General features: G+C 59.6%; 3 gene segments (V, D, J or C); all 3 read right to left on the bottom strand.

Moving 5' to 3' along the window:
* Positions 1–7,827: 7,827 nt before the first annotated feature.
* On the bottom strand, positions 7,828–21,826 carry LOC132222652 (immunoglobulin heavy constant gamma 1-like). The segment is given in 8 exon segments: positions 7,828–8,378; positions 12,949–13,079; positions 14,379–14,699; positions 14,789–15,118; positions 15,210–15,260; positions 15,537–15,821; positions 20,244–20,397; positions 21,758–21,826. Coding segments are annotated over 8 exon segments (1,425 nt in total).
* A 7,384-nt stretch (positions 21,827–29,210) lies between these two features.
* On the bottom strand, positions 29,211–36,202 carry LOC132222362 (immunoglobulin heavy constant gamma 1-like). The segment is given in 7 exon segments: positions 29,211–29,454; positions 30,059–30,189; positions 31,453–31,773; positions 31,862–32,191; positions 32,283–32,330; positions 32,594–32,878; positions 36,185–36,202. Coding segments are annotated over 6 exon segments (1,002 nt in total).
* Positions 36,203–45,976: 9,774 nt separating this feature from the next.
* On the bottom strand, positions 45,977–51,635 carry LOC132222422 (immunoglobulin heavy constant gamma 1-like). The segment is given in 7 exon segments: positions 45,977–46,219; positions 46,824–46,954; positions 48,218–48,538; positions 48,627–48,956; positions 49,048–49,095; positions 49,359–49,643; positions 51,590–51,635. Coding segments are annotated over 7 exon segments (1,230 nt in total).
* Between the last annotated feature and the right edge of the window lie 18,015 nt (positions 51,636–69,650).

Here is a 69,650-nt window from a genome sequence, read left to right on the forward strand (position 1 = left end):
GGGCAGGGGCCTGTGGAGGTGGGCAGGGACCTGTGGAGGCGGGCAGGGACCTGTGGAGGCGGGCAGGGGCCTGTGGAGATGGGCAGGGGCCTGTGGAGGCTGGCAGGGACCTGTGGAGACGGGCAGGGGCCTGTGGAGGCGGGCAGGGACCTGTGGAGGTGGGCAGGGGCCTGTGGAGGCGGGCAGGGGCCTGTGGAGGTGGGCAGGGGCCTGTGGAGATGGGCAGGGGCCTATGGAGGTGGGCAGGGGCCTGTGGAGGTGGGCAGGGACCTGTGGAGGCGGGCAGGGACCTGTGGAGGCGGGCAGGGGCCTGTGGAGATGGGCAGGGGCCTATGGAGGTGGGCAGAGGCCTGTGGAGGTGGGCGGGGCCTGTGGAGGTGGCCCCATCTCCAGCCTGGGCTGCCTGCTGGCACCTTGGACTTGGAGGAGCATGTCTCCCATTCGGCTCTGAGCACACAGGTCTGCTGCTCCTTCCTCCCTGGGGCTGTCTCCCTGCCCAGCCCTGAGGAATCGCCCTTGAGCGGCCCCCTCTCCAGGGCTGGGCCTAGATGCCCCCTACCCAGCAGGCACATGCCCCAGCCTCCTCGGCACCCCTGCTGTGGCTCCACCCCATCGCTCCTGTCCTTCAGGACTCAGGACAGAGCCTGCATCTAAACAAGCTGTGTCTCAGCTGTGCACATGTATGTGAGTGTGTGAATTGGCATGGCACGCCCAATGCACATGTCTCCAGTGCACACGTGTGTGTGACGCATGTGTCTTTCTGTATGCGGGCATGTATATTACCACGTGTGGGTGTGTCTATGAGGCATGCATGTGTCTCTCAGTGTAAGCATCTGTATGACATGCATGTGCCTCGCTGTGTGCACACAGGTGTGCATGTGTGTGCACCTGTGTGACATGAACAGATCTCTCTGTGCACATGTGTGGATGCATGTGTCTGTATGATGTGAGTGTTTCCTGTGTTCATTCATGTGTACACATGTGTGTGGGTGCCTGCAGCTGTGTGACATGCACATATGCATGTGTCTCCCTGGGCCCACCTCCTTCCTGTCACTGACAAGCCACCCCAGGCTTCCTGCCATCCTTTGCACCCAGGGTGGCCCTGAACATGGGCCTGCCTTCCCGGGAGGGTACTGTGTCCTGATCTCCGGAAAGCGTCACCTGGAGGGTGCAGCGCAGCTCCTGTCCTGATACCAATGCTCCCATTGCTAACATGCTCCCACTCCCATTGCTAATGTGCTCCCATTGCTAACGCACTCCCATTGCTAACGCGCTCCCATTGCTAAGGAGCTCCCATTGCTAACGCGCTCCCATTGCTAACGAGCTCCCATTGCTAACGAGCTCCCATTGCTATGAGCTTGTGTGTCTGTAGGAACTCAGGTGCCCCGTTCCCTCCCTGTGCTTGTCCTCACCTCGTTTCCTAAAGGTGTTCTTGGCATTTTACATCCTGAGGCCGCCAACACAGTGGGAGATGGAGCCCGGGAGTCGATGGTGCCGGTGGGGGATGGAGCAGGGGAGCCGATGGCACTGGCAGCCGTCTGCCCCGTTGACCATTTGGAAACAGGGTCTTTGCTAGTGAAATTTGGTTCGGGATCTCGAGATCACACTCAATTTGGGATGGGTCCCGAGTCCAATGACCGGTGGCCTTCGAAGACAGTGTGACACAAGAGACACGCGAGCTCATTGGCAGGGTCTTGGGAATCTGCAAGGCAGTCATTCTGAACTCTGATCCCTGGTGACTGTTAAACATGGGACGACCTTCTCCCCGTTAGTCCCCATCCCTTCATGTTGCTTATCACGTCCTTCATTTAACAGAAATTTATTTATTTATCTATCTATTTATTTATTTATTTATAAAATATTTATTGTTGAAAGTATTACATATGTCCCCTTTCCCCCCATTGACCCCCCCCTCTAGGCCACCCCCACCCCCGCCCCCAGCCCTCACCCCACACTGTCTGTGTCCATGGGCCATGCATATATGCACACAAGGTCTTTGGTTGATCACCCCCCACCCACCCACCCTCCCTCCCCACCTTCCCTCTGAGATCCGCACTCTGTTCCATGCTTCCATGTCTCTGGTTCACTCTGTTCATCAGTTTATTTTGTTACTTAGATTCTGCCGGGGTCCAACCCCAGCAGGTCCAGGGGTCCCTAAAGGTGTGGACGGAGTCAGCGAAGAAGGAATGACATGGAGACAGCGTTCAGTTGATCAGCAGCCTATCCAGGATCTCTAGCCAGGATCTCCAGCCAAGTTCTGGTCTGGATCTCCAGAGAGGTTCTGCTTCAGATCTCCAGCCAGGTTCAGTCACCAGGTTCTAGTCAGGTTCTCTTGCCATGTTCTATAGTCAGGTTCAGTCCAGGATGTATTGCCATGTTCTCTCCAGCGAAGTTCTGTCTCCAGGCTCTGTGTAGGTTCTGTCTTCTGAATTCTGTCTGTTGTTGTCTTGTTGCATCTGTATTTATACCAGTTGATTCTAATCCTGTCAATTTCTATTACAAAGGTTAGGGTGTTTCTTATCTCCATTCCAGGGAGTAAAGATTATGTAGCTTAAGCATGATTGTTTGTAGTTAAAATGATTAATTACCCGCCTGGCACTTAGTTGAGGGGTTTTATTCCCTCCCTAACTTCAGGGGAAAATCCCTACCTGGGGAAACAACCTTCCTCGGAGAGGTGACCTTGGTTAAAACACAGCGCCAAGAAGGTGAGCAAACATATTAAGAACCGTATGCCATATATGCCAGGTCCCTTGAAACAGCAAGGATGGACCGGCTCCCGGCAAATTCCCCCTTTTTTATTTTTTAAAAGCAGGCATTAAAAAGAAAAACCTCAAATGCTCTCTTATATCCATTTTAAGAGTAGGATTGGCGCTTTCCGCTATTACCTGAGTCCTGATCTATCACCCCAGGGAAAGCTTGGCAATCCTGCACTTTCCCAGGGTAGAAAGGCTGCAGTGGGGTTAAGGATAAGGCTCCTTGGGCCTACCTTCTCCCATGCCATTACATTTACCTTTCCTTCCTCAGAAAAGCATGGACATACTTCTTGTATAAAATGTTCTGTCTGACTGGGAGTAACCTTAATTCCTCTGCTAGCAAGCATATATGTTAAAAGATCAATACAGAGTCTTTTTTCTTTAGACTCAGTATGGCACATCTTCTTAATCTAAAGATCAATACAGAGTCTTTTTTCTTTAGACTCAGTATGGCACATCTTCTTAATCTAAAGATCAATACAGAGTCTTCTTTCTTTGGACTCAGTATGGCACATCTTCTCAATCTAAGGATCAATACAGAGTCTTCTTTCTTTGGACTCAGTATGGCACATCTTCTCAATCTAAGTTCTGTACTATCCACCTTCTTACCCTACTTGTCTTCTATAGGGGGGGTCTGTAGCACCCTGGTGGAGTCCTATCCATCCTGAGTGTGGGGGTTCTCAATGGGGGGGGGGCTTACCTAGGGGAATCCTGTTCCAGGGGTTCCCAAAGGTGTGGACGGAGTCAGCAAAGAAGGAATGACACAGAGACAGCGTTCAGTTGATCAGCAGCCTAGCCAGGATCTGCAGCCAGGATCTCCAGCCAAGTTCTGGTCTGGATCTCCAGAGAGGTTCTGCTTAGGATCTCCAGCGAAGTTCTGGTTAGGATTTCCAGCCAGGTTCTGTGTCCATGTTCCCTCGCTAGGTTCTCCAGCCAGGTTCTGTCCAGGTTCTCCAGCCAGGTTCAGTCACCAGGTTCTAGTCAGGTTCTCTTGCCAATTTCTGTAGTCAGGTTCAGTCCAGGATCTTTTGCCATGTTCTCTCCAGCGAAGTTCTTCTGTCTCCAGGCTCCGTGTAGGTTCTGTCTTCTGAATTATCTTCTAAGCTCTGTCTCTCTCTGTCTTGTTACAACTGTATTTATACCAGTTGATTCAATCCTATCAATCTCTATTACAAAGGTTAGGGCGTTTCTTATCTCCATTCCAGGGAGTAAAGATTATGTAGCTTAAGCATGATTGTTTGTAGTTAAAGTGATTAATTACCCGCCTGGCACTTAGTTAAGGGGTTTTATTCCCTCCCTAACTTCAGGGGAAAATCCCTACCTGGGGAAACAACCTTTCTCAGAGGTGACCTTGGTTAAAACACATAGTGCCAAGAAGGTGAGCAAACATATTAAGAAAAGTATGCCATATATGCCAGGTCCCTTGAAACAGCAAGGATGGACCGGCTCCCGGCAAATTCCCCCTTTTTTATTTTTTAAAAGCAGGCATTAAAAAGAAAAACCTCAAATGCTCTCTTGTATCCATTTTAAGAGTAGGATTGGCGCTTTCCGCTATTACCTGAGTCCTGATCTATCACCCCAGGGAGAGCTTGCCAATCCTGCACTTTCCCGGGGTGGAAAGGCTGCAGTGGGGTTAAGGATAAGGCTCCTTGGGCCTACCTTCTCCCATGCCATTACATTTACCTTTCCTTCCTCAGAAAAGCATGGACATACTTCTTGTATAAAATGTTCTGTCTGACTGGGAGTAACCTTAATTCCTCTGCTAGCAAGCATATGTGTTAAAAGATTAATACAGAGTCTTATTTCTTTAGACTCAGTATGGCACATCTTCTTAATCTAAAGATCAATACAGAGTCTTCTTTCTTTGGACTCAGTATGGCACATCTCAATCTAAGAATCAATACAGAGTCTTCTTTCTTTGGACTCAGTATGGCACATCTTCTCAATCTAAGTTCTGTACTATCCACCTTCTTACCCTACTTATCCTCTGTAGGGGGGTTTGCAGCACCCTGGTGGAGTCCTATCCGTCCCGAATGTGGGGGTTCTCAATGGCGGGGGGGGGCTTACCTATGGGAATCCTGTTCCAGGGGTTCCCAAAGGTGTGGACGGAGTCAGCGAAGACTATCCACCCTCTTCCTACGGTGGAGTCCTATCCGTCCCGATAATGGGGCTTACCTAGGGGTCCCTGTTCGGGCGCCAGATGCCGGGGTCCAACCCCAGCAGGTCCAGGGGTTCCCAAAGGCGTAGACGGAGTCGGCGAAGAAGGAATGACACGGAGACAGCGTTCAGTTGATCAGCAGCCTAGCCAGGATCTCCAGCCAAGTTCTGGTCTCGATCTCCAGAGAGGGTCTGCTGTTTATTGTCTTGTTACATCCGTATTTATCCCAGTTGATTTTAATCCTGTCAATTTCTATTACAAAGGTTAGAGCGTTTCTTATCTCCATTCCAGGGAGTAAAGATTATGTAGCTTAAGCATGATTGTTTGTAGTGATTAACTACCCGCCTGGCACTTAGTTAAGGAGTTTCATCCCCTCCCTGACTTCAGGGAAAAATTCCTACCTGGGGAAACAACCTTTCTCGGAGAGGTGACCTTGGTTAAAACACAGAGTGCTAAGGGGAGCAAACATATTAAGAACAGTATGCTATATACGCCAGGTCCCTTGAAACATATGCTGTGCAGATGTTTCTTTCCTGCAGTGACTGTGTCAAGCAGCAAGGATGGACCAGCTTCCAGCAAGGGTTGAACCTGAAACCTGGGTGTGTGCCCTGGCAGAATGGAACCCGCAATCTTTTTGGTGCCTGGGATGACGCTCCAGCTAACGGCGCCACCCGCCTGTCCTCAGTGGACTTTGGTGTGTGTGTTCATGTTGAGGGCAGAGTCTTCCACAACTTCGCAGCCCTTGCTCTTACTCTTTGAACTTGTCTCTAAAACAGACAGACACACAAAACCAACCCAGCTGGAAGTTTGATAGGAGGTGGGAGGTCGCGCAGCCACCAGTCACGCTGATGCTGTGACACCCCTCCCCCCTCCCCCCCTGCCCTGTCTGCACTGTCTCAGGCCAGGTCCTGAGCACCTTCGCTGTGGGGTCCCCAGGCATCCGTGTGGGCAGGACTGGCCCTGCCGGAGTCACTGTGGGCTCCTGGGAGACAGTCGCATGGGATCCTGAGCGGGAGGCCATGTGAGTGTGGGACAGGGAGTGTGCTGTGCTCTCCTGGGTGCTCAGGGGAGAGGCACCGAGCAGAAGGAGGGCGGGAGCTGCTGGATGCATGGAGGGTGGGCACTGGAGAAGGGCAGGCACCGGAGAAGGGGGCCTGAGCAAAGGCTTAGGCACAAGGTGCATGGTGGGCCCCAGTGGGCGGTGCCCAAGTGTGTGTGTGTGTGCATGTATGTGAGGACCTGTGTGTATGTGTGTGTAGAGGACCTGTGTGTGCGCACGTGTGTGAGGACCTATATGTCTGTGTGCACGTGTGTGAGGACCTGTGTGTGTGTGTATAGAACCTGTGTGTGTGTGAGGATCTGTGTGTGTGAGGACCTATGTGTGTGTGCATGTGTGTTAGGTCCTGTGTGTGTGAGGACCTATGTGTGTGTGTGCACGTGTGTGAGGTCTTGTGTTTGTGTGTATAGAACCTGTGTGTGTGTGAGGATCTGTGTGTGTGAGGACCTATGTGTGTGTGCATGTGTGTGAGGTCCTGTGTGCACGTTCATGTGTATGTGCATGTGTGTGAGGACCTGTGTGTGTGAGGACTTATGTGTGTGTGTGTGTGTGTGTATAGAACCTGTGTGTGTGTGAGGATCTGTGTGTGTGAGGACCTATGTGTGTGTGCATGTGTGTTAGGTCCTGTGTGTGTGAGGACCTATGTGTGTGTGTGCACGTGTGTGAGGTCTTGTGTTTGTGTGTATAGAACCTGTGTGTGTGTGAGGATCTGTGTGTGTGAGGACCTGTGTGTGTGAGGTCCTGTGTGTGTGTGAATGTGTGTGAGGACCTGTGTGGGCGTGAGGATGCAGCCAATCAATGATTTTCTCTTGTTATTGATGTTTCTATCTCTCTCTCCCTCTCTCTCTGAAATCAATAATAATAACAAAAAGGTAAAAAAAAAAAAAGAAAGAAGAGGAGATGGGACACGGACACGCGGAGGGACGGCCACGTGAGGACCCAGGGGAAGGTGGCCGTCCACACGCTCAGGAGAGAGGCCTCGGGGAGCCAGCCCACAGCACCTGCCCTGGGACTCAGGCTCCAGGACGGGGAGGGTCTTTGGGTGCTGTTCCCGCTTCCTGTGGGTGTTGACACTCCACACAGTGTCTTGTTTCTGGCCATGGCCAGTCCTGCCCCAGCCCCAGACGCCCATGTGGCTCCCAGTGACCCCTGGTTTCTGGGCCGCCTTCCTCACCCGCTGGGCTGGATGCCGGCTGAAGGGGGTGAGGGGTGGGGAGGGCAGGAGAAGGCAGAGGGGGACAGGTTGTGGCTCTGGGAGTGGGTGCCCCCCACCCCCCCTCCGCACGCCTCCATAGGGCTGTGGACTCATGAGGCACTAGCACAGGGAGATTCGTGAGGCATGGATGTGTAAGGAGCTTTTATTGTCATTAAACACATGCACCACACACACCGCACACACTAGTACAGACAATGAACGGGCTCCAGAAAATTAAACAGAAAACGAAAGCGGCCCAAGCTACAAGGTGGCGTTTCCTAGAATCATCTCTCTGTGCGTCCCCTGTACCACGGGGTCCGCGTCTCCCTCCTTCCTGTCCGGACGTGCCGACGGGCACTCCCTGGGGATCGGGGTTCTCCGTCCAGGGCTCTCAAAGCAGGGGCTACCTGGGAGGGCGAGGGGGCAGGACTCAGGCCTGTGCTCCCACCTGGGCCCTCTGGGCGCTGCCCCTCCACACCCACGTCCCCATCTGTCAACAGAGGCTGGATCCCAGCTAAAGGGACCTGGTCGCCAGGCCCCACCACAGGGGCTTGTGGGCCAAGACCCACTTTCCCTGGGTGGTACCGCCCTGCCCCTGGGCCCGCAGCAGCCCGGCCCAGGCGGCTCTGAGGTGTGCTCCGGTGGAGGCGGCCGGGTGGCCATCCGGGCCCACGGGAGCTTCCCGGGGGGACTTAGCACCTCCCGGGAGCCCTGTCTCCTGCTGCTGCCCACACACTGGGCGCCGGGCCTCCGCCCCTCAGGACGGACTCGCACGCGGCCCAGGCAGTGACGTCCTGGGGAGGGACACGCCGCCCGGAGGCCTTGGTGGCCACACGACCCGGGCGGTGTTTTGGTGGCTGCGTGGAGGGGCCGGCGGGCATCTGTCAGCTCAGGTGGGAGCAGAACCTGCTGTCCACTTGGTTCTACAAAGGGGCAGGTCCCGGGCGGGACGCAGCCTGTGATGGCTGTGAGGCCAGAGGGCGGGGGTGCTGGCTCAGGGGGGCCTGTGGTCCCAGGGTGGAGAGGTCAGAGGCCAGCGAGGTCAGAGGGCGGAGGAGCAGGCGTTGCAGCAGGTGGAGCAGGTGGACCGGCGGGCGGGTCCGGGCAGCTAGCCGCTTGCTGGGAGCGAGGCTAGGCCCCTTGTCCGATCATGTTCCTGTAGTCGGGGACGATGGTCCTCTTCAGGTCGGCCACCGAGGAGAAGATCCACTTCACCTGCGGGATCGGAACAGGTCAGCCTCTGCAGGGCCGGGGCCAGGAGGGGCCAGCGGGGGGGCGGCATGGGGCAGTGAGGGACAGTGAGGGACAGTGAGGGACAGCGAGGGACACAGTGAGGGACAGCGAGGGACAGCGAGGGGCAGCGAGGGACACAGTGAGGGACATTGAGGGGCACTGAGGGGCACTGAGGGGCACAGTGAGGGACAGTGAGGGACACAGTGAGGGACACAGTGAGGGACAGTGAGGGACAGTGAGGGACACAGTGAGGGACAGTGAGGGACAGTGAGGGACAGTGAGGGACACAGTGAGGGACAGTGAGGGACACAGTGTGGGACACAGTGAGGGACAGTGAGGGACACAGTGAGGGACACAGTGAGGGACACAGTGAGGGACAAGGTGAGGGACACAGTGAGGGACACAGTGAGGGACACAGTGAGGGACACAGTGTGGGACACAGTGAGGGACAAAGTGAGGGACAGTGAGGGACAGTGAGGGACACAGTGAGGGACAGTGAGGGACACAGTGTGGGACACAGTGAGGGACAGTGAGGGACACAGTGAGGGACACAGTGAGGGACACAGTGAGGGACAAGGTGAGGGACACAGTGAGGGACACAGTGAGGGACACAGTGTGGGACACAGTGAGGGACAAGGTGAGGGACAGTGAGGGACAGTGAGGGACACAGTGAGGGACAGTGAGGGACACAGTGTGGGACACAGTGAGGGACAGTGAGGGACACAGTGTGGGACACAGTGAGGGACAGTGAGGGACACAGTGAGGGACACAGTGAGGGACACAGTGAGGGACAAGGTGAGGGACAGTGAGGGACACAGTGAGGGACACAGTGAGGGACACTGTGAGGGACACAGTGTGGGACAGTGAGGGACAGTGAGGGACACAGTGAGGGACACTGTGAGGGACACTGTGAGGGACAGTGATGGACACAGTGAGGGACACAGTGTGGGACAGTGAGGGACAGTGAGGGACACAGTGAGGGACACAGTGAGGGACATTGTGAGGGACACAGTGAGGGACAGTGAGGGACACAGTGAGGGACACTGTGAGGGACACTGTGAGGGACACAGTGAGGGACAGTGAGGGACACAGTGAGGGACACAGTGAGGGACAAGGTGAGGGACAGTGAGGGACACAGTGAGGGACACAGTGAGGGACACAGTGAGGGACACTGTGAGGGACACTGTGAGGGACAGTGATGGACACAGTGAGGGACACAGTGTGGGACAGTGAGGGACAGTGAGGGACACAGTGTGGGACACAGTGAGGGACACTGTGAGGGACACAGTGAGGGACAGTGAGGGACACAGTGAGGGACACAGTGAGGGACACTGTGAGGGACACAGTGAGGGACAGTGAGGGACACAGTGAGGGACACAGTGAGGGACACAGTGAGGGACACTGTGAGGGACAGTGATGGACACAGTGATGGACACAGTGAGGGACACTGTGAGGGACAGTGAGGGACACAATGAGGGACAGTGAGGGACACAATGAGGGAAAGTGATGGACACAGTGATGGACACAGTGAGGGACAGTGAGGGACACTGTGAGGGACACAGTGAGGGACACTGTGAGGGACAGTGAGGGACACAGTGAGGGACACAGTGTGGGACAGTGAGGGACAGTGTGGGACACAGTGAGGGACACTGTGAGGGACACAGTGAGGGACACAGTGTGGGACACAGTGAGGGACACTGTGAGGGACACAGTGAGGGACACAGTGAGGGACACAGTGTGGGACACAGTGAGGGACACAGTGAGGGACAGTGATGGACACAGTGAGGGACACAGTGAGGGACACTGTGAGGGACACAGTGAGGGACAGTGAGGGACACAGTGAGGGACACTGTGAGGGACACAGTGAGGGACAGTGAGGGACACAGTGTGGGACACAGTGAGGGACACAGTGAGGAACACAATGAGGGACACAGTGAGGGACACAGTGAGGGACACAGTGAGGGACACTGTGAGGGACACAGTGAGGGACAGTGAGGGACACAGTGAGGGACAGTGATGGACACAGTGAGGGACACAGTGAGGGACACAGTGTGGGACACAGTGAGGGACACTGTGAGGGACACAGTGAGGGACACAGTGAGGGACAGTGAGGGACACAGTGAGGGACAGTGAGGGACACAGTGAGGGACAGTGAGGGACACAGTGTGGGACACAGTGAGGGACAGTGAGGGACACAGTGAGGGACAGTGATGGACACAGTGAGGGACACAGTGAGGGACACTGTGAGGGACACAGTGAGGGACAGTGAGGGACACAGTGAGGGACAGTGATGGACACAGTGAGGGACAGTGAGGGACACAGTGTGGGACACAGTGAGGGACACAGTGAGGGACAGTGATGGACACAGTGAGGGACACAGTGAGGGACACAGTGTGGGACACAGTGAGGGACACAGTGAGGGACACAGTGAGGGACAGTGATGGACACAGTGAGGGACAGTGAGGGACACAGTGAGGGACAGTGATGGACACAGTGAGGGACAGTGAGGGACAATGAGGGACAGTGAGGGACACAGTGAGGGACAGTGAGGGACACAGTGAGGGACACAGTGAGGGACAGTGGGGGACAGTGAGGGACACTGTGAGGGACAGTGAGGGACAGTGAGGGACACAGTTATGGACAGTGAGGGACACAGTGAGGGACACAGTGAGGGACACAGTGAAGGGCAGTGATGGACAACATGGAGACAATGTGGGACCCATAGAGATGATGTGGGCACAGCATGGGGACGGCGTGGGGTGCGTGGGGCATGTGGGTCACGTGGGGATGGCGTGGGCACGGCATGGCGACGGCATGGGGATGGCATGGCGATGTTGTGGGGACGGCATGGGTATGGCGTGGGGACTGCATGGGGATGGCGTGGAAACGGCATGGGGATGGCATGGGGACGATGTGGGGACCGGTATGGCGTGGGGATGGCGTGGGGACGGCATGGGGACGGCATGGAAACGGCATGGGGATGGCATGGGGACGATGTGGTGATGACGTGGGGATGGCGTGGTGATGGCGTGGGGGTGGCATGGGGATGGCATGGGGACGATGTGGTGATGGCGTGGGGATGGCGTGGTGATGGCGTGGGGGTGGCATGGGGATGGCATGGGGACGATGTGGTGATGGCGTGGGGATGGCATGGGGACGATGTGGGGATGGCGTGGGGACGGCGTGGGGATGGCATGGGGATGGCATGGGGACGATGTGGTGATGGCGTGGGGATGGCGTGGGGATGGCATGGGGACGATGTGGGGATGGCGTGGGGACGGCGTGGGGATGGCATGGGGATGGCATGGGGATGGCGTGGGGACGGCGTGGGGATGGCATGGGGACGATGTGGTGATGGCGTGGAGATGGCGTGGGGATGGCATGGGGACGATGTGGGGATGACATGGAGATGGCGTGGGGATGGCATGGGGACGATGTGGGGATGGCGTGGAGATGGCGTGGGGATGGCATGGGGACGATGTGGGGATGACATGGAGATGGCGTGGGGATGGCATGGGGACGATGTGGGGACCAGTATGGCATGGGCATGGCGTGGGGACGGCGTGGGGATGGCGTGGGGACGGCATGGGGTTGGCGTGGGGATGGCGTGGGGATGGCATGGGGACGGCATGGGGTTGGCGTGGGGATGGCGTGGGGATGGTGTGGGGACGGCATGGGGTTGGCGTGGGGATGGCGTGGGGACGGCATGGGGTTGGCGTGGGGATGGCGTGGGGATGGCGTGGGGATGGTGTGGGGCACGTGAGAATGGCATGGGGATGGTGTGGGGACAGCGTGGGGATGGCGTGGGGTTGACATGAGGCACGTGGGATGGTGTGGGCACATGGGGCACGTGGGGATGGTGTGGGGCATGTGGGGATGGCGTGGGGATGGTGTGGGGATGGCGTGGGGATGGTATGGGGATGGCGTGGGGATGGTGTGGGGATGGTGTGGGCACGTGGGGCACGTGGGATGGTGTGGGGATGGCGTGGGGATGGTGTGGGGATGGCGTGGGGACGGCGTGGGGATGGCGTGGGGACGGCATGGGGTTGGCGTGGGGATGGCGTGGGGATGGCATGGGGACGGCATGGGGTTGGCGAGGGGATGGCGTGGGGATGGCATGGGGACGGCATGGGGTTGGCGTGGGGATGGCGTGGGGACGGCATGGGGTTGGCGTGGGGATGGCGTGGGGATGGCGTGGGGATGGTGTGGGGCACGTGAGAATGGCATGGGGATGGTGTGGGGACAGCGTGGGGATGGCGTGGGGTTGACATGGGGCACGTGGGATGGTGTGGGCACATGGGGCACGTGGGGATGGTGTGGGGCATGTGGGGATGGCGTGGGGATGGTGTGGGGATGGCGTGGGGATGGTGTGGGGATGGTGTGGGCACGTGGGGCACGTGGGATGGTGTGGGGATGGCGTGGGGATGGTGTGGGGATGGCGTGGGGACAGCGTGGGGCACGTGGGGATAGTGTGGGGCGTGTGGGGACAGTTTGGGGATGGCGTGGGGATGGTGTGGGCACGTGGGGCACGTGGGGCGCGTGGGCAGCCCACCTTGAAGAGCGTGACAGTGGCGCTGTAGCACACGCTGAGCAGGAAGAGGGTGATGAAGATGGAGATGGTGGTCCACAGCCCGTCCAGCTCCCCGTCCTGGGCCTCGGCACAGCTCTCGTCCAGGAGCAGCTCTGCACAGGGAGGGGGGTCAGTGCGGGGCCGTGGGGGCTGGTGGGGGGCACCCTGTGATGGGGATCCCCTGCCGAGGAGGGCCCATGGTGCCCAGCTCCCCCATCCTCCCTCTCAGGCCCAGCTCTCAGCCTGATCCTGGCTGTCCCCTCTCTGCCACCTGCACTGGGCCCTGGGGGACAAGGTTGTTTGACCCACAGTTCAACCTGCTCTGTCGTCCACCAGCCCCTCTGCCTGCTCCCCCCGGGGTCAGAGGGCAGGAGGGCCCTGCCTGGGGGTGGGCCAGAGCCAGGTCCGAGTTGGGAGTGCAGGACAAGTGGGTGGGTCCAAGGCTAGTGGGTGCGTGGGGAGGTGTGGTGCCTGGGAAGGGGGAGGGGCATCTGGGCTGGTCAGTGTGTGAATGAGCTGCTGAGTTGCCCCTGGGGCATTGGGGAGAGTGGGGTCAAGCTGGTGTCGGTGGTGGGGGTTCCCAGGACCCGATCTCTTCCCTGGTCTGGGCCTGCGCAGGATGCCTCATGGGAGGCCCCGCAGTGCAAGGCCTGTCTCTGTGTGCATGTGCATGAATGTGCATGTGTGTTCATGCATGTGTGTGTGTGTGTGTGTGTGTGTGTGTGTGTGTGTGTGTGTGTGTGTGTGTGTGAAGGTGGCCACGTGAGCTGGTGCCGGTCTGTGGAGCGCATTGTTTTCCACGGTCGGGCTCAGTGCCCCTGTGGCCTCTGGCAGTCCCTCCCCAGAACCCCAGGGCTGCCCGCCTCTGCCTCTTTGGGCAATCAGGTGCGTGTCCTCATGAGCAGACAGGCCTGGCCCCAGGTGGGAATGGCCCACAGAGGCCCCTCGCCCGAGGGAGGGTAGGGGGCTTGGCCTCAAGGACACGGAGGGCCTGTCCCACACCATGGACCAGGTGCACCTGTGCGGGTCCAGATCCGTGTCCAGGAGCCCTGGAGACCAGTGGACAAGGCACCTGGAGACCAGGCACTACCCACAGCAGGGCTTGCTCAGAGGAGGGCACCCTCCTGGGCCCTCCTGTCTCTGAGTGGCATCTCCTGCCCCCTGTCCACATCTCCTGACCGAGCCCTTGCCAGTCGTGGGGAAGCAGTCCCGCCCTGGCGCCTGCAGACCCACCAGCTCTGGTTCCCGTCCTAACGGTGCTGACCAGCCTCTGAGCCGGCCTGACCTCCGCCCCGGAAAGAACCACGACAGGGTCGCAGGGTCCCAGGGCCGCGCTGGGTGCTTTATTGAATGCTGGGTGCCCGAGGGTATGTACATGGGGGGTCGCCGGGCGCCGGGCGCTGCTCATTTACCCGGGTTCCGGGAGACGGTCTTCTGGGCGTAGTGGTTGTGCAGGGCCTCGTGCATCACCTCGCACGTGAAGGGGTCCCCCCGCTGCCACCGGGCCTTGTCCACGGTGAGCTTGCTGTACAGGAAGAAGGAGCCCTCCTGGTCCTTCTGGGGCGGGGTCGAGGAGTACTTGGTCTCGGGCTCCGGCTGCCCGTTGCTCTGCCACTCCACGCTGATGTCCGGCGGGAAGAAGTCTTTGACCAGGCAGGTCACGCTGACCTTGTCCCTGGCCAACTCGTCCGACTGTGGGCCCAGGACGTACACCTGCGGCACCCGGACTTGCCCTGTGGGATGAGGTCAGCACAGACGGTCACTCCCAGGTGGAGGGCTGGCCCCCCAGCCCCGGGCCCGGGCCCACCTGTCTGCTCCCCACCTGTGGCCTTGGAGATGGTCTTCTCGATGGGGGAGGGGATGGCCTTGTTGTTGACCTTGCACTTGAACACTTTGGCCTTCAGCCAGTCCTGGTGCAGGATGGGGAGGGTATGGACCACGCGGTAGGTGCTGTTGAACAGCTGCTGCTGCGCCTTCACCGTCTCCTTGCTCTTCTGTTCATTGTCCACGTACCAGGTGAACTCGACTTCGAGGTCATCCGGGGCCACGTCCACCACCATGCACGTGACCTCGGGCGTCCGGGAGATCATGAGGGTGTCCTTGGGTTTCGGGGGGAAGATGAAGACCGAGGGCCCTCCCGGGTTCTCACAAGCTGCGGGGAGACAGCGGCCAGGGGTCAGCCCTCGGCAGGCCTTCCCTGGGCAGGTGCTCCCCATGGGCCTCCTCCTGGGGTGGATACTCACGTGGGCACGTATGAGGCCGGCAGATGGGATCGGATTCTTTAATTACAGGCACTGCAGAGAGAGCAGGTTGAGGGTTACCGGGGCCCCACAGGGCACGGCCCTGGGCAGGGGCTTAGGGCAGGGCCAGAGTTTGGCAGGTCTGTGGCCAGCACCCGCCTCTGTGGCTCCAGAGCCTGTGCCCATCCTGGGCCTGGTGGTGATACCAAGAGGACCCCTCCCCCAGCTTGGGGAGATCGTCTGCACTTCTCCCACTGCCCTGGGCTGGGGCAGCCATCCCTGCTCTGTGGTTTGTCTCCTAGCAGATGTCTCTCCGTGGCATGTGCTCACCGATCTTGTCCACCTTGGTGCTGCTGGCCGGGTGGGCTACGTTGCAGATGAAGGTCTGGCCGGACGAGCTGGCGGGCACCGTCACCATGCTGCTCCGAGAGTAGAGGCCCGAGAGGAGGACGGGTGGGAAGGTGTGCACCCCGCTGGTCAGGGAGCCCGAGTTCCAGGTCACAGTCACGGGTTCCGGGAAATAGCCAGAGACCAGGCAGCCCAGGGACACCGTGGAGCCGGACGTGGTGCCACATTTGTTGGACAGCGGGAAGACCGACGGGGCCGTGGTGCGGGCTGTAAGAGAGGGGCCACGTGACTGCCAGGTCTCACCCTATGGAAGACTGGGCAGGGCATCAGGGGCCCAGGCCCGTAACAGCGCTGAGCACCGTTCCCGTGGCCCATGGGCTCCCAGAGCCTGCAGACCGGCTGCCCCGTGTGGCTCTGCCACCCAGGGCCTCCCGCCTCCGCAGCCACTGGCGCCAGGCTTAGCAGCTCAGCCAGCGCTGCCTGGGCTGGAGTCCCTGCCCCCAGCCTCTGGTCCTCAGAGCCTTGGAGCCCTAACTGGTGGCTCTTGCTCTGCCTGGCTTCCTGGGCCCCTGAGCCCACTGTCCTGTCGCCCTGCCTGGCCCTGCCCTGGGCGAGGAGGCCCTTCCTCAGGTGGGTGGGCCTCTGTCCGCAGCCCACAGCCCTCTGACCTTCTGGGTCAGCGCTGCAGCCTAGGCACTGCCTGGTCCCCACCCCTGCCTGGAGCCCTCTGTGGGAGGCTTCTCCCCTCCTCCATGAACCCCCCAGCCCAGGCTGCACCTCTGCACCCAGCAGTCTCTAACGCTTGCCCCTTCTCCCCCCTCCCCTCCCCCCCAGCGCTGCCCCCTCACTGCCCCAGCTCCTGCCTAGCCCAGAGCCCTCCTGCCAGGTCCTTCCTCAGTCCGGCTCCCTCAGCATGGCTTGGAGCCTGGCACAGGCCTTGGCAGCCTTCTGCATGGTGTCAGTGCCCCGGACCCCTGTGTGGCCCCCTCAGCTCAGCCCCAGGGCGCTGCTCCGTTGTTCCTCCCCGCTCCCTGCTCAACCCCCACCTCATCCTGGGCACCTTTTAGCTCAGGCCCTGCCTTATCCCCGAGCTCCCTCCCAGCTCAGCTGGACAAACTCTGCCTGCTGCTCGGTGCTCCCCGCCTAGCGGCGCCCTCCGTCTCAGTGCCCTGCAGGCTCACCCCTCCAGCTGCTCCCCACAAACCTTCCCTGCCCCCCACTCCCCTCCAAGCCTCTTCCTGGACATTCAGAGGAGCTCAGGCCTCTGTCCTCCAGTCTCTGCCTTTGCCCATCTGAATCCCATTTCTGCCGGCTCTGGCCCAGCCCCCTGCCCTGGGGCTCAGCCCTGAACCCGGCCAGGAGCTCGGCTTCCTGCACTCAGGCCTTGGATTCAGCCCAGGGTTGCTGTGTCCTCCCCTGACCTGCACCCTGCTTCTTTTCACTGAGACTCTGGCCAACAGCGCCCCCTCCGCCTACTGTCCCATGATCCCTCCCTACCCACCTGCTCACCACTGCCCTTTTGTCCCCTGGCTCCTGGGCAGCTCCCTGCCCTCCACCCGCCCCATGCTCACCTGCATAGCTCTGCCAGCCCCACCCAGCTCCCTGACCGCCTGCCTGCCCCCTGCTCACCTGCATAGCTCTGCCAGCCCCAACCCAGCTCCCTGCCCCCACCTGCCCCCTGCTCACCTGCATAGCTCTGCCAGCCCCCACCCAGCTCCCTTCCCTCCCACCTGCCCCCTGCTCACCTGCATAGCTCTGCCAGCTCCCACCCAGTTCCTGGGCAGCTTCTGCCCTTCCACCTGCCCCCTGCTCACCTGCATAGCTCTGCCAGCCCCCACCCATCTCCCAGGCAGCTTCTGCCCTTCCACCTGCCCCCTGCTCACCTGCATAGCTCTGCCAGCCCCCACCCAGCTCCCTGCCCATCCTGCCTGCCCCCTGCTCACCTGCATAGCTCTGCCAGCCCCCACCCAGCTCCCTGCCCATCCTGCGTGGCCCCTGCTCACCTGCATAGCTCTGCCAGCCCCCACCCAGCTCCCTGCCCTCCTGCCTGCCCCCTGCTGACCTGCATAGCTCTGCCAGCCCCCACCCAGCTCCTTGCCCTCCTGCCTGCCCCCTGCTCACCTGCATAGCTCTGCCAGCCCCCACCCAGCTCCCTGCCCATCCTGCCTGCCCCCTGCTCACCTGCATAGCTCTGCCAGCCCCCACCCAGCTCCCTGCCCTCCTGCCTGCCCCCTGCTGACCTGCATAGCTCTGCCAGCCCCCACCCAGCTCCTTGCCCTCCTGCCTGCCCCCTGCTCACCTGCATAGCTCTGCCAGCCCCCACCCAGCTCCCTGCCCTCCTGCCTGCCCCCTGCTCACCTGCATAGCTCTGCCAGCTCCCACCCAGTTCCTGGGCAGCTTCTGCCCTTCCACCTGCCCCCTGCTCACCTGCATAGCTCTGCCAGCCCCCACCCATCTCCCGGGCAGCTTCTACCCTTCCACCTGCCCCCTGCTCACCTGCATAGCTCTGCCAGCCCCCACCCAGCTCCCTGCCCTCCTGCCTGCCCCCTGCTCACCTGCATAGCTCTGCCAGCCCCCACCCAGCTCCCTGACCTCCTGCCTGCCCCCTGCTCACCTGCATAGCTCTGCCAGCCCCCACCCATCTCCCGGGCAGCTTCTGCCCTCCCGCCTGCCCCCTGCTCACCTGCATAGCTCTGCCAGCCCCCACCCAGCTCCCTGACCTCCTGCCTGCCCCCTGCTCACCTGCATAGCTCTGCCAGCCCCCACCCAGCTCCCTGCCCTCCTGCCTGCCCCCTGCTCACCTGCATAGCTCTGCCAGCCCCCACCCAGCTCCCTGCCCTCCTGCCTGCCCCCTGCTCACCTGCATAGCTCTGCCAGCTCCCACCCAGCTCCCTGCCCTCCTGCCTGACCCCTGCTCACCTGCATAGCTCTGCCAGCCCCCACCCAGCTCCCTGCCCTTCCACCTGCCCCCTGCTCACCTGCATAGCTCTGCCAGCCCCCACCCAGCTCCCTGCCCTCCTGCCTGCCCCCTGCTCACCTGCATAGCTCTGCCAGCCCCCACCCAGCTCCCTGCCCTCCTGCCTGCCCCCTGCTCACCTGCATAGCTCTGCCAGCTCCCACCCAGCTCCCTGCCCTCCTGCCTGCCCCCTGCTCACCTGCATAGCTCTGCTAGCCCCCACCCAGCTCCCTGCCCTCCTGCCTGCCCCCCTGCTCACCTGCATAGCTCTGCCAGCCCCCACCCATCTCCCGGGCAGCTTCTGCCCTCCCGCCTGCTCCCTGCTCACCTGCATAGCTCTGCCAGCCCCCACCCAGCTCCCGGGCAGCTTCTGCCCTTCCACCTGCCCCCTGCTCACCTGCATAGCTCTGCCAGCCCCCACCCAGCTCCCGGGCAGCTTCTGCCCTTCCACCTGCCCCCTGCTCACCTGCATAGCTCTGCCAGCCCCCACCCAGCTCCCTGCCCTCCTGCCTGCCTCCTGCTCACCTGCATAGCTCTGCCAGCCCCCACCCAGCTCCCTGCCCTCCTGCCTGCCCCCTGCTCACCTGCATACCTCTGCCAGCCCCCACCCAGCTCCCTGCCCTCCTGCCTGACCCCTGCTCACCTGCATACCTCTGCCAGCCCCCACCCAGCTCCCTGCCCTTCCACCTGCCCCCTGCTCACCTGCATAGCTCTGCCAGCCCCCACCCATCTCCCGGGCAGCTTCTGCCCTCCCGCCTGCCCCCTGCTCACCTGCATAGCTCTGCCAGCCCCCACCCAGTTCCCTGCCTTCCTGCCTGCCCCCCTGCTCACCTGCATAGCTCAGCCAGCTCCCACCCAGTTCCTGGGCAATTCCTTGCTCCCCTGCCCTCCCGCCTGCCCCCTGCTCACCTACAGTTGTTGTCCATAAAGTTCCTGGCCTGCAGTAGCCCCTGCCCCTTCTTCCCTAAGATCCCCGCCCTACAGGTCAATGAGCTCCACCTGTGCTCCATGTCTGCCCACAGCTGCTGGGCCTCTGGCCAAGCCCAGAGCCCTCAGCCCAGTAGCTCCACTCCTGGTCTCATTCCTTCCCTCAGGCTCTGGGCTTTGCTCCCTGGAGCCTCCCGCCTCCTGCCCTCTGCCCTCCAGCCGCTGCCCGCCCAGCCTCCCCTGAGGAGACCCCTCTTCCCTCTCCCCACTGGCAGCCCCTCTGGACCTTTGCTCTTTCCAGTTGCTGGTCAGCTGCCCTGTGCCCGGCCCCCGCTGGCCCTGAGCCCTGGACCCTGTCACCTGCCCACACCCAGGGAGCTGTCCACTGAGCCTGTGCTGCCTGTGCTCTGGGCACCGAGCCCACATCCACCTCCCGCTGGGCCCCGCCACTGGCTGTCCTCTGCCCCGGGCCCCATGGCCTTCGCCTCTGACTCAGCCATTGGCCCCAACAGGCCCCTCACGCCACCTGGGGGTCCTCTTCCTCCGCTGCACGATGCCAGCCACCTCCCTGTGTCCCCAGCTCAGACTTCTGTGCATCCAGGCATGGTCCTGCCGTGGCTGCCCGAGCCCTGCCCTCCGGCCCGGGCAGCCCTGGGCTCCTTCCCTCCCGCTCGCTATGTTTCTCTCAGGCTCTGGCCCAGCGGCTCCCGTCACTCTGTGGGTCCGCGAGGGCCTGGTCTCCCCTCAGCTCCTGGGGCCAGTTCCCCTGTCCCTCCTCGGCCCTGCTCTGTGGGTACCCCCCTCACCATGGGCGGGGTCTGGGGAGGCAGTGCCCCCGGCCTGACTGCTCTTGCTCCCTGTGCATGTGGCTCCTGTGGCTGTGGCTGTGCCCACAGCCCCACGTCCTAGGAGTTGGTAGCGGGGCCCCTGAGACGTGAACTCCCCGCCCCACCCCCCGCCCTGCGAAGACTAAGAACGGGATTGAAACTGGTGCAGGGCTCGCTTCCTGAAGTTCCCTTTTTTCTGGGTGGTTTCTCTGTCAGGGGGCCAGGGGGAGTCCAGACACAGCAGAGGGCCCCTCACGTGGGTGTGTGGGTCGGGGTGAGGCGGGCATCCAGGGCCCAGGGGACAGAGTGAGAACCCGCTGTCACGGCTCTGCGCCCCATGGGGCCAGGCTCTCCCCGAGGCCCCTGGCTTCCCCAGCCTTGTTGACACCTCCCCCTCCCCGGCCAGTGAGGGTGTGGACACAGGCCGTCCGGTCAGTCTGCAGCTCAGCCCAGACTCGCCCTGTCCACCCACCGAGGCGGCTCCCAGGAGCCAGCCGATCTCAGGGCCCTGCCTGTGCCCTCCTTCCCTCTCTGGCTCCGTCTGTGGCCTGATCATTGACCAAAGGATGGTGCTGACCATGGTCAGAGGGAAGTGGCACTCCAGGCTCAGAGTTCACAGTGGGCACTGGTGCCCGAAAATGCCCCTCTGGCTGGGACTGCGTGCAGCCCTCCACAGCTCTGAGGGCGCGGACCCACCACAAGGGACTTGGATCCTCAGTGTCTATGTCTTGTGCTGCACGCAGCTCAGTCGTCCTGCAAGTCTGAGGTCTGGCCTTGGCTTGGGGTGCTGGGAGGCACCAGAGCCGCCACCCCTGAAGTTCTGGGGGCCAGCAAGGCCATGGGGAGTGGCCAGGCACTGCTTCTTTCAAGAGTCTATCCGTGGGCAGGACTTGAGCCCTTCAGGCTGGCAGAGCATCTGCAGGCCCGGTGCCCAGGTGCCCCGGAGCACCCATCCTGTTGTGTGTCAGCCAACAGCCCTCTGGGCCCCTCTGCCCGTCCTGCTGTCCAGTCCTCTCGCCATCTCTCACGGTTTGTGATTTTGTTGCAGAAGACCGGAGAAAAACCAAGCCACGCTTAGAGAAAGGGCGTTACATTTTATTATTAAATTCTGCGCAGGCCCAGAGAAAAATGTGTCTTTCAAATTCTGGGCCCCCAACATGGAGGAAACTCCTCTATTTATACTTTTTCCAGTCCTTTGTCTCCCAAATTTGGAATGAGTCTTCCGGGCCTTCTGAGAAAGAAGCTCTGTGTGCTGGGAAGGGGCCCTGAGACCATCTCTCATGGCCTGGCCTGGTGCCAGCACTGACAGCTCTGTCTGGGGCATGGTTTACAGCCTCTCTGGAAGGGGAGTAGTCTTATTTTCCTTATTATTTAAGACAGAAGCCAGAAGAGTAGGGTTAAAATTTCAGACAGCAGTTTTTATATAAGATGGGTGCTTCAATTTCTCACACCCAGGTCCCAGGTCCTGGTCGAGGGGTGCACAGGAGCCTCACGAGGGGCTCGAAGGCTCCGCCTGGGGTGCAGGGCCGGTGCTGGGCGGGTTTCTGGTCCCTCTGCTGCATGGTGCTGGGACCACGCCTCCTGAGTCCTGCCCTCAAGGCCAGTGATGGTCCTTCGGCAGCCCTTCCCGCAGAGGTGGTCAGCTGGCCTGTGGGCTCTGGGTTCTGGGGAAGGAAGTGACCCCGCCTCGCACAGGGCAGGGCAAGGGGCCGGAGGAGCCCATGGCCACTGTGCAAAACGTCATGAGCCACAGCCGTGGGGAAGGACGTGTCCTCTGGTCCCTCCCCAGGGCAAACTGATGGTAAACTCAGCTCCCTCCACCCGGCTTCCTCCCTGCGGTGCCCAGGCAGCCTCATGCTCCTGTCCAGCTTGCGGTGCCCAGCTGTGCGAGCTGTGGGCACTGCTTATGGTTGCCTAAGAAGCACTCTAACGGACAGAGGTGCGAGGACAGAGTTCACAGTGGTCACTGGACCCTGAAAATGCCCCTCTGGCTGAGACAGTGTGCACCCCTCTACTACTCTGAGGGCCCTGACCCCACAGCATGGGAGTTAATCTCTGGGCGGCTCACCACATCATGGCCTTTGGTGAAACCAGAGAGTGTTGAGGCCGGTGGGTGTTTGCCTGTCGAGTCTACTCCCACCTGTATGCCCAGGTTTCTGGCAAATCGCACAGACCACCTGCTGCTGGTCACTGGGGTGGAAGCCGAGCTGTCCGTCCCAGTGATGGGGGTGGTGTCAGGAAGATCCATCTCTTGGGGTCATTACAGGACATCAGTCACAGGTGCAGCCATTCGGACCAGGTGGGGCGGCCGGGGTGGCTGGCGAGGGTGTGACCAAGTGACCCAGGTATCCAAGCACCAGGCTATCTCAGGACCTCGGCACATCCCCTATCCCAGTTCCTGAGGCCCATTCGTTCCTGACAGATCCTCTCACATAAGAAAGTCAGTGAGGCTTGTGGCTCAGTGGCTGAGCATTGACCTATGAACCAGGTCATGGTTTGATTCCAACTCAGGGCACATGCCTGGGTTGTGGGCTCTATCCCCAGTGTGGGGCAGGCAGGAGGCAGCTCGTCCATGATTCTCCCTCATCATTGATGTTTCTATCTCTCTCTCCCTCACCATTCCTCTCTGAAATATATATATATTAAAGTCAGTGATGCTGAGTTTGCCTGGAGTGTTGGATCTGGGCCTGGCTTTCAGGAACAAGAGAAAAGAGAGGCTTGAAAGGGTTAAAGAGAATAAAACGGGGCAGAGAAAAACGTACTGTGCTGAGCAGATGCCTTGCAGAAAGCTTGCCGCCTTGAGCACCGCATAGCGCATATGCCCATTAGCCACCTGACGCTGGGAGGAGCCAAGGACTGACCGGACCCTCACGTCAGCAGCGTGGCATGCAGCAGCAGAGGTTAATAAAAACCTGACTTCCCTTTGGTCTCTGCTGACTCCTTTTTCAGACTCAGCCCACCTGCACCCAGGTGTCTGGAATAAAATCTTTGTTGATACGTTATGGCCTCATGTCATTGGTGTGTGACCCCCGTCCACTCCCAACCTTTCAGGAGTCAGAGGGCGTTCACAGGAGCCCTTTCCTGGGGCCCTGTCCCCACTTGGGAATCGATCCTTTCATCATCATCAATGGCCCTCTTTGTCTCTGTGACTCCTTTTTGTATTTATCCTTAACTTTTGTTAATCATCACCTGGGGATATTGCATTTTGATTGGTCAGTTTAGTCCATTCACATTTAATTTAATTGTACATAGGCAAGGGCCTACTCAGGCCAATTTGTTACTAGTTTTCTGTCTGTCTTATAGCTATTTCAATCCTCTCTTTCTTGCTGTCTTCCTCTGTTTCATTAATTTTTTCTTTTTTTGGTGGTGATAGCCTTTGATTCCTTCGTTGTTGAATGTGTATAAAGTTTTAGTTATGCACCATACTGCCTGCACCTGAACGTCTGTTAAGAGGGTAGATTTTATATTAAGGCCTGTGGTGGGGTAGAAACCAGGTGGAGGGGTGATTTGGGGGGAATAAAAGGAGGAAATCTGTAATACTCTCAACAATAAAGATTTAAAAAAAGAATTTATATGCATATAGGCACAACCCATGGACACAGACAATAGTGCGGTGAAGGCCTGAGGAGGGGGTGGGAGTGGTGTGGAGGGATCGATGGGGGGAGTAAAGGCACATCTGTAATTTTTCAACAATAAAGGTTAATTAAAAACAAAGCTAAAAATAAGACTAATAGACTTGTATAATGTATGGCACAAGCCACAATCTTAACCATGGACTTTAGTTAATAATAATCAATATATATTTTTAATATAATTTTTAAAAATTTATTTTATTTTTTCAATCCTCAATTGAGAAATTTTTTTCATTGATTTTTAGAGAGAGTGGAAGGGAAGGAAAGAAGAGGGAGGGAGAGAGAGAGAGAGCAAGAGAGAGAGAGAAACATTGACGTGAGAGAGACACATCAATTGGTTGCCTCCTGCAAATGCCCCGACTGGGGCTGGGGATCAAACCTACAATTGAAGTACATGCCCTTGACTGGGAATGGAAACTGCTACCATTTGGTGTGAGGGGCGACGCTGTAACCACTGAGAAAACCAGCCAGGGCAATAATGTTTTAATATTGGTTCTTTGTTTATAACAAATAGTCCTAAACGCGGATGCAAGATACTTACAATAGGTGAAGATGTGCCGGCCAGCGTGGCCCAGTAGTTGAGCGTCTACCTATGAACCAGGAGGTCACAGTTCAATTCCTGGTCAGGACCCATGTCTGCGTTGTGGTCTTGATCCCCAGTGTGGGACAAACCGGAGGCACCCACTCTCTCATCATTGATGTTTCTATCTCTCTCTCCCTCTCCCTTCCTTTCTGAAATCAATACAAATATAGTTTTTTAAAAAAACAAACAAAAAACAATAGGTAAAGATGTGGTGTTTGCGGGGCACAGTAGTATGGAAACTGTACTGTCTGCTTAGCTCATTTGTAAACCTAACCCCTCCCCGGCCCGCCCCAAACAGGATGCCTTCAGATAAACAGGAACAGCACCGCGGACAGCGGCTCCCCCAGGCTTCGGGCCAAGCAGCACCTTGGACAGCGGTCCCGAGGCTGCTGGGACACACACAGCATAGCCATTGTCCCCTGTGGAAAGGGCAGTCGCCGCGGACAGCACTGGCCTTACAGCAGGAGTTTACAGAGAAAGAAAGCATTTGCGCCGTGACCTCATGCACCTTAAGGTCGCCGGCCACGCCCATGTGTAGTCTGGGAGTTATGCGTGCATCGCCCATGAGCGCCCACAGAGAGGCCTGGTACAGGCAGTGTGGAGAGTGGAATTCTCAGATGGTCCCTCCTTTTTCTGTTAAATTATATTTTTATTGATTTAAGAGAAGAAAGAACAGGGAGAGAAAGACAGAAGCATCAATGACGAGAGAAAATCATCGATGGGCTGCCTCCTGCACGCCCCACACTGGGGAGCGAGGCTGCAACCCGAGCATGTATCCTGACTGGGAATTGAACCGTGACCTCCTGGTTCATAGGTCAATGCTCGACCACTGAGCCACGCTGGCCGGGCTTTTTGTTGTTGTTCATTCTCACCTGAGGATATTTTTCCATTGAGTTTTAGAGAAAGTGGAAAGGAGGGAGGGAGTGGGAGAGAAACACTGATGTGAGAGACACATATCAATCCTTTGCCTCCTGCACGTGCCCCCACGGGAGCCAGGGATGGGCATGAACCTGCAAGGCAGGTACATGCCCTTGGCCGAGAATTGAATGTGTGTGAGTCAGCACTCTAACCACTGAGCGCACCGGCCAGCACAGTCCCTCATTTTGATATGAAATCCGTATATATATTAACCAATTCTTTTCTTTTCCCATCGTCCTGTTCTGCTACCATTTAACGTAAGGTGCGTTCCTGTGAGTTGCTGTGGCTCAGGGTTAAGCGGCAGGCTGTCCAAGACTGGCCATTTTCCAACAAGGACAGAAAAGGGCAGCACCCAGGGACCGTGAGCAGGGAATACTGCGCTTCATTTCCTCTTTGGGGAGGACGGCTGGCACGTGTCAGGCTGCCTGTGAGAGAATTCACTCTGTGGAGGGGAAGGCCGTTTGGTCCTTTATTTGCGAACAGCAGTCCAAGGAGCCATGTGTGGTGGGTTGTGGTGAGTTTGGTCTGTCATCTGAGCTAAGCTCTCACTACCCTTCTCAGGACCCTCTTCCCGGGAGGCCCTCGAGGAGGGTTGGTCATGACAGGAATTAGCACGGTGCTTGGAAAGCAGGACGGAGCGGCTGTCCTCAGGGCTGGAAGGTGGGAGCCGGGCCTGGTGAGGAGCACGCTTGCTGCCACCGGCCTGAGGACCAGGCTTGTCAAGCCCTGATTGAGGTGTGGGAGGGCGCGTGTCCTGTTGTTGCAACTGCTGGGACAGATGTTTCTGCGCTGAGAGGGGGGGCACCCCGGGGAGAGACCGTAGTGACGGGGAGCTCAGGGCACGGGGGCCCACGAGACCAGCACACGCCTCTGGCAGACCGATTCCCGCAGTGGGCGGGGCCAGCAGGTGGGAAGTCGTGCTGGACTCGGCCCCAGCTCTTGGAAACCACCTGACAGCTTCCCGGTGCCGCTGGGCTGAGGTCCAGGCAGGGTCCTGCCGGGCGCCAGAAAGCTGTGAGGGTCAGGTGTGCATTGATGACAATGTGTTTCATGCCCGGTGTCAGGGGCTGTTTTAATTTTTTAAAAATGTTTTTATTGATTTCAGAGAGGAAAGCAGAGGGAGGGAGAGATAGAAATATCAATGATGAGAGAGAATCATAGATATGCTGCCTCCTGCACACCCCACATTGGAGACGGAGCCGACAGCCGGGGCATGTGCCCTGACCAGGAATCGAACCGTGACCTCCTGGTTCATAGGCTGATGCTCACCCACTAAGCCATGCCGGCTGGGTAGGACTGTTCTATAAACAGACAGAATGAGAACAGAATGAACTTCAAGAACCGACTCCCAGTCCAGCCAGGCACCCACGCACTCAGGGGAATCATGGGCCACGGACTTTAAGGGCAGAGGGAAAAGTCAAGACCTGCTCCCTTGGGAACAGCCAGGAGACAGCTGCGACCCAATGGGGGGCTCCTGAGTGTGGGGTGGGTCTGGAGGGAGGGGCTCAGGGTAGAAGGCCCAGCAAGGATGCCTTTGAGGCTCTGAGACCCTCAGCTCCTACCCCTGATTAACTGACAGGTATAAGGGTCCTACCTGCTGGAGGGTCCTGTCTGCCTGGAGGGTCCTGTCTGCCTGGAGGGTCCTGTCTGCCTGGAGGGTCCTGTCTGTCTGGAGGGGCCTGTCTGTCAGGAGGGTCCTACCTGCTGGAGGGTCCTGTCTGCCTGGAGGGTCCTGTCTGCCTGGAGCGTCCTACCTGCTGGAGGGTCCTGTCTGCCTGGAGGATCCTGTCTGTCTGAAGGGACCTGTCTGTCTGGAGGGTCCTGTCTGCCTGGAGGGTCCTGTCTGCTGAGGGTCCTCTCTGCCTGGAGAGTCCTGTCTGCTCGGGGTCATGAGGAAGCAGCCGAGAGCTCTGTTCTCTTAGAGGCAACTTTCTAGGTGAAAACCGAGAATAACTGACAGGTAAAAGTGAGCCACAGAGGGTGCTGGAAGGAGGCTCAGGGGAAGGTCTGAGGGGACAAGAAGAGCCCTCCCATCTCAATGTCCTGCCTGACAGGTTCTGGGAATGTGTGTGTGAAGCCTGTATGTTGCCTGTAGGCAGGCACATGTGTGCCGTGTGTGTGCACACATGTGTGCATGTGTGTGAACTGTGTACAGGGGCATGCTGCATGTGTGCACTGTGAGTGTTGCTTCCGTGTGAGCTGTGTGTGCGTATACATCTGTGCACCTGCAGAGTGAGCCTGCCTGTGTGTGTTCAGGATGGAATAGGGCCTCCAGCCCAGTCCACTGTGTGGACGGACCCCTGGTCCTCCGTGGCAGGCCTGCTGCGAGCGGCCTCTCAGCACCCGATGCCGTGGCCAGAGGTGGATCCTGAGGGCCGGGACAGAAACAGGAGGCAGGTGCCGGAGCCAGAACTGCTTACGGGCTGGCCAGGGGCATGAAGATGCAGCCAATCAATGATTTTCTCTTGTTATTGATGTTTCTATCTCTTTCTCTGAAATCAATAATAATAACAAAAAGGTAAAAAAAAAAAAAAAAGAAAGAAGAGGAGATGGGACACGGACACGCGGAGGGACGGCCACGTGAGGACCCAGGGGAAGGTGGCCGTCCACACGCTCAGGAGAGAGGCCTCGGGGAGCCCGCCCGCAGCACCTGCCCTGGGACTCAGGCTCCAGGACGGGGAGGGTCTTTGGGTGCTGTTCCCGCTTCCTGTGGGTGTTGACACTCCACACAGTGTCTTGTTTCTGGCCATGGCCAGTCCTGCCCTAGCCCCAGATGCCCATGTGGCTCCCAGTGACCCCTGGCTTCTGGGCCGCCTTCCTCACCCGCTGGGCTAGATGCCGGCTGAAGGGGGTGTGGAGTGGGGTGGGGAGGAGGGGAAGAGGCGGAGGGGGGCAGGTAGTGGCTCTGGGAGTGGGGTTCCCGCCCCCACCCCCCGCACGGCTCCATGGGCTGTGGACTCACGAGGCACCAGCACAGGGAGATTCGTGAGGCATGGATGTGTAAGGAGCTTTTATTGTCATTAAACACATGCACCACACACACCGCACACACTAGTACAGACAATGAACGGGCTCCAGAAAATTAAGCAGAAAACGAAAGCGGCCCAAGCTGGCGTTTCCTAGAATCATCTCTCTGCGCGTCCCCTGTACCACGGGGTCCGCGTCTCCCTCCTTCCTGTCCGGACGTGCCGACGGGCACTCCCTGGGGATCGGGGTTCTCCGTCCAGGGCTCTCAGAGCAGGGGTTACCTTGGAGGGTGAGGGGGCAGGACTCAGGCCTGGGCTCCCACCTGGGCCCTCTGGGCGCTGCCCCTCCACACCCACGTCCCCATCTGTCAACAGAGGCTGGATCCCAGCTAAAGGGACCTGGTCGCCAGGCCCCGCCACAGGGGCTTGTGGGCCAAGGGCCACCCTCCTTGGGTGGTACCGCCCTGCCCTCGGACCCGCAGCAGCCCGGCCCAGGCGGCTCTGAGGTGTGCTCCGGTGGAGGCGGCCGGGTTGCCATCCGGGCCCACGTGGAGCTTCCCGGGGGGACTCAGCACCTCCCGGGAGCCCTGCCTCCTGCTGCTGCCCACACACTGGGCACCGGGCCTCCGCCCCTCAGGACGGACTCGCACGCGGCCCAGGCAGTGACGTCCTGGGGAGGGACACGTCGCCCGGAGGCCTTGGTGGCCACAAGACCCGGGCGGTGTTTTGGTGGCTGCGTGGAGGGGCCGGCGGGCATCTGTCAGCTCAGGTGGGAGCAGAACCTGCTGTCCACTTGGTTCTACAAAGGGGCAGGTCCCGGGCGGGACGCAGCCTGTGATGGCTGTGAGGCCAGAGGTCTCGGGTGCTGGCTCAGGGGGTCCTGTGGTCCCAGGGTGGAGAGGTCAGAGGCCAGCGAGGTCAGAGGGCGGAGGAGCAGGCGTTGCAGCAGGTGGAGCAGGTGGACCGGCGGGCGGGTCCGGGCAGCCGGCTGCTTGCTGGAAGGGAGGCTAGGCCCCTTGTCCGATCATGTTCCTGTAGTCGGGGACGATGGTCCTCTTCAGGTCGGCCACCGAGGAGAAGATCCACTTCACCTGCGGGATCGGAACAGGTCAGCCTCTGTGGGGCCGGGGCCAGGAGGGGCCAGCGGGGGGCGGCATGGGGCAGTGAGGGACAGTGAGGGACAGCGAGGGACACAGTGAGGGACAGCGAGGGACAGCGAGGGGCAGCGAGGGACACAGTGAGGGACAGTGAGGGGCACTGAGGGGCACTGAGGGGCACAGTGAGGGACAGTGAGAGACACAGCGAGGGACACAGTGAGAGACACAGTGAGGGACAGTGAGGGACAGTGAGGGACACAGTGAGGGACAGTGAGGGACACAGTGAGGGACAACATGGGAACAGCATGGGGACAATGTGGGACGCATGGGTTATGATGTGGGTACGGCATGGGGACGGCGTGGGGTGCGTGGGCACATGGGGCACATGGGGATGGTGTGGCGATGGCGTGGGCATGGCGTGGGTATGGCGTGGGGATCGTGTGGGGATCGTGGGGATGGTGTGGGCATGGCGTGGGCATGGCGTGGGGAGGGTGTGGGGATGGTGTGGGGATGGTGTGGGGACAGCATGGGGATGGTGTGGGGATGGCGTGGGGATGGTGTGGGCACGTGGGGCGCGTGGGGCGCGTGGGCAGCCCACCTTGAAGAGCGTGACGGTGGCGCTGTAGCACACGCTGAGCAGGAAGAGGGTGATGAAGATGGAGATGGTGGTCCACAGCCCGTCCAGCTCCCCGTCCTGGGCCTCGGCACAGCTCTCGTCCAGGAGCAGTTCTGCACAGGGAGGGGGGTCAGTGCGGGGCCGTGGGGGCTGGTGGGGGGCACCCTGTGATGGGGATCCCCTGCCGAGGAGGGCCCATGGTGCCCAGCTCCCCCATCCTCCCTCTCAGGCCCAGCTCTCAGCCTGATCCTGGCTGTCCCCTCTCTGCCACCTGCACGGCGCCCTGGGGGACAAGGTTGTTTGACCCACAGTCCAGCCTGCTCTGTCGTCCACCAGCCCCTCTGCCTGCTCCCCATGGGGTCAGAGGGCAGGAGGGCCCTGCCTGGGGGAGGGCCAGAGCCAGGTCCGAGTTGGGAGTGCAGGACAAGTGGGTGGGTCCAAGGCTAGTGGGTGCGTGGGGAGGTGTGGTGCCTGGGAAGGGGGAGGGGAGTCCGGGCTGGTCAGTGTGAGTGAGCTGCTGAGTTGCCCCTGGGGCATTGGGGAGAGTGGGGTCAAGCTGGTGTCCGTGGTGGGGGTTCCCAGGACCCGATCTCTTCTCTGGTCTGGGCCTGCGCAGGATGCCTCATGGGAGGCCCCGCAGTGCAAGGCCTATCTCTGTGTGCATGTGCATGAATGTGCATGTGTGTTCATGCATGCGTGTGTGTGTGTGTGTGTGAAGGTGGCCACGTGAGCTGGTGCCGGTCTGTGGAGCGCATTGTTTTCCACGGTCGGGCTCAGTGCCCCTGTGGCCTCTGGCAGTCCCTCCCCAGAACCCCAGGGCTGCCCGCCTCTGCCTCTTTGGGCAATCAGGTGCGTGTCCTCATGAGCAGACAGGCCTGGCCCCAGGTGGGAATGGCCCACAGAGGCCCCTCGCCCGAGGGAGGGTAGGAGGCTTGGTCTCGAGGGCACGGAGGGCCTGTCCCACACCATGGACCAGGTGCTCTTGTGCGGGCACAAAGCCACGTCCAGGAGCCCTGGAGACCAGTGGACAAGGCACCTGGAGACCAGGTACTGCCCACAGCGGGGCTTGCTCAGAGGCAGGCACCCTCCTGGGCCCTCCTGTCTCTGAGTGGCATCTCCTGCCCCCTGTACACATCTCCTGACCGAGCCCTTGCCAGTCGTGGGGAAGCAGTCCCGCCCTGGCGCCTGCAGACCCACCAGCTCTGGTTCCCGTCCTAACGGTGCTGACCAGCCTCTGAGCCGGCCTGACCTCCGCCCCGGAAAGAACCACGACAGGGTCGCAGGGTCCCAGGGCCGCGCTGGGTGCTTTATTGAATGCTGGGTGCCCGAGGGTATGTACATGGGGGGTCGCCGGGCGCCGGGCGCTGCTCATTTACCCGGGTTCCGGGAGACGGTCTTCTGGGCGTAGTGGTTGTGCAGGGCCTCGTGCATCACCTCGCACGTGAAGGGGTCCCCCCGCTGCCACCGGGCCTTGTCCACGGTGAGCTTGCTGTACAGGAAGAAGGAGCCCTCCTGGTCCTTCTGGGGCGGGGTCGAGGAGTACTTGGTCTCGGGCTCCGGCTGCCCGTTGCTCTGCCACTCCACGCTGATGTCCGGCGGGAAGAAGTCTTTGACCAGGCAGGTCACGCTGACCTTGTCCCTGGCCAACTCGTCCGACTGTGGGCCCAGGACGTACACCTGTGGCACCCGGACTTGCCCTGTGGGATGAGGTCAGCACAGACGGTCACTCCCAAGTGGAGGGCTGGCCCCCCGCCCAGGCCCCGGGCCCACCTGTCTGCTCCCCACCTATGGCCTTGGAGATGGTCCTCTCGATGGGGGAGGGGATGGCCTTGTTGTTGACCTTGCACTTGAACACTTTGGCCTTCAGCCAGTCCTGGTGCGCGATGGCGAAGGACTTGACCACGCGGTAGGTGCTGTTGAGCTGCAGCTGCTGCGCCTTCACAATCTCCTTTCTCTTCTGTTCATTGTCCACGTACCAGGTGAACTCGACTTCGAGGTCATCCGGGGCCACGTCCACCACCATGCATGTGACCTCGGGCGTCCGGGAGATCATGAGGGTGTCCTTGGGTTTCGGGGGGAAGATGAAGACCGAGGGCCCTCCTGGGTTCTCACAAGCTGCGGGGAGACAGCGGCCAGGGGTCAGCCCTCGGCAGGCCTTCCCTGGGCAGGTGCTCCCCATGGGCCTCCTCCTGGGGTGGATACTCACGTGGGCACGTATGAGGCGGGCTGGTGGGTTTTTCTTCAATTACGGGCACTGCAGAGAGAGCAGGCTGAGGGTTACCAGGGCCCCACATGGCACAGCCCTGGGCAGGGGCTTAGGTCAGGGCCAGAGTTTGGCCGGTCTGAGGCCAGCACCTGCCTCTGTGGCTCCACCCTGGGCCTGGTGGTGATACCAAGAGGACCCCACCCCAAACTTGGGGAGACCGTCTGCATTTCTCCCACTGCCCTGGGCTGGGGCAGCCATCCCTGCTCTGTGGTTTGTCTCCTAGCAGATGTCTCTCCATGGCATGTGCTCACCGATCTTGTCCACCTTGGTGCTGCTGGCCGGGTGGGCTACGTTGCAGATGAAGGTCTGGCCGGACGAGCTGGCGGGCACCGTCACCATGCTGCTCCGAGAGTAGAGGCCCGAGCGGAGGACAGATGGGAAGGTGTGCACCCCGCTGGTCAGGGAGCCCGAGTTCCAGGTCACAGTCACGGGCTCCGGGAAGTAGCCAGAGACCAGGCAGCCCAGGGACACCGTGGAGCCGGACGTGGTGCCACATTTGTTGGACAGCGGGAAGACCGACGGGGCCGTGGTGTGGGCTGTAAGAGAGGGGCCACGTGACTGCCAGGTCTCATCCTATGGAAGACTGGGCAGGGCATCAGGGGCCCAGGCCCGTAACAGCGCTGAGCCCCGTGCCCGTGGCCCATGGGCTCCCAGAAGCCTGCAGACCAGCTGCCCCGTGCGGCTCTGCAGGCTCCCAGAAGCCTGCAGACCAGCTGCCCCGTGCGGCTCTGCCACCCAGGGCTTCCTGTCTCCGCAGCAACAGGGACCAGGCTCAGCAGCTCAGCCAGCGCTGCCTGGGCTGGAGTCCCTGCCCCCAGCCCCTGGTCCTCAGAGCCTTGGAGCCCTAACTGGTGGCTCTCGCTCTGCCTGGCTTCCTGGGCCCCTGAGCCCACTGTCCTGTCGCCCTGCCTGGCCCTGCCCTGGGCGAGGAGGCCCTTCCTCAGGTGGGTGGGCCTCTGTCCGCAGCCCACAGCCCTCTGACCTTCTGGGTCAGCGCTGCAGCCTAGGCACTGCCTGGTCCCCACCCCTGCCTGGAGCCCTCTGTGGGAGGCTTCTCCCCTCCTCCATGAACCCCCCAGCCCAGGCTGCACCTCTGCACCCAGGAGTCTCTCACGCTTGCCCCTTCTCTCCCCACCCCTCCCTCCCAGCGCTGCCCCCTCACTGCCCCAGCTCCTGCCTAGTCCAGAGCCCTCCTGCCAGGTCCTTCCCCAGTCCTGCTCGCTCAGCTGGCTTGGAGCCTGGCACAGGCCTTGGCAGCCTTCTGCATGGTGTCAGTGCCCCGGACCCCTGTGTGGCCCCCTCAGCTCAGCCCCAGGGCGCTGCTCCGTTGTTCCTCCCCGCTCCCTGCTCAACCCCCACCTCATCCTGGGCACCTTTTAGCTCAGGCCCTGCCTTATCCCCGAGCTCCCTCCCAGCTCAGCTGGACAAACTCTGCCTGCTGCTCGGGGCTCCCAGCCCAGCTGCGCCCTCCCTCTCAGTGCCCTGCAGGCTCATCCCTCCAGCTGCTCCCCACAAGCCTTCCCTGTCCCCAACTCCCCTCCAAGCCTCTTCCTGGACATTCAGAGGAGCTCAGGCCTCTGTCCTCCAGTCTCTGCCTTTGCCCATCTGAATGCAATTTCTGCCAGCTCTGGCCCAGCCCCCTGCCCTGGGCCTCAGCCCTGAACCCGGCCAGGAGCTCAGCTTCCTGCACTCAGGCCTTGGCCTCAACCCAGGGCTGCTGTGTGCTCCCCTGACCCGCACCCTGCTTCTTTTCACTGAGCCCCTGGCCAACAATGCCCCCTCTGCCTATTGCCCTATGATCACTCTCTACCCACCTACTCACCCCAGCCCTTTTGTCCCCTGGCTCTTGGGCATCTCCCTGCCCTCCCACCTGACCCCTGCTCAACTGCATAGCTCTGCCAGCTCCCACCCTGTTCCTGGGCAGCTTCTTGCTCCCCTGCTCTCCCACCTGCACCATGCTCACCTGCATAGCTCTGCCAGCTCCCACCGAGCTCCTGGGCATCTCTTTGCCCTCCCACCTGCCCCCTGCTCATCTCCATAGCTCTGCCTTTTCCAACCCAGCTCCTGCCCTCCCATCTGCCCCTGCTCACCCTCATAGCTCTGCCAGCCCCCTCCCAAGTCCTGCCCTCCCACCTGCTCCCTGCTCACCTGCATAGCTCTGCCTACTCCCACCCAGCTCCTGGGCAGCCCCCTGCCTTCCCACCTGCCCCTGCTCACCTGCATAGCTCTGCCAGCCCCCACCCAACTACCTGCCCTCCTGCCTGCCCCCTGCTCACCTGCATAGCTCTGCCAGCCCCCACCCAACTCCCTGCCCTCCTGCCTGCCCCCTGCTCACCTGCATAGCTCTGCCAGCTCCCACCCAGCTCCCAGGCAGCTTCTGCCCTTCCACCTGCCCCCTGCTCACCTGCATAGCTCTGCCAGCCCCCACCCATCTCCCGGGCAGCTTCTACCCTTCCACCTGCCCCCTGCTCACCTGCATAGCTCTGCCAGCCCCCACCCAGCTCCCTGCCCTCCTGCCTGCCCCCTGCTCACCTGCATAGCTCTGCCAGCCCCCACCCAGCTCCCTGACCTCCTGCCTGCCCCCTGCTCACCTGCATAGCTCTGCCAGCCCCCACCCATCTCCCGGGCAGCTTCTGCCCTCCCGCCTGCCCCCTGCTCACCTGCATAGCTCTGCCAGCCCCCACCCAGCTCCCTGACCTCCTGCCTGCCCCCTGCTCACCTGCATAGCTCTGCCAGCCCCCACCCAGCTCCCTGCCCTCCTGCCTGCCCCCTGCTCACCTGCATAGCTCTGCCAGCCCCCACCCAGCTCCCTGCCCTCCTGCCTGCCCCCTGCTCACCTGCATAGCTCTGCCAGCTCCCACCCAGCTCCCTGCCCTCCTGCCTGACCCCTGCTCACCTGCATAGCTCTGCCAGCCCCCACCCAGCTCCCTGCCCTTCCACCTGCCCCCTGCTCACCTGCATAGCTCTGCCAGCCCCCACCCAGCTCCCTGCCCTCCTGCCTGCCCCCTGCTCACCTGCATAGCTCTGCCAGCCCCCACCCAGCTCCCTGCCCTCCTGCCTGCCCCCTGCTCACCTGCATAGCTCTGCCAGCTCCCACCCAGCTCCCTGCCCTCCTGCCTGCCCCCTGCTCACCTGCATAGCTCTGCTAGCCCCCACCCAGCTCCCTGCCCTCCTGCCTGCCCCCCTGCTCACCTGCATAGCTCTGCCAGCCCCCACCCATCTCCCGGGCAGCTTCTGCCCTCCCGCCTGCTCCCTGCTCACCTGCATAGCTCTGCCAGCCCCCACCCAGCTCCCGGGCAGCTTCTGCCCTTCCACCTGCCCCCTGCTCACCTGCATAGCTCTGCCAGCCCCCACCCAGCTCCCGGGCAGCTTCTGCCCTTCCACCTGCCCCCTGCTCACCTGCATAGCTCTGCCAGCCCCCACCCAGCTCCCTGCCCTCCTGCCTGCCTCCTGCTCACCTGCATAGCTCTGCCAGCCCCCACCCAGCTCCCTGCCCTCCTGCCTGCCCCCTGCTCACCTGCATACCTCTGCCAGCCCCCACCCAGCTCCCTGCCCTCCTGCCTGACCCCTGCTCACCTGCATACCTCTGCCAGCCCCCACCTAGCTCCCTGCCCTTCCACCTGCCCCCTGCTCACCTGCATAGCTCTGCCAGCCCCCACCCATCTCCCGGGCAGCTTCTGCCCTCCCGCCTGCCCCCTGCTCACCTGCATAGCTCTGCCAGCCCCCACCCAGTTCCCTGCCTTCCTGCCTGCCCCCCTGCTCACCTGCATAGCTCAGCCAGCTCCCACCCAGTTCCTGGGCAATTCCTTGCTCCCCTGCCCTCCCGCCTGCCCCCTGCTCACCTACAGTTGTTGTCCATAAAGTTCCTGGCCTGCAGTAGCCCCTGCCCCTTCTTCCCTAAGATCCCCGCCCTACAGGTCAATGAGCTCCACCTGTGCTCCATGTCTGCCCACAGCTGCTGGGCCTCTGGCCAAGCCCAGAGCCCTCAGCCCAGTAGCTCCACTCCTGGTCTCATTCCTTCCCTCAGGCTCTGGGCTTTGCTCCCTGGAGCCTCCCGCCTCCCGCCCTCTGCCCTCCAGCCGCTGCCCGCCCAGCCTCCCCTGAGGAGACCCCTCTTCCCTCTCCCCACTGGCAGCCCCTCTGGACCTTTGCTCTTTCCAGTTGCTGGTCAGCTGCCCTGTGCCCGGCCCCCGCTGGCCCTGAGCCCTGGACCCTGTCACCTGCCCACACCCAGGGAGCTGTCCACTGAGCCTGTGCTGCCTGTGCTCTGGGCACCGAGCCCACATCCACCTCCCGCTGGGCCCCGCCACTGGCTGTCCTCTGCCCCGGGCCCCATGGCCTTCGCCTCTGACTCAGCCATTGGCCCCAACAGGCCCCTCACGCCACCTGGGGGTCCTCTTCCTCCGCTGCACGATGCCAGCCACCTCCCTGTGTCCCCAGCTCAGACTTCTGTGCATCCAGGCATGGTCCTGCCGTGGCTGCCCGAGCCCTGCCCTCCGGCCCGGGCAGCCCTGGGCTCCTTCCCTCCCGCTCGCTATGTTTCTCTCAGGCTCTGGCCCAGCGGCTCCCGTCACTCTGTGGGTCCGCGAGGGCCTGGTCTCCCCTCAGCTCCTGGGGCCAGTTCCCCTGTCCCTCCTCGGCCCTGCTCTGTGGGTACCCCCCTCACCATGGGCGGGGTCTGGGGAGGCAGTGCCCCCGGCCTGACTGCTCTTGCTCCCTGTGCATGTGGCTCCTGTGGCTGTGGCTGTGCCCACAGCCCCACGTCCTAGGAGTTGGTAGCGGGGCCCCTGAGACGTGAACTCCCCGCCCCACCCCCCGCCCTGCGAAGACTAAGAACGGGATTGAAACTGGTGCAGGGCTCGCTTCCTGAAGTTCCCTTTTTTCTGGGTGGTTTCTCTGTCAGGGGGCCAGGGGGAGTCCAGACACAGCAGAGGGCCCCTCACGTGGGTGTGTGGGTCGGGGTGAGGCGGGCATCCAGGGCCCAGGGGACAGAGTGAGAACCCGCTGTCACGGCTCTGCGCCCCATGGGGCCAGGCTCTCCCCGAGGCCCCTGGCTTCCCCAGCCTTGTTGACACCTCCCCCTCCCCGGCCAGTGAGGGTGTGGACACAGGCCGTCCGGTCAGTCTGCAGCTCAGCCCAGACTCGCCCTGTCCACCCACCGAGGCGGCTCCCAGGAGCCAGCCGATCTCAGGGCCCTGCCTGTGCCCTCCTTCCCTCTCTGGCTCCGTCTGTGGCCTGATCATTGACCAAAGGATGGTGCTGACCATGGTCAGAGGGAAGTGGCACTCCAGGCTCAGAGTTCACAGTGGGCACTGGTGCCCGAAAATGCCCCTCTGGCTGGGACTGCGTGCAGCCCTCCACAGCTCTGAGGGCGCGGACCCACCACAAGGGACTTGGATCCTCAGTGTCTATGTCTTGTGCTGCACGCAGCTCAGTCGTCCTGCAAGTCTGAGGTCTGGCCTTGGCTTGGGGTGCTGGGAGGCACCAGAGCCGCCACCCCTGAAGTTCTGGGGGCCAGCAAGGCCATGGGGAGTGGCCAGGCACTGCTTCTTTCAAGAGTCTATCCGTGGGCAGGACTTGAGCCCTTCAGGCTGGCAGAGCATCTGCAGGCCCGGTGCCCAGGTGCCCCGGAGCACCCATCCTGTTGTGTGTCAGCCAACAGCCCTCTGGGCCCCTCTGCCCGTCCTGCTGTCCAGTCCTCTCGCCATCTCTCACGGTTTGTGATTTTGTTGCAGAAGACCGGAGAAAAACCAAGCCACGCTTAGAGAAAGGGCGTTACATTTTATTATTAAATTCTGCGCAGGCCCAGAGAAAAATGTGTCTTTCAAATTCTGGGCCCCCAACATGGAGGAAACTCCTCTATTTATACTTTTTCCAGTCCTTTGTCTCCCAAATTTGGAATGAGTCTTCCGGGCCTTCTGAGAAAGAAGCTCTGTGTGCTGGGAAGGGGCCCTGAGACCATCTCTCATGGCCTGGCCTGGTGCCAGCACTGACAGCTCTGTCTGGGGCATGGTTTACAGCCTCTCTGGAAGGGGAGTAGTCTTATTTTCCTTATTATTTAAGACAGAAGCCAGAAGAGTAGGGTTAAAATTTCAGACAGCAGTTTTTATATAAGATGGGTGCTTCAATTTCTCACACCCAGGTCCCAGGTCCTGGTCGAGGGGTGCACAGGAGCCTCACGAGGGGCTCGAAGGCTCCGCCTGGGGTGCAGGGCCGGTGCTGGGCGGGTTTCTGGTCCCTCTGCTGCATGGTGCTGGGACCACGCCTCCTGAGTCCTGCCCTCAAGGCCAGTGATGGTCCTTCGGCAGCCCTTCCCGCAGAGGTGGTCAGCTGGCCTGTGGGCTCTGGGTTCTGGGGAAGGAAGTGACCCCGCCTCGCACAGGGCAGGGCAAGGGGCCGGAGGAGCCCATGGCCACTGTGCAAAACGTCATGAGCCACAGCCGTGGGGAAGGACGTGTCCTCTGGTCCCTCCCCAGGGCAAACTGATGGTAAACTCAGCTCCCTCCACCCGGCTTCCTCCCTGCGGTGCCCAGGCAGCCTCATGCTCCTGTCCAGCTTGCGGTGCCCAGCTGTGCGAGCTGTGGGCACTGCTTATGGTTGCCTAAGAAGCACTCTAACGGACAGAGGTGCGAGGACAGAGTTCACAGTGGTCACTGGACCCTGAAAATGCCCCTCTGGCTGAGACAGTGTGCACCCCTCTACTACTCTGAGGGCCCTGACCCCACAGCATGGGAGTTAATCTCTGGGCGGCTCACCACATCATGGCCTTTGGTGAAACCAGAGAGTGTTGAGGCCGGTGGGTGTTTGCCTGTCGAGTCTACTCCCACCTGTATGCCCAGGTTTCTGGCAAATCGCACAGACCACCTGCTGCTGGTCACTGGGGTGGAAGCCGAGCTGTCCGTCCCAGTGATGGGGGTGGTGTCAGGAAGATCCATCTCTTGGGGTCATTACAGGACATCAGTCACAGGTGCAGCCATTCGGACCAGGTGGGGCGGCCGGGGTGGCTGGCGAGGGTGTGACCAAGTGACCCAGGTATCCAAGCACCAGGCTATCTCAGGACCTCGGCACATCCCCTATCCCAGTTCCTGAGGCCCATTCGTTCCTGACAGATCCTCTCACATAAGAAAGTCAGTGAGGCTTGTGGCTCAGTGGCTGAGCATTGACCTATGAACCAGGTCATGGTTTGATTCCAACTCAGGGCACATGCCTGGGTTGTGGGCTCTATCCCCAGTGTGGGGCAGGCAGGAGGCAGCTCGTCCATGATTCTCCCTCATCATTGATGTTTCTATCTCTCTCTCCCTCACCATTCCTCTCTGAAATATATATATATTAAAGTCAGTGATGCTGAGTTTGCCTGGAGTGTTGGATCTGGGCCTGGCTTTCAGGAACAAGAGAAAAGAGAGGCTTGAAAGGGTTAAAGAGAATAAAACGGGGCAGAGAAAAACGTACTGTGCTGAGCAGATGCCTTGCAGAAAGCTTGCCGCCTTGAGCACCGCATAGCGCATATGCCCATTAGCCACCTGACGCTGGGAGGAGCCAAGGACTGACCGGACCCTCACGTCAGCAGCGTGGCATGCAGCAGCAGAGGTTAATAAAAACCTGACTTCCCTTTGGTCTCTGCTGACTCCTTTTTCAGACTCAGCCCACCTGCACCCAGGTGTCTGGAATAAAATCTTTGTTGATACGTTATGGCCTCATGTCATTGGTGTGTGACCCCCGTCCACTCCCAACCTTTCAGGAGTCAGAGGGCGTTCACAGGAGCCCTTTCCTGGGGCCCTGTCCCCACTTGGGAATCGATCCTTTCATCATCATCAATGGCCCTCTTTGTCTCTGTGACTCCTTTTTGTATTTATCCTTAACTTTTGTTAATCATCACCTGGGGATATTGCATTTTGATTGGTCAGTTTAGTCCATTCACATTTAATTTAATTGTACATAGGCAAGGGCCTACTCAGGCCAATTTGTTACTAGTTTTCTGTCTGTCTTATAGCTATTTCAATCCTCTCTTTCTTGCTGTCTTCCTCTGTTTCATTAATTTTTTCTTTTTTTGGTGGTGATAGCCTTTGATTCCTTCGTTGTTGAATGTGTATAAAGTTTTAGTTATGCACCATACTGCCTGCACCTGAACGTCTGTTAAGAGGGTAGATTTTATATTAAGGCCTGTGGTGGGGTAGAAACCAGGTGGAGGGGTGATTTGGGGGGAATAAAAGGAGGAAATCTGTAATACTCTCAACAATAAAGATTTAAAAAAAGAATTTATATGCATATAGGCACAACCCATGGACACAGACAATAGTGCGGTGAAGGCCTGAGGAGGGGGTGGGAGTGGTGTGGAGGGATCGATGGGGGGAGTAAAGGCACATCTGTAATTTTTCAACAATAAAGGTTAATTAAAAACAAAGCTAAAAATAAGACTAATAGACTTGTATAATGTATGGCACAAGCCACAATCTTAACCATGGACTTTAGTTAATAATAATCAATATATATTTTTAATATAATTTTTAAAAATTTATTTTATTTTTTCAATCCTCAATTGAGAAATTTTTTTCATTGATTTTTAGAGAGAGTGGAAGGGAAGGAAAGAAGAGGGAGGGAGAGAGAGAGAGAGCAAGAGAGAGAGAGAAACATTGACGTGAGAGAGACACATCAATTGGTTGCCTCCTGCAAATGCCCCGACTGGGGCTGGGGATCAAACCTACAATTGAAGTACATGCCCTTGACTGGGAATGGAAACTGCTACCATTTGGTGTGAGGGGCGACGCTGTAACCACTGAGAAAACCAGCCAGGGCAATAATGTTTTAATATTGGTTCTTTGTTTATAACAAATAGTCCTAAACGCGGATGCAAGATACTTACAATAGGTGAAGATGTGCCGGCCAGCGTGGCCCAGTAGTTGAGCGTCTACCTATGAACCAGGAGGTCACAGTTCAATTCCTGGTCAGGACCCATGTCTGCGTTGTGGTCTTGATCCCCAGTGTGGGACAAACCGGAGGCACCCACTCTCTCATCATTGATGTTTCTATCTCTCTCTCCCTCTCCCTTCCTTTCTGAAATCAATACAAATATAGTTTTTTAAAAAAACAAACAAAAAACAATAGGTAAAGATGTGGTGTTTGCGGGGCACAGTAGTATGGAAACTGTACTGTCTGCTTAGCTCATTTGTAAACCTAACCCCTCCCCGGCCCGCCCCAAACAGGATGCCTTCAGATAAACAGGAACAGCACCGCGGACAGCGGCTCCCCCAGGCTTCGGGCCAAGCAGCACCTTGGACAGCGGTCCCGAGGCTGCTGGGACACACACAGCATAGCCATTGTCCCCTGTGGAAAGGGCAGTCGCCGCGGACAGCACTGGCCTTACAGCAGGAGTTTACAGAGAAAGAAAGCATTTGCGCCGTGACCTCATGCACCTTAAGGTCGCCGGCCACGCCCATGTGTAGTCTGGGAGTTATGCGTGCATCGCCCATGAGCGCCCACAGAGAGGCCTGGTACAGGCAGTGTGGAGAGTGGAATTCTCAGATGGTCCCTCCTTTTTCTGTTAAATTATATTTTTATTGATTTAAGAGAAGAAAGAACAGGGAGAGAAAGACAGAAGCATCAATGACGAGAGAAAATCATCGATGGGCTGCCTCCTGCACGCCCCACACTGGGGAGCGAGGCTGCAACCCGAGCATGTATCCTGACTGGGAATTGAACCGTGACCTCCTGGTTCATAGGTCAATGCTCGACCACTGAGCCACGCTGGCCGGGCTTTTTGTTGTTGTTCATTCTCACCTGAGGATATTTTTCCATTGAGTTTTAGAGAAAGTGGAAAGGAGGGAGGGAGTGGGAGAGAAACACTGATGTGAGAGACACATATCAATCCTTTGCCTCCTGCACGTGCCCCCACGGGAGCCAGGGATGGGCATGAACCTGCAAGGCAGGTACATGCCCTTGGCCGAGAATTGAATGTGTGTGAGTCAGCACTCTAACCACTGAGCGCACCGGCCAGCACAGTCCCTCATTTTGATATGAAATCCGTATATATATTAACCAATTCTTTTCTTTTCCCATCGTCCTGTTCTGCTACCATTTAACGTAAGGTGCGTTCCTGTGAGTTGCTGTGGCTCAGGGTTAAGCGGCAGGCTGTCCAAGACTGGCCATTTTCCAACAAGGACAGAAAAGGGCAGCACCCAGGGACCGTGAGCAGGGAATACTGCGCTTCATTTCCTCTTTGGGGAGGACGGCTGGCACGTGTCAGGCTGCCTGTGAGAGAATTCACTCTGTGGAGGGGAAGGCCGTTTGGTCCTTTATTTGCGAACAGCAGTCCAAGGAGCCATGTGTGGTGGGTTGTGGTGAGTTTGGTCTGTCATCTGAGCTAAGCTCTCACTACCCTTCTCAGGACCCTCTTCCCGGGAGGCCCTCGAGGAGGGTTGGTCATGACAGGAATTAGCACGGTGCTTGGAAAGCAGGACGGAGCGGCTGTCCTCAGGGCTGGAAGGTGGGAGCCGGGCCTGGTGAGGAGCACGCTTGCTGCCACCGGCCTGAGGACCAGGCTTGTCAAGCCCTGATTGAGGTGTGGGAGGGCGCGTGTCCTGTTGTTGCAACTGCTGGGACAGATGTTTCTGCGCTGAGAGGGGGGGCACCCCGGGGAGAGACCGTAGTGACGGGGAGCTCAGGGCACGGGGGCCCACGAGACCAGCACACGCCTCTGGCAGACCGATTCCCGCAGTGGGCGGGGCCAGCAGGTGGGAAGTCGTGCTGGACTCGGCCCCAGCTCTTGGAAACCACCTGACAGCTTCCCGGTGCCGCTGGGCTGAGGTCCAGGCAGGGTCCTGCCGGGCGCCAGAAAGCTGTGAGGGTCAGGTGTGCATTGATGACAATGTGTTTCATGCCCGGTGTCAGGGGCTGTTTTAATTTTTTAAAAATGTTTTTATTGATTTCAGAGAGGAAAGCAGAGGGAGGGAGAGATAGAAATATCAATGATGAGAGAGAATCATAGATATGCTGCCTCCTGCACACCCCACATTGGAGACGGAGCCGACAGCCGGGGCATGTGCCCTGACCAGGAATCGAACCGTGACCTCCTGGTTCATAGGCTGATGCTCACCCACTAAGCCATGCCGGCTGGGTAGGACTGTTCTATAAACAGACAGAATGAGAACAGAATGAACTTCAAGAACCGACTCCCAGTCCAGCCAGGCACCCACGCACTCAGGGGAATCATGGGCCACGGACTTTAAGGGCAGAGGGAAAAGTCAAGACCTGCTCCCTTGGGAACAGCCAGGAGACAGCTGCGACCCAATGGGGGGCTCCTGAGTGTGGGGTGGGTCTGGAGGGAGGGGCTCAGGGTAGAAGGCCCAGCAAGGATGCCTTTGAGGCTCTGAGACCCTCAGCTCCTACCCCTGATTAACTGACAGGTATAAGGGTCCTACCTGCTGGAGGGTCCTGTCTGCCTGGAGGGTCCTGTCTGCCTGGAGGGTCCTGTCTGCCTGGAGGGTCCTGTCTGTCTGGAGGGGCCTGTCTGTCAGGAGGGTCCTACCTGCTGGAGGGTCCTGTCTGCCTGGAGGGTCCTGTCTGCCTGGAGCGTCCTACCTGCTGGAGGGTCCTGTCTGCCTGGAGGATCCTGTCTGTCTGAAGGGACCTGTCTGTCTGGAGGGTCCTGTCTGCCTGGAGGGTCCTGTCTGCTGAGGGTCCTCTCTGCCTGGAGAGTCCTGTCTGCTCGGGGTCATGAGGAAGCAGCCGAGAGCTCTGTTCTCTTAGAGGCAACTTTCTAGGTGAAAACCGAGAATAACTGACAGGTAAAAGTGAGCCACAGAGGGTGCTGGAAGGAGGCTCAGGGGAAGGTCTGAGGGGACAAGAAGAGCCCTCCCATCTCAATGTCCTGCCTGACAGGTTCTGGGAATGTGTGTGTGAAGCCTGTATGTTGCCTGTAGGCAGGCACATGTGTGCCGTGTGTGTGCACACATGTGTGCATGTGTGTGAACTGTGTACAGGGGCATGCTGCATGTGTGCACTGTGAGTGTTGCTTCCGTGTGAGCTGTGTGTGCGTATACATCTGTGCACCTGCAGAGTGAGCCTGCCTGTGTGTGTTCAGGATGGAATAGGGCCTCCAGCCCAGTCCACTGTGTGGACGGACCCCTGGTCCTCCGTGGCAGGCCTGCTGCGAGCGGCCTCTCAGCACCCGATGCCGTGGCCAGAGGTGGATCCTGAGGGCCGGGACAGAAACAGGAGGCAGGTGCCGGAGCCAGAACTGCTTACGGGCTGGCCAGGGGCATGAAGATGCAGCCAATCAATGATTTTCTCTTGTTATTGATGTTTCTATCTCTTTCTCTGAAATCAATAATAATAACAAAAAGGTAAAAAAAAAAAAAAAAGAAAGAAGAGGAGATGGGACACGGACACGCGGAGGGACGGCCACGTGAGGACCCAGGGGAAGGTGGCCGTCCACACGCTCAGGAGAGAGGCCTCGGGGAGCCCGCCCGCAGCACCTGCCCTGGGACTCAGGCTCCAGGACGGGGAGGGTCTTTGGGTGCTGTTCCCGCTTCCTGTGGGTGTTGACACTCCACACAGTGTCTTGTTTCTGGCCATGGCCAGTCCTGCCCTAGCCCCAGATGCCCATGTGGCTCCCAGTGACCCCTGGCTTCTGGGCCGCCTTCCTCACCCGCTGGGCTAGATGCCGGCTGAAGGGGGTGTGGAGTGGGGTGGGGAGGAGGGGAAGAGGCGGAGGGGGGCAGGTAGTGGCTCTGGGAGTGGGGTTCCCGCCCCCACCCCCCGCACGGCTCCATGGGCTGTGGACTCACGAGGCACCAGCACAGGGAGATTCGTGAGGCATGGATGTGTAAGGAGCTTTTATTGTCATTAAACACATGCACCACACACACCGCACACACTAGTACAGACAATGAACGGGCTCCAGAAAATTAAGCAGAAAACGAAAGCGGCCCAAGCTGGCGTTTCCTAGAATCATCTCTCTGCGCGTCCCCTGTACCACGGGGTCCGCGTCTCCCTCCTTCCTGTCCGGACGTGCCGACGGGCACTCCCTGGGGATCGGGGTTCTCCGTCCAGGGCTCTCAGAGCAGGGGTTACCTTGGAGGGTGAGGGGGCAGGACTCAGGCCTGGGCTCCCACCTGGGCCCTCTGGGCGCTGCCCCTCCACACCCACGTCCCCATCTGTCAACAGAGGCTGGATCCCAGCTAAAGGGACCTGGTCGCCAGGCCCCGCCACAGGGGCTTGTGGGCCAAGGGCCACCCTCCTTGGGTGGTACCGCCCTGCCCTCGGACCCGCAGCAGCCCGGCCCAGGCGGCTCTGAGGTGTGCTCCGGTGGAGGCGGCCGGGTTGCCATCCGGGCCCACGTGGAGCTTCCCGGGGGGACTCAGCACCTCCCGGGAGCCCTGCCTCCTGCTGCTGCCCACACACTGGGCACCGGGCCTCCGCCCCTCAGGACGGACTCGCACGCGGCCCAGGCAGTGACGTCCTGGGGAGGGACACGTCGCCCGGAGGCCTTGGTGGCCACAAGACCCGGGCGGTGTTTTGGTGGCTGCGTGGAGGGGCCGGCGGGCATCTGTCAGCTCAGGTGGGAGCAGAACCTGCTGTCCACTTGGTTCTACAAAGGGGCAGGTCCCGGGCGGGACGCAGCCTGTGATGGCTGTGAGGCCAGAGGTCTCGGGTGCTGGCTCAGGGGGTCCTGTGGTCCCAGGGTGGAGAGGTCAGAGGCCAGCGAGGTCAGAGGGCGGAGGAGCAGGCGTTGCAGCAGGTGGAGCAGGTGGACCGGCGGGCGGGTCCGGGCAGCCGGCTGCTTGCTGGAAGGGAGGCTAGGCCCCTTGTCCGATCATGTTCCTGTAGTCGGGGACGATGGTCCTCTTCAGGTCGGCCACCGAGGAGAAGATCCACTTCACCTGCGGGATCGGAACAGGTCAGCCTCTGTGGGGCCGGGGCCAGGAGGGGCCAGCGGGGGGCGGCATGGGGCAGTGAGGGACAGTGAGGGACAGCGAGGGACACAGTGAGGGACAGCGAGGGACAGCGAGGGGCAGCGAGGGACACAGTGAGGGACAGTGAGGGGCACTGAGGGGCACTGAGGGGCACAGTGAGGGACAGTGAGAGACACAGCGAGGGACACAGTGAGAGACACAGTGAGGGACAGTGAGGGACAGTGAGGGACACAGTGAGGGACAGTGAGGGACACAGTGAGGGACAACATGGGAACAGCATGGGGACAATGTGGGACGCATGGGTTATGATGTGGGTACGGCATGGGGACGGCGTGGGGTGCGTGGGCACATGGGGCACATGGGGATGGTGTGGCGATGGCGTGGGCATGGCGTGGGTATGGCGTGGGGATCGTGTGGGGATCGTGGGGATGGTGTGGGCATGGCGTGGGCATGGCGTGGGGAGGGTGTGGGGATGGTGTGGGGATGGTGTGGGGACAGCATGGGGATGGTGTGGGGATGGCGTGGGGATGGTGTGGGCACGTGGGGCGCGTGGGGCGCGTGGGCAGCCCACCTTGAAGAGCGTGACGGTGGCGCTGTAGCACACGCTGAGCAGGAAGAGGGTGATGAAGATGGAGATGGTGGTCCACAGCCCGTCCAGCTCCCCGTCCTGGGCCTCGGCACAGCTCTCGTCCAGGAGCAGTTCTGCACAGGGAGGGGGGTCAGTGCGGGGCCGTGGGGGCTGGTGGGGGGCACCCTGTGATGGGGATCCCCTGCCGAGGAGGGCCCATGGTGCCCAGCTCCCCCATCCTCCCTCTCAGGCCCAGCTCTCAGCCTGATCCTGGCTGTCCCCTCTCTGCCACCTGCACGGCGCCCTGGGGGACAAGGTTGTTTGACCCACAGTCCAGCCTGCTCTGTCGTCCACCAGCCCCTCTGCCTGCTCCCCATGGGGTCAGAGGGCAGGAGGGCCCTGCCTGGGGGAGGGCCAGAGCCAGGTCCGAGTTGGGAGTGCAGGACAAGTGGGTGGGTCCAAGGCTAGTGGGTGCGTGGGGAGGTGTGGTGCCTGGGAAGGGGGAGGGGAGTCCGGGCTGGTCAGTGTGAGTGAGCTGCTGAGTTGCCCCTGGGGCATTGGGGAGAGTGGGGTCAAGCTGGTGTCCGTGGTGGGGGTTCCCAGGACCCGATCTCTTCTCTGGTCTGGGCCTGCGCAGGATGCCTCATGGGAGGCCCCGCAGTGCAAGGCCTATCTCTGTGTGCATGTGCATGAATGTGCATGTGTGTTCATGCATGCGTGTGTGTGTGTGTGTGTGAAGGTGGCCACGTGAGCTGGTGCCGGTCTGTGGAGCGCATTGTTTTCCACGGTCGGGCTCAGTGCCCCTGTGGCCTCTGGCAGTCCCTCCCCAGAACCCCAGGGCTGCCCGCCTCTGCCTCTTTGGGCAATCAGGTGCGTGTCCTCATGAGCAGACAGGCCTGGCCCCAGGTGGGAATGGCCCACAGAGGCCCCTCGCCCGAGGGAGGGTAGGAGGCTTGGTCTCGAGGGCACGGAGGGCCTGTCCCACACCATGGACCAGGTGCTCTTGTGCGGGCACAAAGCCACGTCCAGGAGCCCTGGAGACCAGTGGACAAGGCACCTGGAGACCAGGTACTGCCCACAGCGGGGCTTGCTCAGAGGCAGGCACCCTCCTGGGCCCTCCTGTCTCTGAGTGGCATCTCCTGCCCCCTGTACACATCTCCTGACCGAGCCCTTGCCAGTCGTGGGGAAGCAGTCCCGCCCTGGCGCCTGCAGACCCACCAGCTCTGGTTCCCGTCCTAACGGTGCTGACCAGCCTCTGAGCCGGCCTGACCTCCGCCCCGGAAAGAACCACGACAGGGTCGCAGGGTCCCAGGGCCGCGCTGGGTGCTTTATTGAATGCTGGGTGCCCGAGGGTATGTACATGGGGGGTCGCCGGGCGCCGGGCGCTGCTCATTTACCCGGGTTCCGGGAGACGGTCTTCTGGGCGTAGTGGTTGTGCAGGGCCTCGTGCATCACCTCGCACGTGAAGGGGTCCCCCCGCTGCCACCGGGCCTTGTCCACGGTGAGCTTGCTGTACAGGAAGAAGGAGCCCTCCTGGTCCTTCTGGGGCGGGGTCGAGGAGTACTTGGTCTCGGGCTCCGGCTGCCCGTTGCTCTGCCACTCCACGCTGATGTCCGGCGGGAAGAAGTCTTTGACCAGGCAGGTCACGCTGACCTTGTCCCTGGCCAACTCGTCCGACTGTGGGCCCAGGACGTACACCTGTGGCACCCGGACTTGCCCTGTGGGATGAGGTCAGCACAGACGGTCACTCCCAAGTGGAGGGCTGGCCCCCCGCCCAGGCCCCGGGCCCACCTGTCTGCTCCCCACCTATGGCCTTGGAGATGGTCCTCTCGATGGGGGAGGGGATGGCCTTGTTGTTGACCTTGCACTTGAACACTTTGGCCTTCAGCCAGTCCTGGTGCGCGATGGCGAAGGACTTGACCACGCGGTAGGTGCTGTTGAGCTGCAGCTGCTGCGCCTTCACAATCTCCTTTCTCTTCTGTTCATTGTCCACGTACCAGGTGAACTCGACTTCGAGGTCATCCGGGGCCACGTCCACCACCATGCATGTGACCTCGGGCGTCCGGGAGATCATGAGGGTGTCCTTGGGTTTCGGGGGGAAGATGAAGACCGAGGGCCCTCCTGGGTTCTCACAAGCTGCGGGGAGACAGCGGCCAGGGGTCAGCCCTCGGCAGGCCTTCCCTGGGCAGGTGCTCCCCATGGGCCTCCTCCTGGGGTGGATACTCACGTGGGCACGTATGAGGCGGGCTGGTGGGTTTTTCTTCAATTACGGGCACTGCAGAGAGAGCAGGCTGAGGGTTACCAGGGCCCCACATGGCACAGCCCTGGGCAGGGGCTTAGGTCAGGGCCAGAGTTTGGCCGGTCTGAGGCCAGCACCTGCCTCTGTGGCTCCACCCTGGGCCTGGTGGTGATACCAAGAGGACCCCACCCCAAACTTGGGGAGACCGTCTGCATTTCTCCCACTGCCCTGGGCTGGGGCAGCCATCCCTGCTCTGTGGTTTGTCTCCTAGCAGATGTCTCTCCATGGCATGTGCTCACCGATCTTGTCCACCTTGGTGCTGCTGGCCGGGTGGGCTACGTTGCAGATGAAGGTCTGGCCGGACGAGCTGGCGGGCACCGTCACCATGCTGCTCCGAGAGTAGAGGCCCGAGCGGAGGACAGATGGGAAGGTGTGCACCCCGCTGGTCAGGGAGCCCGAGTTCCAGGTCACAGTCACGGGCTCCGGGAAGTAGCCAGAGACCAGGCAGCCCAGGGACACCGTGGAGCCGGACGTGGTGCCACATTTGTTGGACAGCGGGAAGACCGACGGGGCCGTGGTGTGGGCTGTAAGAGAGGGGCCACGTGACTGCCAGGTCTCATCCTATGGAAGACTGGGCAGGGCATCAGGGGCCCAGGCCCGTAACAGCGCTGAGCCCCGTGCCCGTGGCCCATGGGCTCCCAGAAGCCTGCAGACCAGCTGCCCCGTGCGGCTCTGCAGGCTCCCAGAAGCCTGCAGACCAGCTGCCCCGTGCGGCTCTGCCACCCAGGGCTTCCTGTCTCCGCAGCAACAGGGACCAGGCTCAGCAGCTCAGCCAGCGCTGCCTGGGCTGGAGTCCCTGCCCCCAGCCCCTGGTCCTCAGAGCCTTGGAGCCCTAACTGGTGGCTCTCGCTCTGCCTGGCTTCCTGGGCCCCTGAGCCCACTGTCCTGTCGCCCTGCCTGGCCCTGCCCTGGGCGAGGAGGCCCTTCCTCAGGTGGGTGGGCCTCTGTCCGCAGCCCACAGCCCTCTGACCTTCTGGGTCAGCGCTGCAGCCTAGGCACTGCCTGGTCCCCACCCCTGCCTGGAGCCCTCTGTGGGAGGCTTCTCCCCTCCTCCATGAACCCCCCAGCCCAGGCTGCACCTCTGCACCCAGGAGTCTCTCACGCTTGCCCCTTCTCTCCCCACCCCTCCCTCCCAGCGCTGCCCCCTCACTGCCCCAGCTCCTGCCTAGTCCAGAGCCCTCCTGCCAGGTCCTTCCCCAGTCCTGCTCGCTCAGCTGGCTTGGAGCCTGGCACAGGCCTTGGCAGCCTTCTGCATGGTGTCAGTGCCCCGGACCCCTGTGTGGCCCCCTCAGCTCAGCCCCAGGGCGCTGCTCCGTTGTTCCTCCCCGCTCCCTGCTCAACCCCCACCTCATCCTGGGCACCTTTTAGCTCAGGCCCTGCCTTATCCCCGAGCTCCCTCCCAGCTCAGCTGGACAAACTCTGCCTGCTGCTCGGGGCTCCCAGCCCAGCTGCGCCCTCCCTCTCAGTGCCCTGCAGGCTCATCCCTCCAGCTGCTCCCCACAAGCCTTCCCTGTCCCCAACTCCCCTCCAAGCCTCTTCCTGGACATTCAGAGGAGCTCAGGCCTCTGTCCTCCAGTCTCTGCCTTTGCCCATCTGAATGCAATTTCTGCCAGCTCTGGCCCAGCCCCCTGCCCTGGGCCTCAGCCCTGAACCCGGCCAGGAGCTCAGCTTCCTGCACTCAGGCCTTGGCCTCAACCCAGGGCTGCTGTGTGCTCCCCTGACCCGCACCCTGCTTCTTTTCACTGAGCCCCTGGCCAACAATGCCCCCTCTGCCTATTGCCCTATGATCACTCTCTACCCACCTACTCACCCCAGCCCTTTTGTCCCCTGGCTCTTGGGCATCTCCCTGCCCTCCCACCTGACCCCTGCTCAACTGCATAGCTCTGCCAGCTCCCACCCTGTTCCTGGGCAGCTTCTTGCTCCCCTGCTCTCCCACCTGCACCATGCTCACCTGCATAGCTCTGCCAGCTCCCACCGAGCTCCTGGGCATCTCTTTGCCCTCCCACCTGCCCCCTGCTCATCTCCATAGCTCTGCCTTTTCCAACCCAGCTCCTGCCCTCCCATCTGCCCCTGCTCACCCTCATAGCTCTGCCAGCCCCCTCCCAAGTCCTGCCCTCCCACCTGCTCCCTGCTCACCTGCATAGCTCTGCCTACTCCCACCCAGCTCCTGGGCAGCCCCCTGCCTTCCCACCTGCCCCTGCTCACCTGCATAGCTCTGCCAGCCCCCACCCAACTACCTGCCCTCCTGCCTGCCCCCTGCTCACCTGCATAGCTCTGCCAGCCCCCACCCAACTCCCTGCCCTCCTGCCTGCCCCCTGCTCACCTGCATAGCTCTGCCAGCTCCCACCCAGCTCCCAGGCAGCTTCTGCCCTTCCACCTGCCCCCTGCTCACCTGCATAGCTCTGCCAGCTCCCACCCAGTTCCGGGGCAACTCCTTGCTCCCCTGACCTCCCGCCTGCCCCCTGCTCACCTACAGTTGTTGTCCATAAAGTTCCTGGCATGCAGTAGCCCCTGCCCCTTCTTCCCTAAGATCCCCTCCCTACAGGTCAATGAGCTCCACCTGTGCTCCATGTCTGCCCGCAGCTGCTGGGCCTCCGGCCAAGCCCAGAGCCCTCAGCCCAGTAGCTCCACTCCTGGTCTCATTCCTTCCCTCAGGCTCTGGGCTTTGCTCCCTGGAGCCTCCCGCCTCCCGCCCTCTGCCCTCCAGCCACTGCCCGCCCAGCCCTCCCCTAGAGGAGACCCCTCTTCCCTCTCCCCACCGGCAGCCCCTCTGGACCTTTGCTCTTTCCAGTTGCTGGTCAGCTGCCCTGTGCCCGGCCCCCGCTGGCCCTGAGCCCTGGACCCTGTCACCTGCCCACACCCAGGGAGCTGCCCGCTGAGCCTGTGCTGCCTGTGCTCTGGGCAACGAGCCCACATCCACTTCCCGCTGGGCCGCCACTGGCTGTCCTCTGCCCCGGGCCCCATGGCCTTCGCCTCTGACTCAGCCATTGGCCCCAACAGGCCCCTCCCGCCGCCTGGGGGTCCTCTTCCTCCGCTGCACGATGCCAGCCACCTCCCTGTGACCCCAGCTCAGACCCCTGTGCATCCAGGCATGGTCCTGCCGTGGCTGCCCCAGCCCTGCCCTCCGGCCCGGGCAGCCCTGGGCACCTGCCCTGTGGCCCGGGCAGCCCTGGGCTCATGCCCTCCCGCTCGCTATGTTTCTTTCAGGCTCTGGCCCAGCGGCTCCCGTCACTCTGTGGGTCCGCGAGGGCCTGGTCTCCCCTCAGCTCCTGGGGCCAGTTCCCCTGTCCCTCCTCAGCCCTGCTCTGTGGGGACCCCTCTCACCATGGGCGAGGGCTGGGGAGGCAGTGCCCCCGGCCTGACTGCTCTTGCTCCCCGTGCATGTGGCTCCTGTGGCTGTGGCTGTGCCCACAGCCCCACGTCCTAGGAGTTGGTAGCGGGGCCCCTGAGACGTGAACTCCCCGCCCCACCCCCCGCCCTGCGAAGACTAAGAATGGGATTGAAACTGGTGCAGGGCTCGCTTCCTGAAGTTCCCTTTTTTCTGGGTGGTTTCTCTGTCAGGGGGCCAGGGGGAGTCCAGACGCAGCAGAGGGCCCCTCACGTGGGTGTGTGGGTTGGGGTGAGGCGGGCATCCAGGGCCCAGGGGACAGAGTGAGAACCCGCTGTCACGGCTCTGCGCCCCATGGGGCCAGGCTCTCCCCGAGGCCCCTGGCTTCCCCAGCCTTGTTGACACCTCCCCCTCCCCGGCCAGTGAGGGTGTGGACACAGGCCGTCCGGTCAGCCTGCAGCCCAGCCCAGACTCGCCCTGTCCACCCACCGAGGCGGCTCCCAGGAGCCAGCCGATCTCAGGGCCCTGCCTGTGCCCTCCTTCCCTCTCTGGCTCCGTCTGTGGCCTGATCATTGACCAAAGGATGGTGCTGACCATGGTCAGAGGGAAGTGGCTCCAGGCTCAGAGTTCACAGCAGGCACTGGTGCCCAAAAATGCCCCTCTGGCTGGGACTGCATGCAGCCCTCCGCCGCTCTGAGGGCGCGGACCCACCGCAAGGGACTTGGACCCTCAGTGTCTGTGTCTCGTGCTGCACACAGCTCTCTCGTCCTGCAAGTCTGAGGTCTGGCCTTGGCTTGGGGTGCTGGGAGGCACCAGAGCCGCCACCCCTGAAGTTCTGGGGGCCAGCAAGGCCATGGGGAGTGGCCAGGCACTGCTTCTTTCAAGAGTCTATCCGTGGGCAGGACTTGAGCCCTTCAGGCTGGCAGAGCATCTGCAGGCCCGGTGCCCAGGTGCCCCGCAGCACCCATCCTGTTGTGTGTCAGCCAACAGCCCTCCGGGCCCCTCTGCCCGTCCTGCTGTCCAGTCCTCTCGCCATCTCTCACGGTTTGTGATTTTGTTGCAGAAGACCGGAGAAAAACCAAGCCACGCTTAGAGAAAGGGCGTTACATTTTATTATTAAATTCTGCGCAGGCCCAGAGAAAAATGTGTCTTTCAAATTCTGGGCCCCCAACATGGAGGAAACTCCTCTATTTATACTTTTTCCAGTCCTTTGTCTCCCAAATTTGGAATGAGTCTTCCGGGCCTTCTGAGAAAGAAGCCCTGTGTGCTGGGAAGGGGCCCTGAGACCATCTCTCCAGGCCTGGCCTGGTGCCAGCCTGACAGCTCTGTCTGGGGCATGGTTTACGGCCTCTGGAAGGGGAGTAGTCTTATTTTCCTTATTATTTAAGACAGAAGCCAGAAGAGTAGGGTTAAAATTTCAGACAGCAGTTTTTATATAAGATGGGTGCTTCAATTTCTCACACCCAGGTCCCAGGTCCTGGTCGAGGGGTGCACAGGAGCCTCACGAGGGGCTCGAAGGCTCCGCCTGGGGTGCAGGGCCGGTGCTGGGCGGGTTTCTGGTCCCTCTGCTGCATGGTGCTGGGACCACGCCTCCTGAGTCCTGCCCTCAAGGCCAGTGATGGTCCTTCGGCAGCCCTTCCCGCAGAGGTGGTCAGGTGGCCTGTGGGCTCTGGGTTCTGGGGAAGGAAGTGACCCCGCCTCGCACAGGGCGGGGCAAGGGCCCGGAGGAGCCCATGGCCACTGTGCAAAACGTCAAGAGCCACAGCCGTGGGGAACGTGTCCTCTGGTCCCTCCCCAGGGCAAACTGATGGTAAACTCAGCTCCCTCCACCCGGCTTCCTCTCTGCGGTCCCAGGCAGCCTCGTGCTCCTGTCCAGCTTGCGGTGCCCAGCTGTGCGAGCTGTGGGCACTGCTTATGGTTGCCTAAGAAGCACTCTAACGGACAGAGGTGCGAGGACAGAGTTCAAGGTGATCCCTGGACCCTGAAAATGCCCCTCTGGCTGAGACAGTGTGCACCCCTCTACTGCTCTGAGGGCCCTGACCCCACAGCATGGGAGTTAATCTCTGGGCGGCTCATCACATCATGGCCTTTGGCGAAACCCGAGAGTGTTGAGGCCGGTGGGTGTTTGCCTGTCGAGTCTACTCCCACCTGTATGCCCAGGTTTCTGGCAAATTGCACAGACCACCTGCTGCTGGTCACTGGGGTGGAAGCCGAGCTGTCCGTCCCAGTGATGGGGGTGGTGTCAGGAAGATCCATCTCTTGGGGTCATTACAGGACATCAGTCACAGGTGCAGCCATTCGGACCAGGTGGGGCGGCTGGCGAGGGTGTGACCAAGTGACCCAGGTATCCACGCACCAGGCTATCTCAGGACCTCGGCACATCCCCTATCCCAGTTCCCGAGGCCCATTCGCTCCAGACAGATCCTCTCACATAAGAAAGTCAGTGAGGCTTGTGGCTCAGTGGCTGAGCATTGACCTATGAACCAGGTCATGGTTTGATTCCAGGTCAGGGCACATGCCTGGGTTGTGGGCTCTATCCCCAGTGTGGGGCAGGCAGGAGGCAGCTGGTCCATGATTCTCCCTCATCATTGATGTTTCTATCTCTCTCTCTCCCTCGCCATTCCTCTCTGAAATATATATATATTAAAGCCAGTGATGCTGAGTTTGCCTAGAGTGGAATTGTGAGCCGGCGTGTTGGATCTGGGCCTGGCTTTCAGGAACAAGAGACAAGAGAGGCTTGAAAGGGTTAAAGAGAATAAAATGGGGCAGAGAAAAACGTACTGTGCTGAGCAGATGCCTTGCAGAAAGCTTGCCGCCTTGAGCACCGCAGAGCGCAGATGCCCATTAGCCACCTGACGCTGGGAGGAGCCAAGGACTGACCGGACCCTCACGTCAGCAGCGTGGCATGCAGCAGCAGAGGTTAATAAAAACCTGACTTCCCTTTGGTCTCTGCTGACTCCTTTTTCAGACTCAGCCCACCTGCACCCAGGTGTCTGGAATAAAATCTTTGTTGATACGTTATGGCCTCATGTCATTGGTGTGTGACCCCCGCCCACTCCCAACCTTTCAGGAGTCAGAGGGTGTTCACAGGAGCCCTTTCCTGGGGCCCTGTCCCCACTTGGGAATCGATCCTTTCATCATCATCAATGGCCCTCTTTGTCTCTGTGACTCCTTTTTGTATTTATCCTTAACTTTTGTTAATCATCACCTGGGGATATTGCATTTTGATTGGTCAGTTTAGTCCATTCACATTTAATTTAATTGTACATAGGCAAGGGCCTACTCAGGCCAATTTGTTACTAGTTTTCTGTCTGTCTTATAGCTATTTCAATCCTCTCTTTCTTGCTGTCTTCCTCTGTTTCATTAATTTTTTCTTTTTTTGGTGATGATAGCCTTTGATTCCTTCGTTGTTGAATGTGTATAAAGTTTTAGTTATGCACCATACTGCCTGCACCTGAACATCTGTTAAGAGGGCAGATTTTATATTAAGGCCTGTGGTGGGGTAGAAACCAGGTGGAGGGGTGATTTGGGGGGAATAAAAGGAGGAAATCTGTAATACTCTCAACAATAAAGATTTAAAAAAAGAATTTATATGCATATAGGCACAACCCATGGACACAGACAATAGTGCGGTGAAGGCCTGAGGAGGGGGTGGGAGTGGTGTGGAGGGATCAATGGGGGGAGTAAAGGCACATCTGTAATTTTTCAACAATAAAGGTTAATTAAAAACAAAGCTAAAAATAAGACTAATAGACTTGTATAATGTATGGCACGAGCCACAATCTTAACCATGGACTTTAGTTAATAATAATAAATATATATTTTTAATATAATTTTTAAAAATTTATTTTATTTTTTCAATCCTCAATTGAGAAATTTTTTTCATTGATTTTTAGAGAGAGTGGAAGGGAAGGAAAGAAGAGGGAGGGAGAGAGAGAGAGAGCAAGAGAGAGAGAGAAACATTGACGTGAGAGAGACACATCAATTGGTTGCCTCCTGCAAATGCCCCGACTGGGGCTGGGGATCAAACCTACAATTGAAGTACATGCCCTTGACTGGGAATGGAAACTGCAACCATTTGGTGTGAGGGGCGACGCTGTAACCACTGAGAAAACCAGCCAGGGCAATAATGTTTTAATATTGGTTCTTTGTTTATAACAAATAGTCCTAAACGCGGATGCAAGATACTTACAATAGGTGAAGATGTGCCGGCCAGCGTGGCCCAGTAGTTGAGCGTCTACCTATGAACCAGGAGGTCACAGTTCAATTCCTGGTCAGGACCCATGTCTGCGTTGTGGTCTTGATCCCCAGTGTGGGACAAACCGGAGGCACCCACTCTCTCATCATTGATGTTTCTATCTCTCTCTCCCTCTCCCTTCCTTTCTGAAATCAATACAAATATAGTTTTTTAAAAAAACAAACAAAAAACAATAGGTAAAGATGTGGTGTTTGCGGGGCACAGTAGTATGGAAACTGTACTGTCTGCTTAGCTCATTTGTAAACCTAACCCCTCCCCGGCCCGCCCCAAACAGGATGCCTTCAGATAAACAGGAACAGCACCGCGGACAGCGGCTCCCCCAGGCTTCGGGCCAAGCAGCACCTTGGACAGCGGTCCCGAGGCTGCTGGGACACACACCACATAGCCATTGTCCTTTGTGGAAAGGGCAGTTGCTGCGGATAGCACTGGCCTTACAGCAGGAGTTTACAGAGAAAGAAAGCATTTGCGCCGTGACCTCATGCACCTTAAGGTCACCGGCCACGCCCATGTGTAGTCTGGGAGTTATGCGTGCATCGCCCATGAGCTCCCACAGAGAGGCCTGGTACAGGCAGTGTGGAGAGTGGAATTCTCAGATGGTCCCTCCTTTTTCTGTTAAATTATATTTTTATTGATTTAAGAGAAGAAGGAACAGGGAGAGAAAGACAGAAGCATCAATGACGAGAGAAAATCATCGATGGGCTGCCTCCTGCACGCCCCACACTGGGGAGCGAGGCTGCAACCCGAGCATGTATCCTGACTGGGAATTGAACCGTGACCTCCTGGTTCATAGGTCAATGCTCGACCACTGAGCCACGCTGGCCGGGCTTTTTGTTGTTGTTCATTCTCACCTGAGGATATTTTTCCATTGAGTTTTAGAGAAAGTGGAAAGGAGGGAGGGAGTGGGAGAGAAACACTGATGTGAGAGACACATATCAATCCTTTGCCTCCTGCAGGTACCCCCACTGGAGTCAGGGATGGGCATGAACCTGCAACGCAGGTCCATACCCTTGACTGAGAATTGAATGTGTGTGAGTCAGCACTCTAACCACTGAGCGCACCGGCCAGCACAGTCCCTCACTTTGATATGAAATCCGTATATATATTAACCAATTCTTTTCTTTTCCCATCGTCCTGTTCTGCTACCATTTAACGTAAGGTGCATTCGTGTGAGTTGCTGTGGCTCAGGGTTAAGCGGCAGGCTGTCCAAGACTGGCCATTTTCCAACAAGGACAGAAAAGGGCAGCACCCAGGGACCGTGAGCAGGGAATACTGCGCTTCATTTCCTCTTTGGGGAGGACGGCTGGCACGTGTCAGGCTGCCTGTGAGAGATTTCACTCTGGAGGGGAAGGCCGTTTGGTCCTTTATTTGCGAACAGCAGTCCAAGGAGCCATGTGTGGTGGGTTGTGGTGAGTTTGGTCTGTCATCTGAGCTAAGCTCTCACTACCCTTCTCAGGACCCTCTTCCCGGGAGGCCCTCGAGGAGGGTTGGTCATGACAGGAATTAGCACGGTGCTTGGAAAGCAGGATGGAGCGGCCGTCCTCAGGGCTGGAAGGCGGGAGCCGGGCCCGGTGAGGAGCACGCTTGCTGCCACCGGCCTGAGGACCAGGCTTGTCAAGCCCTGATTGAGGTGTGGGAGGGCGCGTGTCTTGTTGTTGCAACTGCTGGGACAGATGTTTCTGCGCTGAGAGGGGGGGCACCCCGGGGAGAGACCGTAGTGACGGGGAGCTCAGGGCTCGGGGGCCCACAAGACCAGCACGCTCCTCTGGCAGACCGATTCCGGCAGTGGGCGGGGCCAGCAGGTCGGGAGTCCTGCTGGACGGAGAGAGCTGGTTTTGCAGGCTGTGCGGAGGCGGACCAACGGGGTGGCTGGGTGAGCTCTGACTTCGCCCTGGCGTGATGGCAACCCACCGGTGGGTTTGAGCCGTGGCCCCCAGGACAATTCAGGTTTCAAAAGACCAGCCTGGCCGTGGGTGGAGGGGGGCAGCCTGGAGCGGTGGCAGGTGTTGCTGTGAAGCAGGAGGCGGCAGACTGAGGGCCGTGGGTCCATGGGGCAGGTGGTCATTCGGTGAGATGGCAGAGTGGGCGAGGCGGGCTCAGAGGGAATCACCTGAGAGCAGGACAGTGGCTGCCTCTGTGACCGCTGAGGTGAGCATGCAGGGACGGCAGCACCAGGCTGTGGCCGAGCCAAAGGCATCCTGACGCTGTCACTCCTGCTGTTTGCTGAGCGCTTTCTACCTGCCTGGAGGGCCGTCTGCCTGGAGGGTCCTGTCTGCCTGGAGGGTCCTGTCTGCCTGGAGGGCCGTCTGCCTGGAGGGTCCTGTCTGCCTGGAGGGTCCTACCTGCTGGAGGGTCCTGTCTGCCTGGAGGGTCCTGTCTGCCTGGAGGGTCCTACCTGCCTGGAGGGTCCTGTCTGCCTGGAGGGTCCTACCTGCCTGGAGGGTCCTATCTGCCTGGAGGGTCCTGTCTGCCTGGAGGGTCCTGTCTGCCTGGAGGGTCCTGTCTGCCTGGAGGATCCTGTCTGCCTGGAGGGTCCTGTCTGCCTGGAGGGTTCTACCTGCCTGGAGGGTCCTGTCTGCCTGGAGGGTTCTACCTGCCTGGAGGGTCCTACCTGCCTGGAGGATCCTACCTGCTTGAGGATCCTGTCTGCCTGGAGGGTCCTGTCTGCCTGGAGGGTACTACCTGCCTGGAGGGTCCTGTCTGCCTGGAGGATCCTGTCTGCCTGGAGGGTCCTACCTGCTGGAGGGTCCTGTCTGCCTGGAGGGTCCTGTCTGCCTGGAGGGTCCTACCTGCTGGAGGGTCCTGTCTGCCTGGAGGGTTCTACCTGCCTGGAGGGTCCTGTCTGCCTGGAGGATCCTGTCTGCCTGGAGGGTCCTACCTGCTGGAGGGTCCTGTCTGCCTGGAGGGTCCTGTCTGCCTGGAGGGTCCTACCTGCCTGGAGGGTCCTGTCTGCCTGGAGGGTCCTACCTGCCTGGAGGGTCCTACCTGCCTGGAGGGTCCTGTCTGCCTGGAGGGTCCTACCTGCCTGGAGGGTCCTGTCTGCCTGGAGGGTCCTGTCTGCCTGGAGGGTTCTACCTGCCTGGAGGGTCCTGTCTGCCTGGAGGGTTCTACCTGCCTGGAGGGTCCTACCTGCCTGGAGGGTTCTACCTGCCTGGAGGGTCCTGTCTGCCTGGAGGGTCCTACCTGCTGGAGGGTCCTGTCTGCCTGGAGGGTTCTACCTGCCTGGAGGGTCCTGTCTGCCTGGAGGATCCTGTCTGCCTGGAGGGTCCTACCTGCTGGAGGGTCCTGTCTGCCTGGAGGGTCCTGTCTGCCTGGAGGGTCCTGTCTGCTTGGAGGGTCCTACTTGCCTGGAGGGTCCTGTCTGCCTGGAGGGTCCTACCTGCCTGGAGGGTCCTACCTGCTGGAGGGTCCTGTCTGCCTGGAGGGTCCTGTCTGCCTGGAGGGTCCTGTCTGCTCGGGGTCATGAGGAAGCAGCCAAGAGCTCTGTTCTCTTAAAGGCAACTTTCTAGGTGAAAACCGAGAATAACCGACAGGTAAAAGTGAGCCACAGAGGGTGCTGGAACAAGGCTCAGGGGAAGGTCTGTGGGCCGGGCCTTGCATTAGGGTGTTGGGACATCACGCAGACCTGAAGGGGATGATGGGGGAGCCTCATGGCCTGGGACAGCCTATGAGGGGACAAAGAGGGATGGAGAGACAGGAGGCCAGGGCAGCCGGGCCCCACAAGGACCCCATTCTGATTTCTGATAAGATATGAGGGCCTTTGGGGCTGTTGGGAGCTGGGGTCTCATCTGAGATCTTGAAACAGGGCTCCAGGGGTTGGGCAGGGAGACCCTGAGGTTGTAACCCTGGGCCTCTGGCACTGAGACCGCAAGACCAGGTGAGGAAACCAGGTGGGGAGTTGGCCAAAACGGGACAGGGTGGAGCGGCAGCCTTGTGCTCCTTTTCCTTGGCTGCTTTGGCAAATGCCCCCCCCACCTGACCCCCTAGTCCTCGCCCTGCCTCACTGGGCAGTGTTTAGGGTGTGGTTGGGCCCGCCCCTCTCCCCTCCCACAGGCTCCAGGGAGAACCCAATTGGCCTTTTCCAGCTTCTGGTAGCACCCACACCCCTGGGCTCCTGGCATTGCCCTGTGGCTGCCCCCATGGCTGTCCCCAGTGGCCATGCCCCATGATCGCCCCCGTGGTTTTCCCCAGGGCCCTCCCCCATGACTGTCATTCGTGTCTGTCCCCATGGCTGTCCTATTGCTCGTCCCTGTGACTGTCCCATGGCTGTTCCCTGTGACTGTCTCCCATGAGTGTCCTTCGTGTCTGTCCCCCATGGCTATCCCCTATGACTGTCCCCCATGGCTGTCCCTCTTGTCTGTCCCCCATTCCTGTCCCCTGTGACTGTCCCCCATGGCTGTCCCTCTTGTCTGTCCCCCATTCCTGTCCCCTGTGACTGTCCCCCATGGCTGTCCCTCTTGTCTGTCCCCCATTCCTGTCCCCTGTGACTGTCCCCCATGGACGTCCCCCATGACTGTCCTTCGTGTCTGTCCCCCATGGCTGTCCCCCGTGACTGTCCTTCGTGTCTGTCCCCCATGGCTGTCCCCTGTGACTGTCCCCCATGGCTGTCCCTCTTGTCTGTCCCCCATTCCTGTCCCCTGTGACTGTCCCCCATGGACGTCCCCCATGACTGTCCTTCGTGTCTGTCCCCCATGGCTGTCCCCTGTGACTGTCCTCATGGCTGTTCCCATGGTTGTCCCTAGTGGCTGCCCCCGTGGTTGTTCCCACGCAGCTGGCCATGCAGCGATAAGTGCCAGCTTCTCTCTGTGATGACACTGCCCAGCGACAAGAAGAGCCATCCCATCTCAATGTCCTGCCTGACAGGTTCTGGGAATGTGTGTGTGAAGCCTGTATGTTGCCTTGTAGGCCGGCACATGTGTGCCTTGTGTGTGTGTGCACACATGTGTGCATGTGTGTGAACTGTGTACAGGGGCATGCTGCATGTGTGCACTGTGTATGTTGCTTCTGTGTGAGCTGTGTGTGCGTATACATCTGTGCACCTGCAGAGTGAGCCTGCCTGTGTGTGTTCAGGGTGGAATAGGGCCTCCAGCCCAGTCCACTGAGTGGACAGGCCCCTGGGTCCTCCGTGGCAGCCCTGCTGCGAGCGGCCTCTCAGCACCTGGTGCCAGGCCAGAGGCGGATCCTGAGGGCCGGGAAGAAAACAGGAGGCAGGTGCACGGAACCGGAACTGCTTACGGGCTGGCCGGTGGGTGGACGGGAGCAGGCGCCCGGGTCGGGGCCGGCTCTGCGGCCAGGGGTGCAGTGTTCCTGCGAGGGCCCCGGGCAGCTCCCTCAGGCCGGGCCAGTGCCCATGGCCCACTGCCCTCCTGCCCGGGTTTCCCGGCTCCCCACAGTCCCTAGCTGGCTCCAGCGAGCCCCCTGGATGTCCCTGCCCTTCACGTTGATGAAGGTGACAAAGCCGCTGTAGAGCAGGGTGAGGAGGAAGAGGGCCACGGAGATGGGTCACAGGCGGCTGGCATCGTCCAGGTCGGCGTAGCCATCACAGTCCTCCTGCATGCTCAGGGGGCCCCAGAGGGGCGGGGCCGGGCCTGGCGAGGAAGTGGCGCCGGTGAGGTCAGTCCTGCGGCCGCACAGTGCACAGCAGCAGCTGCATGCCAGGTGACAGCTCACGCCGTCCAGTGCCCACCCTGTCACCCACCCGACAGGCATGTGCAACCCGCCTTCTCATGGCCAGACCCGTGCCCGGCACAGCGGAACCAGATAGGTCACAGCACCGATTGGGGCAGGTGAACCAGACGAAACATGGCACATAAGTCCGCACACGTGTGACCAGAAAGCCAGGGAGGCGCCGGCAGTAAGAAGATGCAGACGTACAGGGACTGGCCCCGGGAGCCTGGCCAAGGAGACTCCCTCAGAAGTGGCAGCTGGGCCCGGCCATGTGGCTCAGTGGCTGAGCATCAACCTATGAACCAGGAAGTCACGGTTTGATTCCCGGTCAGGGCACATGCCCGTGTTGCAGGTTCAACCCCCAGTCTCTCATCATTGACGTTTCTATCTCTCTCTCTTCCCTTCCTCTCTGAAATCAATAACCATATTTAAAAGTATATACAGTGCTTGGAAGTGGCAGCTGTGATGAGCTGTGGAAGATGAGCTATTGCCAACCAGGCAAAGAGAGGAGGGAACAGCATTCTAAGCAGAAGGAACAGCATGCACGGATGCCCTGAGTTGGGAGAGAGCCTGGCCCAGGAGGATGGAGGGGGTAGGAGGCCAGGCCCAGGAGGGGTGCAGGCCCAGACGGCAGCAGGAGGAGTGGCAGGGCTGTGAGACAGGGCACACGCCAGGTTGGAGTATGGCATCGTCATCCTGCTGTATTGGGAAGGGGGCTTGCCCAGCCCTGCGCTGGGTGCCCGGGGCCAGGCAGGAAGTGGGCCTGGGAACCAGCATGCAGCACAGGCCGCTAGGCCCCTTGTCTGTGGCGTGGGGCATTGGAGGTGGGCTGGGCATGAGTGAGTGCCAAGGTTTTGCAGTCTGTTGGCTCTAACAATGAAAAGCGGGCACAACTTTGCTTTTCTCGTCATTTTCGAGTAATTAGTGATTTATTCCTATCACATGCTCTGAACTCAGGGGTCCTCAGCGAAATGGAGATTTAAAGGGCAGCCGTCTATCACCACAGAGACTGAGAGCCAGGCTGGGGCCTGGGGCCTGGTGACCGGATCCCTCGTGACCAGCCCAGGGGGCAGGGCCATCTCCACAACCCATGCGGCCTGTGGCGCTGTGGACACTGAGCACAGGTTGGCAGGTGAGCGCTGGGCGGCCTGGGTGGTGTCCTGCTCGCGGCCTGGCCCACCGTGCCCATCCCATCCCCTGGGGGCCTGGAGGGCGAAGACGGGGCAGGGTCTGGGTGCTGTGTACAACGGGCGGCCTGGCAGGAAGCCTCAGAGGGGAGGGTGAGCCCCACCCTGCGGGTCCCTGTTCCCTCCACAGTCAGCGTGGGGTCCAGCCCTCCCTTCTGGATGCACCTGGTTCCCAAGGTGCTGTGTCAGGTCTTGGGGCCCTTGGGACCTGGAGAGGCTCGGACATGCCTGGGGGTGTGTGGGAGACGTCTGTGGTGACCACCCGATGTCCACCCTGGAGGAGGCCCTGCTCCGTGCCCAGTGACGGGTGTGTCTTCACAGGAAATGGCTGCTCCTCGGGACCTGGCGGGGGGCCCCCAGCCTCCCGCCCTCCTGGGTCAGCGCTCAGTGTGGGGACACCAGGAATGAGTGGGGCAAACAGGTGTTAGGTCACCCAAATCCCCAAGTGTGGGAACAGCGAGTGCAAACTCCAGACACCAAATCAGCCAATGGGGCTGTCCCAGGGGGCGGCATAGCCCGCCGGCTGCTGCGCTGGCTGTCCCAAACCCAGCCCTGTGCCGGGGGTGCCTCACCTGCAGTGTCCAGGCTTCAGCTGGCATCGAGCAGCCTCCCCAAGGCCGGGGGCCTGACCTCGCACGCGTAGGTGGCCGGCGGGGGGCCGGGGGCGGCCAGGACCCGCAGGACACTCCAGGTGCGGAACGTGCTGTTTCCAGGCTTGGCTGTGGGCACTGTGGTGGCAAACCAAGAAGAGTCCACCTGGCGCCGGCCCTCCTGCCAGGCGAAGAGCAGCTCCGGGGGCGAGAAGCCTGACACCTCGCACAGGAGCCAGGAGGCCGCCCGGGCAGAGGTGTGAGCACCGGGCGTGGCCAGGACCCGGACGGTGAGGCTGCTGGGCGCCGTGGCAGCTGCGGGGAGAAGCCCGGTTGTGCCCAGGCCACGGGAAGACTCTGGAGAATGCGAGTCCTTGTGGGTGGAGGTGGCCAGGAGGGCTGTGGAGAGAGGACATGTGAGGCCCCTGGCCCATTCCTTCCCTGCTCCCCCTGCTCCGTGCCCCCAGGGACTGGCCTCAGAGAAAGGGTCCAGCATCCCAGCTTCTGGCTGGGACCTGGGCCGGGGTCTGGGGCATGGTGACCGGATCCCTCATGACCCCTGAGTTCAGGGGAACTTGGGGCCCTGAGAGGGAAGTGGATGGATGGGTGGGGAGGGTCGCCTCCTGCTCTGCCCATGGTTGGGGCTGTGGCCTCTCCATGGCCCCAGCTGTGAGGTGCATGTCTGAGCCCCACCTCAGCCACATCGTCCCTGTGTCAGTGCCCCGGGGTGTGCCTCTGGTTTTGGTGGGACCCTGTTGGCCTGGTGGCTGTGATCAACTGCCAGGTGCTCAAGGACCATCCATATGACAACCCCTTCTATGGTTGAGGGCGTGGACAGCCAGCAGGTGAATGGGCCACAGACTGACAGCAGGCCAGGAGCAGTGTGCTTGTAAAGGGACACACCCTGGCTGGTGTGGCTCAGTGGATAGAGTGTCAGTCCTCAGACTGAAGGGTCCCGGGTTCGATTCCAGTCAAGGGCATGTACCTTGGTTGCAGGCTCCATCCCCGGCACTGGTTTGGGAGTGTGGGGGAGGAACCAACCGACGTGTCTCTGTCACATCAATGTTTCTCTCTGTCTCTCCCTCTCCCTTTCACTTTCTCTAAAAATCAATGGAAACAATCCCCAGGTGAGGATTAACAAAACATAAAACTCATAAAATGAAAGGACACATAGGAAATGTGTGTCCGTTCGTCTGACACTGGAGGGCCCATCCCCAGGGTGCTCTGGACACGACAGCAGGCACCAACTGCAGCAGGGGGTGTGGGCGTCCGGACCAGCAACCTGATGGGGCCACCGTGGGTTAGACTCCCTGTGTCTGCCCAGCACACCCCTGCCAGCACTGGCAGCCCGCTCAGAGCATGAGCACCGTCTTCTGGCTGGCAGACCCTGGGTGCACCACCACAACCCAGCCTTCAGGGGGCGCCCTGTGTTTCTGTGAGGGTCAGGGGTCCGGTTCCGCACTCCTGGCTGCATGGCAATGAGTCCCCAGAAAAGCCTCCAGAACAAGCTCATGTCTCAGCCAGGCCCACAGGGCAGGTGCATCCCAGTGCTGGCCCAAGGCCCTCCTCATCCACTGTGCCCCCTGCAGAGTGACCTAGGCTGGACCCTGGCACCTGAAGGCCTCAGTGGCACTCAACACAGGGCCTGGCATACGGTAGGTGCTCAGTAGCCATAAGTTCAGGGCCCGTCCTTCCTGGCCAGAATGTGACTGAAGACTCCCAGAAGTCATGGAGGGCTGCCTGAAGGAGGCAGCCTAAGGCATGGACAGGTGGGTAGGGGTATGCTGGCAGAGGGGTTCCTCATCTGGGTCTCTGGCTGGGGTGGGGGCTGGGGTGAGTTTCTCTGAGAGAGGTGGCACGTGGGTCACCGAGATGGCCTGGGTTTTCCAAGATGCTGAAATCTTGGAAGTGGCAGTGGGCAGCCGAGGTCAGAGAGCATCGTGGAGGAAGAGGGGGACAGGCCTCTGGGTGGATGGGAAGACATGGGTAGGGCAGGGGAGGGGCCGGGTTTGGGCTGCTGCCTCCAGCACTCTGGGGACAGGGTGAAAGGGACTGGGTTCAAATGCTGAAGCTGGAGCGGCTGAGGGCAGAGTGGGGGTAGGGAGGGAGCTGCTCTGAGGGGTGGCTGGTTGCCCATTGGGGCCCAGTCCCTGCTTTGGTCCTTGAGGTCAGGCCCTGGAAGATGCAGGGACATGCTGGAGGCCACCCACCTGGCCACTGGAAGGTCTTGGACGTGTGATCGGCGCTGCAGCTGTGTGAGACAGGCTTCCAGACGATGGTTTGGTAGAAGAGGTAGGTGACCCTCTGCTTCAAGTGCCCAATCACAACGTCATTTTCGGGCAGCTTCTCTGCTCCTATGTGCCACGTGGCTGAGTCAGACCCTGTCACCAAGCAGGCCAGGGTCACGGAGACGCCTTCTTTGGGGGCCTTGCACTCTGGGACCATGGGGAGCACAGCCACACCTGGAAGACAGACAGGTGGTGCTTCTGAGGCCGGGCACTCCCCAGGGGACAGGGCAGTGTGGGAGGAGAGGCCCCGGTCCTGGGTGGCCTGGCAGAGCCCTGGAGGGGAGGCCCAGTCTTCTTGCTCTATGCGTCTCCTGTTCTAATCCCTCCCATGGAGTCATGAGGGGTGGAGGGATCCCCATTTCAAGGTGTGCCCTGGGTGATGGGCCTGGGGGCCTCAGTTGCCTGGCAGGGGAGGCAGAGCATGGCTGGACTTCTGTGTCGTCACCTGAGCAGCAGTGAGTTCAGCCCTTCCTATCCCCAACTCCTACTCCCAAGGGCTCTGTGCTTGGGACCAGCCTGTCAGTGACTTTGGTCTCAGAGGGGTTGTTCATCCCTATCCTGGGGGAATCTGAGGGCACACAGCTCCATCAGCCAATGTCCAGACAGGTGACACCCTGCAAGTACTTCAGGCCTGGATGCTTGCAGGGCTGTCACTCATGGATGATGGGCTCTGGGACTGGCAACTCCCTGGTGGGTTGGCTCACAGCTTCCTCATCCTTTCTGTGGGGACCTGGGTGACCAAGGTGGATGAGCCCACATGGGGTCCCTAAGAGCACTGCTCTATCTTAGTCTCATGGCACCTCTGCTCCAAGCCCCCACCTCTTCCCATGTCCCTGCCCCCATACTGCCTGTCAGTGCTGGGACAGGGCCACAGGTCCTGTGGTTTAGCTGGCACGCAAGCCGTCTGGCTGGGCAGTGGCACCATGCCCTCTCTGCACGTCCTCTGGTGGCAGAGCCCACTGCACTGCTCTCCCAAGTGTCTGATGACCCTGCTCTCATCTTTTCCTGCGCTTTCTCAGCAGGGCCATCTCCCTTTCCCATAAGGTAACGAGGTCCTGCTGGAGTCAGGTGGCTCCAAACCCCATAGGACTTTGTCTTTACAGGAGGGGGACTTGGACACAGAGACATGCACAGGGAGAGGTCATGCACAGAGGAGCTCTACAAGCGGAGGATGTCAGCAGTTCCCAGAGCAGCAGTGGGGAGGGCCTGGCCATCCCCCTATAGCCTGGGGTCACCGGCCCTGTGACCCTTGACCTTGACTCCCAGAATCCAGGTCTATGACAGTGAATTTCTGTTGTTTAAGCCCACCGGGTCTGTGGGCTATGGTACAGCTGACGTAGGAAATAAATGTGGACTTTAGTACCAGGAGTAGGGTGTGATGTCACCAACACCTAGGAGTGTGGTTGTGGCTTTAGAACTGGGTGGTGAGTGAAGGCCTGGAAGGTCTGAGGTGAGGGTTAGAAAACCCAAACTGGAGAGCACTTGAGATCTTGCTTCCTAGCATTGTTGTCATTTGGGTTCAAACAAATTCTTATAAAAATTCTCTACAGAGGGGGCATTGGAAGATGGTGGTCTGGTAGGGGATCTGTCTCCCATCACCTTCCAGAATTTAACTGGAATTTAAACTAAATTGGAGAATATTCTCCCTGAAAGACCAGATGAAGACTGGCTGGAGAGGAGACTTTAAACAAAGAAGGGCAGAAACCACCTCAAGACTGCACCTGTACAGCAGCTCAGACAATGTGGGTGGGGTTGAGCCTCACAGTTAGCCAGCCTGAGAGGAGATCTCAACCATGAACGGGACAACAATAATCAAGATCCAATTATAAAAGGAGGGCCCAAATAACACACAAAAGGGTCACTCCTAGAATATCCAGCTCAGGAGTTCAAAGAGACAGCACCAAGTTGGTCCCATGGGATATTTACTACAAAAGGCTATACCACAAAGACTGGGAGTCATAGCAAGTATATCTAATACATAGAAACAAACACAAAGAGACAACTAAAATGGGGAGACAAAGAAACTACCTCCAAATGGAATAAAATGAGGAATTGCCAGAAAAAGACCTAAATGAGGTAAGTAACTTATCAGACATAGAGATCAGAGTAATGATTATAAAGATGCTTAAGGAATTTAGTAAGAACTACAAGGAACTTAGTGGAAACTACATCAACATGACAAAGGACATAGAAACCATGAACAAGAACCAGCCAGAAGTAAAGAATACTATATCTGACATAGAGAATACACTGGAAGGAATTAAAAGCAGGCTTGATGAAGCAGAGGATCGAATCAGAGATTTGGAAGACAAGGTAGGAGAAAACATTCAGTTAGAGCAGCAAAAAGAAAAAAGAACTTAAAACACATGACGAGAGTTTAAGGGAACTTTAGGTCAACATGAAATGGAATAACATCTGCATCATAGGGGCATTAGAGAGAGAAGAAAATGAACAAGGGATAAAGAACCTGTTTGAAGAAATAATGACAGAAAACTTCCCTAACGTAGTGAAGGAAAAAGCCATACAGGTTCAGGAAACACAGAGAGTTCCAATTGAGATGAACACAAAATGACTGCCACCAGACACATCCTAATTAAAATAAAAAACATTAAAGACAAAGAGAGAATTTTAAGGGCAGCAAGAAAAAGACAGTCCGATACATACAAGGGAGCTCCCATAAGGCTGTCACCGTATTTCTCAGCAGAAAAAACTACAGGACAGAAGGGACAGTATTCAAAGTAATGAAAAGCAAGGATCTGAAACAAAGACTACTCTATCCAGCAAGGCAATCATTCAAAATTGAAAGTGAAATAAAGAGCTTCCCAGACCAAAAAAAGACTAAAGAAGTTTATTACCAATAAACCAGCATTTCAAGAAATGCTAAAGGGACTGTTGTAAGAACAACAACATATATATATATATATATATATATATATATATATATATATATATATATATATATATATATATATGGCATAAAAATAAAAATGGCAATAAATAAATACTTATCAATGATAACCTTAAATATAAATGGATGAAATGCTCCAATCAAAAGACATAGGTTAGCTAATGGGTAAGAAAACATGACCCATATATATACTGTCTATAAGAGACCCACCTCTGAACAAAAGATTCATACAGATTGAAAGTGAAGGGATGGAAAAGAATTATAAGAATTAGCCAAGCAAATGGAAATGAAAAATAAAAAAGTGGAGG

Source organism: Myotis daubentonii, chromosome 20 (assembly GCF_963259705.1).
Source record: "Myotis daubentonii chromosome 20, mMyoDau2.1, whole genome shotgun sequence".
Taxonomy (NCBI): Eukaryota; Metazoa; Chordata; class Mammalia; order Chiroptera; family Vespertilionidae; genus Myotis; species Myotis daubentonii.